Consider the following 72,089-nt stretch of genomic DNA (forward strand, 5'->3'; position numbering starts at 1 on the left):
GCGCAAACCGGACAGGAGTCCACATAATCTGGGGAGTCTTTAGTTATACTGAGCTCCCAGTAGTGCCTTCAGAGGATGTCAAGACCTCGGGCTCTGCCGGGATGACTGGCTAGCTTGGAATCATGAGTCCAACGTAGAACACGTTCACAGAGATGGTGGGGGACCACCGTCTTCCCAGCTGGTACCATGGTGGTAACTGCAATAGATATGCAGGCTGGATCAATAATATGTGCAGGCGTCTCGGGTGTGTCTTCTGGCTCGATGGAACGAGAAAGCGCATCTGCACGAAGATTCTTTGCTGCTGGGCAATATCGAAGCTTGAAGTTGAAGCGTGCAAAGAACAGGGCCCAGCGGGCTTGTCTTGGGTTGACTAATTGAGCCTCTTTTAGGTGGTCCAGGTTTTTATGGTCGGTATATATCGTGAACTTGGTTGCGCCCCTTCAAGCCAGGGGCGCCATTCCTGGAGAGCGAGCTTCACGGCTAAGAGTTTGCAGTCTCCTATGGTATAATTTAGTTCTGTGGGAGAAAATTTATGTGAATAGAAGGAACATGGAACCAGAGGAGATAGCCCAAAAGATCATATAATTTAAAGTTGAAACTCTTCTCCATCAGATCACTTTCATGTCTTCCCTATATCATGATCCAGCTTTGAACACAGGGAACCCCAAATCCACTGAATCAAGGGGGACAAGGGTCTCACAGGAAATTCTTAAAAAAAAAAGTATTAAAAGAGTCCAAAGCAATCTAAATCAGGTCAGATGGTAGTCTGACCCTCAAAAGGAAAAGAAATCCCAACTACTTTTCAATACATAAGGTAAAACAAAGGGTCAGGAGACCCAGAGATTCTGTCTGCTTGAAAAAATGACTGAAAATCCACAACCTGTTGGAACAGAAGCTGAACTAAAAATCCACCAGGATTGATGGTACCTGAGGATGATAAAAGCTAGAAAATAACATCTGCAGCTCCCACATGGGGGAGCAAAACCCAAACATCTCTTTACTAAATCTTCACTATTCCTCACTAGCAATTTAATACATTCCTTTTTGTGAGAGAAATAGGGATGTGCAATTGTTTTTTGACGATTAGGAAATGCATATGATATTTCCTAAATCATCATGGATAAGAAAACCGATACAACAATTGCATTTTCCCTGAATTTTTGTAAAAAATCATTTTTAGTGCGCACTAACAAAAAAACATTAGTTTTTGTTAGTGTTTGTTAGTGTGTGCTAACAGGAGTTAGCACGCACTAAGTCGAAAAACGATTTTTCATGAAAAAAAATGCCGATCCGTGGGGATACAAGATTTTCCCATGGCCACATGAACCCAAAAGCGGAAAAATCGGGCACCCGATGCACATCTCTAGAGAGAAACCGCCTATATTGTATTCTTAGAAGCTCTCTTAGAGTCAAAGCAGCATGTATAGTGAAGTGTCATCACAATGGAAGGGGACATTGTAAGCCCTCGTTATTCAAGGCTGGCACAATAATTGATGGAAAAGTTGGTCTTCTTGAAAATCTATCTGCCTTTGCTGAGCTTTCCAGAATTTCTATGTGAGTGGCAGGACAATAGAAAGCTGACTGGGAGTCTTGCTGCTAATCTGCCTAGTTCCCATGCTCCTGACAGTACACCATGGGGATCTTGCTGACACTCTAGTGCATTCATCCAGCGGATGGCACCATTTTGATGCACAGCAATGCTGTACAAAGCCATACATCAAAATTGTGCCATCCACTGGGGTAAATGCACCGGAGTTAATTAACTCCAGTGCAATCTAAGCGGATGCTGTCATTTGGCACTGAAGAGCTGAAAAAAGAAGAGGATCCAAAGAGGAGATCTCAGGCCTTCTGGTTAAGGCCTCAGCATCAGGACCTAGCCTCCGGGTCGGGTTGCAGCATTGGGCCTTGGCTCAGGCTCCAGCCTAGTCCAAGGCCAGGCTTCAGGAATAGACCCCCAGGTTGAGATGTGGTCTTGGTGTCGGCATCCAGCTTCTGGGTTGAGTTGCAGCATTGGGCCTGGGTCTGGGCTCTGGACTCGGTCTAAGCCCAGGCATTAGAACCCAGCCTCCAAGTCTGTTTGTGGCATTGGGCTTGAGCTCAGGCTCCAACCTAGTTGAAGGTCTCGACATCTGGATGCAGCTCCAGGTCAGGTCACGGCATAGGGCTTGAGTCCAGTCCAAGGCCCTGGCATTAGGACCCAGCCTTCATCGGATATGTGATGGATCAGGTAAGGGTTTTTATTTGTTTTATTTTGGGGGGATCTCAGTTGAGGTCCCGGCATTGGTCTATGCCTCCACTGAGACAGAACGACATGCAGTATGAGAACTAGATTAAATGAACATAAGTCTTGACTGAATACTCAGACATTATACGCCCTGATTGTTGCACATTGTATACAAAACAAACATACTTTCACAAAATTAAAATGAACAATTTTAGATCACGTCCAGTTGTCATCATGTGGCAGCAATCGCATAGACATTTTGAATCGAAGAGAGGTATTTTGGATTTTCCCACTACAAACTCAAACACCGGGCGGACTCAATGAAGGACCAGACTGGAGCTTCTTACTTTAAAATATGTGATGATGTAGCAGAAACACAATTTTGGATTGGTGATCCTTGAAACTAGGAGAAATATATAAGAGCAGTCAGCAAACATGGAGATTCAATGTGAATTGGCGATAAGAGATCATACCCATGCCATAAGCTGATTTTAGGATGTAAACATGTGCCGAGAAATGAAGCGCCAAACATTTCTGACAGCTTGAAGGAGGCAGAAAATCCCCTAAGGAAAGATCCATGGATCTGAAATGAGGTCCCGTTAGGAAATGACTACTTTCAACCAGATAAGTTGGCTTAATGTTTATATCAAAGGATTTACATTGAAAGAAAGTGGGCGCTTTAGAAGTCGACATTGTGTCGGCATTACAAATTATTTGAAGACTGACATTTGGCTGGCAATTGTTTGAATAGATCATGAAAAAGTTTTAATTCACACTGGACATATAAAAACAAAGAAAAATCAGGTCGGAGGAGGTTGGTTAATGATTATAAAGAGTACATTACCGGATGGTAATGACAAAAATAATGTGGTATGAAACCTTCCTATCCCTCCAAAAAAATGTTTCTTTTTGAAAAAAAAATTGTTTTTTCTTTCAATCATTAAAATAAAAGGGGTTAAGAAAAATTCACCAATCTGTATGGATGATTAAATATTAAAAAAAACACACAAAAAGAAACTATTAAAAAATTGTGAAAGAGGTGATCACAATTTGAGTAATAGAGTCCACTGAGACCTTGGCATTGCTCTCAGGTCTAGGCCGCTATCTCTGCTTTGGGCATTAGCCTAAGACCTAGTCAAGGTCCAAGCTTCAGGCCAAGGCCAATGTGCCAGCATTGCACTCAGGCTTAGGACACAGCTCCTGCTTTGGGCCTCAGTCTATGCCTTAGGTGAGGCCCTGGTTTGGTTTGGGCCCCCCCGAATGAAACAAATTAGCTTTATATGTCGCATTTTGCACTTTCATTTTAAATGAATACACATCCCTATTATGAAGTACTTATCCTATAAGTGTCTGAATGCTGTAGTGGAATGGAATACTTGATTGGTGAGGGTGTTGGGATATTTTCATGGCAAGTAGAGACTATCATAAGCACCTTTTAAAAGACAAGAGTCTGGGCATGCTGCAGAAACTATTTTACTGTCTCTTTAGGAGCTGTGAGAAACTGTTACAAAACAGGACTTTTCCCTGATGCTGTTTTTCAATTGAAGTCCGATGGAATCAGATTAAAAGGAAGGGCAGTGACACAGCTTGATTTCCATAATTTTCAATGGGGAGAAAAGAAAAGAAATAAATATTTTTCTTCTCTTAGGAAATAAAGAGAGCTCACTAGTGACCACCAAAGAATCTGCTGGGACCTCTTCCTGCTCTAAACAGGTAGTGTCCCCAGAGTAGGGTTGCCAACTGTCTACATATTTTCAGGAATGCTCATCTAGTCCTGATCTTACTCCCACTGCCTTCATGGACTTGTAGTTCTGGTCGCCCTAGAAAATCAAGACAACAAGGTTATGCAGGAAATGGGGGAAAACCAGACTTGGATCAGCCTGTCCTGAAAATCTGGAGCCAGTTGACACCCTATTTCAGAGATATAAATAAAAGTTGTATAACTAGATGGGTGAATATTAACTATGAATGTCCCTATAACTTTATCTCAAGGGGGACAGGCTGAGCTAGGCCTGGTTTTGCTTCATGGCCTTCATGGAGAGGGAGTTTCTGACTCCTAATTATTTTCCCTGAGAAAAACAGAACTACATTTCCATGCAGGCAATTGGGTAAAGCCAGAACTATCTCAACCTGTCCTTAACATGAAAAAGATCATTAGTGAAGTACATCAGAGAATGGTACTGGGGCCTATTCTGCATGATATTGCCATAAATTATCTGGAACAGGCAACAATGAGCAAGGAGATCGAATCTGAAGATGATATATAATTATTCAAAGTTATTAAAACAGTAGAGGATTGCAAGGAACTGCAGATGGATCTTGTGAGACTAGGATACTAGTCTGAATGGCAGTTAAAAGTTAATGTGGGAAAGTGCAAAGTGATACACATATGGAAAAAGAATCCCAACTAATAATCCCAGATATTCGATGCTGGGTTTTGTATTGGGAGTCACTATGCAGGAAAAGGACCTTGCGATCCTTTTGGACAATACATTGACATCCTCTACTTAATCTGCGGTGGCAGTCAACAAAGCAAACAGAGTGTTAGGAGTGATCTGAAAAGGACTGGAAAATGAAATAGAAAAGAAGCATATTGCCTCTGTATTGATCCTTGATGTGACCTCACTTTGAGGTACATTTTAAGAGCCATACGCAAGCACATGGGCGCGCATTTGTCGGCGCATGCACATTAACACGGTGATTTTAAAACATACGCATGTATATGCGTGCATATGCGCACGTGTTTTAAATTCAGCTATTCACACGTACATGTGCACAAGATTTCATATTGATGTGCACATATGCGTGCAAATGACATCTTGCTTGCGTAAGTGGGGGGGGGGATCTTACTAGACACGCACACCGATACGAAAACCCATTTTCTCAATTCTTTCCCAGTTTGCCTAGTTAAGCAATTGGCCTTCCTAATCCCCCCTTGCTACTGTGCCCCTCTTTTACCCTGTTAGGCCAACCCCCCTTATACCTTGCTGAGTAATCTATTTTCTTTTTTTATTTTATGACTTACTTGCCATCCATAGCAGAAGAAAGGTTACGCAGTAGTGGACCCCAGCGCACACTTGTGCTCGTAAATGGTATATGTAGAAATCATACCTCAGTCCCAGTCCCATGCCCCACCCAGACCGCGCCTATGACCTGCCCCTTTTGGCAAAAAAAAAAAAAAATGTGCATGCTTAGCGAGAGACGACGTGCATACATACCCACGTGGGTTTTAAAATCCGCAAGCTGTGCCAAGCCATGCATGTATTTCCCGGCTTCGACTTAAAATTGACCAGTTTGAGTAGCGTGCGCAGTTCTGGTCCCCCCATCTCAAAAACGGCAGAGCAAAAACCAGGAAAGGTGTAGAGGAGATTGACAGAAAGGGTAATGGAACAGCTCCCTAATGATGAAAGGCTCTTCAGGGGGCTAGGGCTCTTAGAGAAGAGATGGCTGAGAGGGACATGGTAAGAATGTATTAAATCAATGGGGTAGTGGAACAGGTGAATACACGATGGCTGTTTACCCTTTCCAACAATGCTACAATAAGAGGACGCTCCATGAAACTAATAATCAGCAGATTTAAAATGGGTCATAGAAAGTACTTTATCATTCAGCACGCAAGCTGTGGAATCTGTTAGCAGAGGACGTGGTCAAGGCGACTAATATAGTGGGATTTAGAAGGCATTTGGAAAAATTCCTGGGGAAAAGTCAATAAAGCATTATTAGCCAGGTTGGCTAAGGAAAGCTATTGTTATCTTTGGGATTTTATAACAGGTAACAGATCTACTGAATTGGTACTTGTGACTCAGATTGACCACTGTTGGTCTGACCCAGCATAGCATTTCTAATGTTCTTATGTTTTATATAACATAGGGACGCGAGACCTTGCTCCGGCATCCGCATTTCATCCCTCTCCCCCCCTTGCAATAAACACAACTGACAACTGTATGGTATTAACAAAAGGCCGCAGTTTATTAACCTAACCCGAGCCGCTAACTTAACAGGCTTTCAAATAATCACGCCCCCCTTTCCACCTCCTTGGCCGCCTCCTCTTCTTTGCTTACCACCGTGGCCCGGTGGTAAGCCAGCATCCTGCCCCCCCCCCCACTTACCCCGCCACGGCATCGGCGAGGGTAAGCATTGCGGCCTGAGCATCGGCCCCCCCCCCCTTGCTCTTTAGGCCTTCCCATGTAACGGCACCAAGTTACACGGGCATTCCTCCCCCACCTCCAAACAGTCCATAACATAATTCCAATACACAATACAGCATATGGCTCGGGTTTTCCGCCTCCGACTGCGACAAGCACCAAAATACATTCCAAACACCCCAAACATGCAAGGGAGGGAGGGCGGGAAGCAAAGAACCCTCCGCTTGCTCCGCTGCCTGCTTTCCACTGCTGTGCGCTCCTGCTCTGTCCTCTTAATACCCAGCGATGCACCAATGGGAGGACAGCTTTTGAATTTCGCCGCCTCCCATTGGTGCCCCGCCGGATCCCCCTCCCTGCTCCCCCCTTCCCTTCTCCCTGCCCCTCGCTCGGCTCGCGCCCATGTTACCCTCCACGACCCCGGACTCGCCAGGGTCGTTTCTTTTAAGAGATATTTTCATTATGAATAATCCTACATGGGCAGAGTCAGAGGTAGAGCAAATCTTAATAATGGACAGCATAGACTGTCTTCACCTCCCCGTGCTCTGAAGATCTTTTTGCAGGCCCATATGAATAACTTTCTCAGTGTTTCAAAACAGCATAAATACTGGCTGAAAATCCCATATTACGATGTTTGGTATCCTCCTGGACAACCTAATGTTCCACTTCTGTTTACTTTGTAGAGACCCAAATCTTCAGGAGTGAATTGACTCCATAGGATACACCTTTTTAGTCTTATATTTGTTCTCCATTGATACACATCCTTTTTGACTATTATATAAAATCTTTTTATAAACTCCCATTTCTCTTGCATCTCTGTCAACATAATTTAACTTAGGCTGAAAGTTATCCATTATCTTAAAGGTGGCCTTTTTAGTATGTAATATCTTAGCTAGCTGATGTATAGCCTTTTTAATGCATAGAGAATATATTATATATTGAATTTTCAAATGTATACTAGCAGTTCTTTTTTTTCACTAAACTGTTTCTATTCTATACTGGCACTTTTTAATTACTTTCACAGGTGTGTGTGGTGACTGTTATTCAGTGCTAACTGAGATATACTTAAGAGGTATTGTATATTGTGTACGTTCATTTAAAAGTAGTGAACAAGCATAGAAACTGGCAACGTATAACTCTAACACAGCAGGTTTTCACTGCTCATGGTGCCCTTGAGTGTCTCTTATTGACAAACTGCTTCTACTCCACCTCACAACTACATAGAGCTTGCTGGCGAACTAGCTGCCAAGAATTTTACAGAATAATGGAAATTTAGAAGAAACTGACCATGATTAATGCTGAAAAACCTCCCCACAAAGATGATATTGTATTTTTAGAAAAAGGACATTAACGTAGTCAACTTGCATTGCATTTTCTATTGTGTTTGGTCAGAAAAATAAAGTCCATTTTATTTTGGAAGAAACACTTTATTGACTTTGGACAATTTGTTTCTTGATGCAGGCATCATATATATGTCACAGAGGGCTCATTTACTAAGCATTTTTCCCATTGACACAGAATGGGAGAAAAGCCTTAGTAAATTAGGCCCTCTGTTTATTGTATTGTAGTACGAAGGGCTTACAAATTAGAGTGCATTTATATTTCAATGTAACAGTGTATTGCAGAACATAACAATATGTGTCTAAAGTTCAACAAAATGAATATCTAAACAATGTTTTCATACATTCAAGGGTACAAGTAGATTTCATAGTAAGGGCAAAGGCTATCTATCGGCGCCATTTTGATTACTGGCAGCCGATGGCCGAGTGCAGGAGATCGCTCCCGGACCCCCGCTGGACCACCAGGGGCTTTTGGCAAGTCTTGGGGGACCCTCCTGACCCCCACAAGAATTGCCAAAAGTCAAGCGGGGGTCCGGGAGCGACCTCCTGCACTCGGACCGTCAGCTGACAGTATTCAAAATGGCGCCAATAGCCTTTGCCCTTACTATGTCACAGGAGCTACTGGTGCCATTGGTCAGCCCCTGTCACATGGTAGGAGCACAAGATGGCGCCGGCCATCCAGTGCTCCTACCATGTGACAGGGTCCGGCCAATGGCACAGTTACCCTGTCACATGGTAAGGGCAAAGGGCCATCGGCGTCATTTTGATTAGTGGCAGCCGATGGCCCGGGAGCGGGAGATCGCTCCAGGGACCCCCACTGGACCACCAGGTACCTGTAAAAAGTTTTTTGGGGGGTCGGGAGGGTGGGGGAAGCTAAGAGATTAGTTTTAAAGGGTCGGGGTGGGTTTAGGGGTTATTTTTGTGTGCCGTTTTTCCCGCCCTCCCCCAAAACGATAAGAGAATCCCCACGATCAATATCGTGGGGTTTTCCTATCGTTTTGGGGAGCCCCCGATTTCTGACGATTTTGAAAATATCGTCCGATATTTTCAATCATCCGAAGCCCGATTCACATCCCTACTCAGTGGTATTTGAGCCCTGGGTTCTCAGCACACTATTCAACCACAGAGGGCCCTACCAGCTTCCATAGCAAAATTTCTGGCTGGGATCCAAACCTGCAGCCCCTGCACTACAAATCAGCACAAAGTTACACTGAGCCACCACACAGTGAAGACAGCAGTGTGTTGAGCAGGAGCCAAAAGGGATGGAGCCAGGGTGCACCGGCCAGGTAGTTCTCAGCACTGCTGCCTCTGCCCCTCTGGATGCTATTGGTATCTGTAGATTTACTGGATAGTACAATCAACCTGCTGGTATTGACCCACTTGCTTTCTGAGGAGTTGTAATCTGCTTGCATGAACCCAGCTACCTCATGGTCAATAAAATTGCGAGGTTGCATTCCCATTCTCTGCCAGTTTGTCCTTATTACCTCTGCCATTTGCCTTTCCTCTTGAAAAAGTGAAGGGTGGGTTATTTACAATACTACAACCTTCCAACCCTGTCCCTGCCACTGTCTTGGAACATGGCAGCAGATAAGGACTATTTGGCTCATCTATTCTGCCCAATTCCACCTCCATGCCGTGTCATAGTCTAGCTCTGCCCTCACCATTTTGCCACTAGGGATAGAGATTTTACTTGATATTTTTTGTACTTTTCAAGGTAATTGGATCATGAATGCTTACAAGAAGTGAATATGTGGAAATTAAGGTCAACAATGTTCAAAACCAATCTGAAAACCTGGCTTTTTAAACAAGCTTTTTATAAAGAGAAGGAGAATAACAGATGATGAATAAAGATGCACTAAGTTAGAAGCTGTTATTTTTAACCTACCAATGCATAGTAATGGTAAAACCAAACCACCTAATATGTTCCCAACAAACAAGCTCAACATAATGTTTTTGTTATTATTGTTATTTCTACTATTCCTATTATAATCATGTGACAAATGTAAAGCCTGTTGCTAAGTTCTGTTCTCTGTAAACCGATGAGATGTTCCCAACGTTCGTCGGTATATAAAAGATATTAAATAAATAAATAAATAAATACACACTTAGTTTATAATTATGAATTATTACCGTACTATGATGGCACCTAACCAAATTGTAATCTATGCCACCCATATGTTTCATTGTTATGCCCGTATGTAAACCGTTGTGATGGTTATCTAACTTAACGACGGTATAGAAAAGTTTTTAAATAAATAAAAGCTGTAAGTGGTATTTTTTTTAAGAGCTGTGCTCCCTTCATCCGGTCAGATAAGATGAACAAATGAACCGTAACAAGTGTTCTCCAGCTCAGAAGTTTCAAACTTGTGCTAATTTCACCCCTTTGAGTTTATTACAAATCCCACAAACTAGACCCAGACTCTTTCAAATTCTGGATTTAAAAAAGTGTGAGACTGAAGAAATCTGAACTCTCCTAAATATACTTTTCTGTCTTGGCTTGCTTGGCCTGTCCCCTGAAGCACTGGAAAGGCATTTGTATTAGCCGAGCCTTCAGTGCCCAGTGCTTTGGCAATCATTTGGGAATCACAAAAGACAGGATCAAAGGTTTTTGTTTTCTCTCTTTGTTGCCAATTTGTCGCAAATTGACCATCCTCCAAACCACGCAGCTTGTTCACTGTACTTTAAACTCTGTAGACAAACAGATGTATGAGATTTTATTTTCCCCTGTACGGAAGGTCAATGGAGAAAATATTCTTTATTTTTTATTTCTGCAATTTTCACCTCCCCATCCCCCAACCATTTTCCCTTTCTCCCTCACATTTTTACTAGCTTTATTGTTTATATTTAGCCTTGAAAAATAGCTGCTTCGAAAATGTTCATTTTGTCCCAGGGGATATAGGTCTATTCTGTCATTAACATTCATTTTTTTTTCCTGATGTTAAGCTTGATGGTAATTATTAGCTAGCTTTATTATACATCTCTTAGTATAAAAACTGTAACATTTTCCCTGTGAATCTTGAATATTTGTGTCAGAAATATGCAAAATGAGTTATCTTAAAAGTGAAAAAGAAAAAAATTCCAACCCCTATTAGCCCCCTGTGAATTAATGATGAGAAAAACCTCTTTTTATCTATGCTTTTGCTTCTTGTTCATACAACAGTAGTAACTTGTGAATGGCAATTATACATTATTCTCGTTCCTTGAGCGTTCATGAGGATTCTTCATACTTTTGTTAATCCATATTTTCTAAGCACTAAAAATAGAAATGGTCTTCGCTACTGTACTAATTTGTGTCTTTGTGAGAAAGGAAAGTGGGGGAGGCAGGATTTTATTTTTGATAATGGTACTGCTACAGCTGTGTGTGTAATACCCTAGCCTGCTCCTGTCACTGCTGCCTCAGTGCGCCACCCATTCAGTTGTGGACAAGTTCTCCCCCTACCATTCCCACCCGCCCTGGTGTTCAGGCCTGCGCTGGTCTCCCCAGCAAGGGATATGGATTGGAACTAGTTTGGAAGCAGTTTGGCCTCCATGTTGGTCCACTGCTTGTCACCTTGTGATCACCCATCAAATCAGACCCATCCCTCCCCCTTCAACTTATCCCTGGAATGCCTTTTATGATTCACTTATGGAATCCATACTATTCTTATACTTCATGGTAAAATATCATCTTTTGCTCATTTGAATTCTGACCTGAAGAAGCTCTCGAAAGCTAGTCAAGAAATGTACTCAGTTAGTCCAATAAACAGGTATCACCATATATGTATATATATTTATATTTTTGTTTATTTGTTATTTTTTATTTCAGGGAACATGGATCAATGATCAGGGCAATACTACTACCATTTATCAGATCTATGCTGCTAACTGTTCAGATACATACTGCTGAACTGTAGGCAATACACCCTACCACCAGGAACAGCATATCACATTGTACTACTGTATAGTGATTGTTTTAAAACTTGGTAGCACATTTTTCTCTTTCCAACACAGAACCCTGGCCTCGGCCTACATGTATAGACACAAAACAATAGAAGGCATGAGGAAGGACCTGGATTTGCTTCCTGGCTCAGCACTTGTACTTCCAGGATCAGCTGGGGAATGGGTTGCTTTGGAGGCAGCATTCACCGCTCTTAAGGGCATGAGAGGAGAGTCATAGTCATCATACAATGGCAACACCTAGTGGCTGTTTGTAGGGCTCGTGATTGCAAGACCTGAAAGGAGCCCTGTTGCATGGCTGCCAGCTAAGGACTGTTACTGCAATGACTGAACTAAGTAAATAGAGAGGGAATCAAATAGCACTTTATTATAACTGGTTCAGGCAATATTTTACATAGTTAGATATATATTTATTATTATTATTATTTTCAACCCGATAAGCAATATTTAGACATAGTTAGACTTGTTCAACCTAAAATAATTACTTAATAGTCCCCGTAACATCTTGTTTACATGTTACCCATTTATATTGTTCATTGTTTGTTTTTAATTGGATTCTCTTTCATATTGTTAGTTATATGTATCAAACTCGTTGTATGTATCAAGTTGTTATTCTGTAAACCGGAGTGAAGGCATTTTTTGCTATACTTCGGTATAAAAAAGACTTTAAATAAATAAATAAATAAATATAGGAGAAAAATCCTTGGGTAGCTGTGAAAGAAGGTTCATGGTGCCACAACCCAACACTAGCTCTAGTTGTGAGCTGGAAGTCCAAGAAAGCACGAGGAAACAACCAGGTCAATTCCCCACCTCCCAAAAAGCAAACAAACAAATAATAGGATCAGTATGAAGTAGGCCTATGCCAGAAAGTATAAATGCAGTGAATCATTCATGCCACCCACTAAAGGGCTTACGCAATAAAACATATGGAAAAAATATTTTATCATATTCCCTGCTCCAGTTGCAAATATGAATTTAAAGAAGGGCCTTTATAATATCAGGAATAGCACTACATTAGAATATAATATTTACTTAATTATCACATGCTGCTGAAACATATATCATAGGTCTACATAATCCAACACCGATCATTTTTAAAGGTTTTATGGAAAAGTCTAACATATAAAAGTGAAGAAAGGAATAACTTATCTCTGTAAGTGCTGTAATTCAAAGCAAAATATTTCATTCCATTACCTGACACAGCTGAATTTCACATCCTCTCCATCTGCTTCAGGGGCTTTTTCAAACTAGTAATGCCATCAAACTCCTTTCCTCCATGACCCATTGGCTTATTTTGCCTAAGAATCACATGACTATGCAGCACCAATGAAAACTGAAGGCCATTCAAAACAATTAAAATAATGAGAACCCAATGAAAACCATTAGAAACATAGGGAAGTCAAACTCCAAAGGCATTTAGCTGGATAACGTATGTTATTCATTTAAATGCTAATCTGTGGCACTTATCCACTTAAATTTTAGCCATATAAGTTAATATCCAGATCAAATTCAGCCTAATAAAAGTAAGGGGTATTTTGGGGGCATTTCAGGTTGGAATTGAGTTAGCCAAATAACTAATCTGGTTAACTTCAATATCTGATGCAAAAAGGAGCACACAGCACAGAGCACAATTTAACCTTCAGCTGTGTGCACATTTTATGCACAAACCCTACTGCCAATGCAGCAAGTGCACAAAAAAATATGCATACAACATTGTATACTTAAGTTAGTGCCCTTGCATGGAAATTCCATGCTAATAATGGCATTACTCTCCAATGCAGAGAGGTGCGCTGCCTTCCTCTTGTTTTCTTAGCACTAGAAACCTAGAGGTCCATATTCAGCCCAGCTCAGTGTTAGCCAGATAAACCTATCTAACTTAGGCCTAGATTCATCAAATCATGGTAAATATAGCATGATTAGGGTAATTAACAACACACCATACCATGTTTGTATTGCATTGCATATTTAACACCTACTGTATCATACATCATTTAACATCTCACCCATCATTTTACATCAAGCCCATTATTTTCTTTGTTTATATATACACCAGCTTTCTGCAGATGTCTCTTTGAAGGTGTGTTAGGCATTGGAGATGAAATGGTGGTTAGTGGATAGTTGGAGATTTTTGTACTGATTACTTGAGTGACTTGTCCTGTTTAGTGTTTTCATCTGCTTTCCTTTACTTATTTAGATTTGTATATTCTGCTTTTCATACTTTTTTTAAGCACTTCAAAGCAGATTACATCCAGGTACTGTAGGTATTTCCCTATCACCAGAGTATTTATAATCTAAGATGATATCTGAGGCAATGGAGGGTAAAGTGACTTGCCCAAGGTCACAAGGAGCCTGCTGCTCTAACCACTAGGCTACTCCTCCGGTTTGTTTTTTGTCTTTATCTGTATGAGGAAGATTTTGTGAGTTTATCTTATCTTGTTTGTTTATCCTTTTTGTGTGAAGGAGAGGAATCGTGTGGAGAGGAGTAGTGAAGGAGTGATGAGGAGAGGACCCCAAGTGCTCTATATGTGAAATAATCACAAGTAGCTCGGTTGCTTAAATGCACAGCCTGAAACTACAAGTTAGCTACAATCATCAATCATAGACTCTCACTTTCTGAGGCAGTGCTGGCATATGGGTGCTCACATAGCAGGCCTTCACTTAGAGCCTTTTTGGAAAAATATGTCCAATATTGTGCCAATCTCAGACTTCTTACAGGTCATTGCAAGCTAGCAAATCTCAAAGGGGTTGCACACAATCATGTACAGCTGGGCCCTGCTACGCCTGGAGAAGCAGTAAACTCTCCTATACAGATGGTGAGGGCCTTGGCCCTTGGTCTGTCATGTTGGTTATGTTAGCTGCACAGGGAGGCTATTGAAGGATGCTGGTCTGTCTATCTGAAGGTTGGATTGGGAATAGGATGGTATCATGCCTTCACATAATGTAAAAAGTCACCTCTGAAATGGATAGGTCAGAGTTTATTTAGTGATGACAAGAACTGCACCTACATGTGACATAATAACAGGTTTACATAATTGAACCCATGGCAAAGCTGTGTTAGATGCTTTAAACCTACCCTGACTTGTCACAGGTAGTCATTGGGAAATATAGAGATGACAAAGCATAGCAAGGACCTTTGCCTGTCCCTCAGAGGGCTAATAATATTGTCCTGTTTTATGTAGGTACATAGAAAGTCTGCAATTTTTTTTTTCTGATTGCTAGTATCAGTTACAGTCTTTATCCTATATGTGGCCACCCATAAAGCACATAGGCTGAGGACTCCAGGGAAGGCATGCTCTCAGAATTGTCATCTTCCAAGCAGAGGGGCGATCTTTCAGGTGCTTTTAGATTTGAGGCCTTTGCTTGTCCATATGGCTGCCATGACTTGTGGCCTACATAGCAAAGTTGCTGTCCTTTAGGATGTGTCTCCTTTAGTGTTTGTGCATTTTAGAGTTTGTGATACCGAGACCAAGGCAGATATGCTAATAGACTCAATCATCAGCTCCATGTATAGCAGTAAGGTAAGAGAAGGTGTTGTCAGCTGATGAGCGCATGAGCCAGCACGAGCCTCTTTCTGAAGCCTTCCACTGTGCAAAATATATAGCTAAACTGCTTCCAGAAGAATCAAGTGATAGGCATGATGTCTTCTGCACTTTTGGTGCTGTTTTGTTGAAATACATGCATTTTTTTGGCACCTGAGGCCTGGAAGTGCCCATGTCTGTAACAAAGAAGAAGCAGTGAGCATATACGCTTCCAACAGATGTCTGTCAGGCTGCCAGGTGTAGACAATCTTCTGTGAGTAGTCATGAGGCTGACTACCTCATTAGCTGATAGGGACAAGCTTGGGACATACATCATTGATGGTTGATAAAGAACAGACTAAGAATAGCCATTTAGGGCCTCGGTAGGTTACTAAAGTGCTGGAGGTAGTCTGTAAACCACTATTTCTTAACAGATGTGTGTGTGTGTGTATGTGTGTCTGTGAAGGTCTGGGTGAGTGATGTGCTGGGTAAGCCTCTGTCTATATCTGTGTCTAGGGGTGATGTAAGGCTTGTAGTTTTAATCCTTAAAACACCAATGCATACACAAGAGCATGCACTGTGTGTGCACCCAATTAGCACACACTGGCTTTCGACACAAGCAATCCTGTATTTCCATTCTTTAGGATGGAAGCTAAAGGGACAGTAATGTATAGGTGGTGAGAAAATGGCCTCACACATTGTAACCTTACATTCCACCTTTGCCTGACACTGTTTATTCATTCAGCCGAGAGGGGGTTGAGAACATTGGCAGCATAAGAGCTCAGAATTCCAGTACCACTTTGCCTGATGAATTGATATTTGGCTTTAGTTGGCACTGTATAGCCACATCTTGACAACTCCCACAATGTAGCTTTGCCACTGTACCACACAGACAGAGACCTACATTCTTACGAGGCAAAATGGCAGCTGAGTGGGTTAGGTAGTGATCTGATGCTGCCAAAGTTAAGCACACCTTGCTTCCAGTATCTGTCTTCTGAGGCCAAATAGCCCTAGCATCACTTGTGCAATGCAAGCATACAGTGTGGGAGTAGCTATAGCTTTCAGTGTGTTGTAATGTCACAGAACTGAACAGACATCCTAGCTACTATTGTGTGTGGTATCCTGCTGCGGTAAAATGCATTGAAAGCATGTGAGTCTTTCCTGCATCTGAGACAGATGTACATGTTATGTGGGTATACTAGACACCACCTTCTGTTATGACCTGACCCAGACGGCAGGAAAAAGATGTTTGCAAAATTCCCTCGATGACACAGACTGTTGTTTGGAATAAGCCAGAAGCCATAAAATGCATGTCGCACACTTGTTTGGTGAGATCTGGTATAGCATGGGACTTTTCAGTGTCAGGATCCAGGTCCCCTCTGGGTTCTTGATATAACTCCACGATAGCATGAGAGCTCAGGCGATGCCTCTTAACCACATGTTTCTCAGGCATCCTCAGCAATGGTGTGTGGAGATGAAAGATGCACTCTGTGCCTCCTGCATAGAAAGCCCTGGCAGAGGCCATCCCACTCCACCATCGGGGCTTGGAGCTCTGGCTTCAGTCTTTAGAACCTCCCTTCCCTGTTGTAGTGGTTGTGGTTGTTGTTGTTGTGGCTCTTAATGATGTGGTGGTTGAGCAGCCTGATGCAGCCAGTATCCTACTACAAGTATATTTCCACTTAACATCGTAAATTTAGGAAGTCAGGGCAGGTAGGACAAGGTGCTTTTATTTATTCACCAGGGCTATTATAGGTGTGTCTGAGAGAAGGTCTCATTTTATCACATGTGATAAATACTGCTATCCTGCACACTATGACGCGATAAAATAATTTTTGCCTCCCTACCACAAATCAAAGAGGTGTTATTTCCCATGTTAAGACTGGTATTAGTATGTGATATTATACCGCGAAATGCAGTAGCAGTCTTTCATTTGCATAATTTTTTCTAGATTTTGCATACTCATTATCAAATTTAAATAATAACATCCCTTGTGATAAATATCATTCGTCTATCCCAAATTAAACCACTTTTATCGTGCAATGAGGCTCTAATGCGGCTTGATGAATGCTAGCCCTTAAATTCAGTGGTGTTACTGTGCCACAGAATATATAAGGCTATATTAATGCTGACCAGATAAGCTACGTGCATAAAATATGCAAATGCATTTTTATAAAATGGATAGAAAAATCATGCAGCTTCCTGAAATTGCAAACATGTAAGCATACTGAAACATCTACAACTACTATGTACTTTATAAACTGTGCTGCTCCCACTTCAGTTTCTAAAATAGTAGCATAAATCTCCACAATTTTGGAAAGTTTGGCTGCATATTATCATTGAAATTATCATTTTTATGTAGCTTAACATATTATTCAATAAATTAAGCTTTGTTTGAAATGTATGCCCTTTGTTTCAATTTCAGTGAAATGAATTACAATTCAGTTCTGATAAGAATTAGTAAACAATTTTCAATGCGCTGACTTGTCCATATGCTGCAGAATGCTTGGTGTCCTGAAAACTCTGTAACTGTGTGAAGGGGAGCTGTGCATAAATTCTTAGCAGGTCACAATGAAATGACACTTTCAGTGCTACTATATTATAGTTATTCTAAAATTATTTACCTAACTGTTTTTAATCCTATATAATATAAACCTTTCCATAAAAGGAGTCAGATGATATAAAGTCCCTTGCCATCAAATCAGCTTTTGAACTGGTTGCCAAGCCACTAGGCAACCACACTGCCCAGCAGCACCTCAAAGCCTCAGTTTAGCTTCTTTTTCAAGTTGCTGACAGGAACTTCTCACACAGCCAGACCCAAACATGTACATACATACACACATACAAATACACATAGACATACACACACACACACACACACACACACACACACATAGGTACAAGCACACACTTACATGCAGAGAGGAATTGAATCTAAGGGGTTGTTGAGACTCAGCGGAAGATAGGGAAGATAATTTTAAAGTATGCATACAAATAGTTTTCCCTCTCTAGCTTTGCCCCTTGGACTGCCTTGTTCTAGTGAGGGCAAAAAAAGTAAGCACAAAATTGCTTTTGGTCATACTTTTTAATTGCACAGCCTTTCAGGCAATATTCGAAAGCCCATTTTATGCACATAAGTCCTTTTGAAAATTCAGCCCTAAGACAGGATGGATGGGTAGGGGCGCTGCCGAGGCTGCAGGATGGTAGGCTGCCAGGAGGGAGGCTGAGATAAGGGAATGGATTGCTGAAGGGGTAACTATGAGCATGGACTAAAATTAAGGCAGAGAGGGCTGAGGGGGATGACTGAAGCTGAGGGGGTATTGCTTGGGGAGGAGGTGATTGAGACTTGGTGGAATGGAGCTTGGAAGGAAGACTAGATCAAGTGAGGGAGGGGAAAAGGAAGTAGGATTGAGCAGGTGAAGGGAAAAGGGTGGTCTGGAGATTGAGCATACACACACTCACACATTTACATGGCTGGGAATGTTGTGTAATTCATGGAGTACACCTTTTTCATTCTTGTTTGGAAATGGACAGCATGTGTACGACACCATGAAATCTTCAAATACTCAAATCCTAGTGTTTATTAGAGATGTGAATCATGTCCTCGATCGTCTTAACGATCAATTTCGGCTGGGAGGGGGAGGGAATCGTATTGTTGCCGTTTGGGTGTTTGAAGTATCGTGAAAATCGTGAAAATCGTGAGCCGGCACACTAAAACCCCCTAAAACCCACCCCCGACCCTTTAAATTAAATCCCCCACCCTCCCGAACCCCCCCAAATGCCTTAAATTACCTGGGGGTCCAGCGGCGGTCTGGAACGGCAGTGGTCCGGAACGGCCTCCTGCAATTGAATTGTGTTGTCTTCAGCCGGCGCCATTTTTGAAAATGGCGGCGCAAAATGGTGGCGGCCATAGACCAACACGATTCGACTGCAGGAGGTCGTTCTGGACCCCCGCTTGACTTTTGGCAAGTCTTGTGGGGGTCAGGAGGCCCCCCCAAGCTGGCCAAAAGTCCCTGGGGGTCCAGCGGGGGTCCGGAAAAACGATCTCCTGCCGCGAATCGTTTTCCGTATGGAAAATGGCGCCGGCAGGAGATCGACTGCAGGAGGTCGTTCAGCGGGGACCGCCGCTGAACGACCTCCTGCAGTCGATTCGGACCGCTGCTGGACCCCCAGGTAATTTAAGGCATTTGGGGGGGTTCGGGAGGGTGGGGGATTTAATTTAAAGGGTCGGGGGTGGGTTTTAGGGGGTTTTAGTGTGCCGGTTTTCCTGCCCTCCCCCTTCCCCCGATTTACAATTTTTTGATGATAAATTGGGGGAATTGGTATTGTATCGTGGCCCTAAAGATTTTTGACGATTTAAAATATATTGGACGATATTTTAAATCGTCAAAAAACGATTCACATCCCTAGTGTTTATGATAGGCATTCTCTAGTAAATGAATTCAAACCTCACTATTCCCATATAAAGAACTGCATCTTCTACAATTCCTGTGTTTACAATATGCCTACTTCTCATGTATTCATCTAACCTTGCTGTTTGGAACTGCCTAGAAAAATCAAAACCATAACATTATCTGATACACCATTATTGTTATATATTATCAAACTTTATAACTAGGTACCAATTATTCTCATTGGTTACCATAGCAACCATACAATACAACAATCTCAATTTACTTATTTTACCATAACACTGGTTCTAATAGCTTAAGCTTCCCCACTGTTTTTTTTTATCTCAGAATTCAGCTGCAGCACTGGATTCCCTTTCTTACTGCTCACCTTTCTGACACTGATCACATACTGTCACTGAGCTCTCAGGACACCTTCCTTTATACTCTTAAGTTTTTTATAACCCTCTAAGTCTGGTCAATCAAAAACCTATCCAATTGCACAGTTTAAATATAACTGATGATTTGCTAGTACCAAAATTGAATTCTGCATTTTTGCTCTCTGATATCAGTTTGAGCATTATATAGTTCTGACCAATCAAATTTAGAGCCTGTTTACTAAACTGCATTAAAACAACATGCTAATATTCCATTTTAATGCAGTGTTTTTGTTGTGAAGCATACTAATTGATGAAAGTAGAGTACCACAGCTTAGTAAATTTTGTGTTTGCTTCTGTAAAGCGCATTCTGGTGACTGGCAACATATACACATTACTGATAACAGAAACACATATTATGATCACTCCCTTAACAGCCCTCTTTAGATTCCCAACACCTCCTTGAAGAATCCCTTCCTCCTTGGTAGTCCTGCTGATAGTGTACAAATGAATTCCTTTACTCATGGGATCCAGAGTTCTGCAGACTCCCTTGAACCTCTCCCCCCAAACCCGGATCCCTCCTTCCCCAAGGCATTTTATGTCTTCAGGGGCAGGAGTGATGCCCAATCACTCCTTTCCCACTGACGTCAAAATTCAAAATGGCACCAGCTGACCTGAGGCTCCTCTTTGCTTATATCAATTACACAGTAATTCATAAATCAATTTACAATATCTCCCCACTCCACCTAAGCACCCAACTACGTCCTCACTCTTCAGCTAGACCCATCAGAGGAGCATATAAAGGCACACTCTATGTTCCCTCAACAAAATCCTCGCTTCAGAAACGTGCCATATCTATAGCAGGCCCCATTCAATGGAACGCGCTCCCGCCAGATATCCGTCTAGAGATCTGCCACTCTACATTCAAAAAGAAACTTAAAACCTGGCTCTTTAAACAAGCTTTTCCAGGACCATAAGCACTTTTTTCCCCTACAGCCAGCAAGAGTTCCTCACCATCGCATACCCTAAGTTCTATACTACTACTCGACTCTGTATCCAATCTCTTGCTGCAGGACTCATGTGACATTTACTGTTTTGCTTTTATGCTTTTGTTTTTGTTTTTTGCTGCTTAATGAGACTTGTTAGCAAATATGTTTACATTACAATGTTAATTTTGAACTAGTTTACCCTGTTCCAAGTTCCCTAACCTTGTTCTATGTAATGCCACTAGGCAAAATTTATGTTCTGTTTCAATGTAAACCGATGTGATCGGTATTTCATACAGGAACACCGGTATAAAAAAAAATCTAAAAATAAATAAATAAATCAACCTTGCACTATAAACTTAGCATTCTATAATCCTTAATTTAAAAATATCAAATTACTTTTACAAATGAAACCTACAGTACGCAGGGGAAAATGTTTTATCACATAGTATTTTTCTGTGCCAACAAAGCTTACAGTCTGTTATTTTATAAAGATTTCTTAACTATATAGCTAAAGTGGTGTGCAATAAAATCAATAAGTAACAACATAAATAAAAACATCATCAAATAAATGTCTTTATTTCTAATTTGTAAATAAACTTAAAAAAATTCCTTTATATAATATTCTGCTAAATATTTTAAGAAATATTTCACTTATTTCCATTCAATATATCCATAAAAATCTTCTAATACATATTCATTAAGGCTGTCATTTTTGCAGTGTTTCATAGATGATAATAGAACCCTGTCAAAATAATAATTGTATTTTAAAATCAAATACGTTCAGAAATATACCAAACCACAAATCTCTTTCACTCAGTGTATTCAACCAAAAGCAAAGACCTTACAAATTTAAAATCTTACAAAAATATATTTAAATCTGTAGCAAAAACAGGCTATTATTGAACATTTAATTGAAATTAAATTTTGATAAAACAGAAATATTGTATTGTTTTAGATTTCCATGCCTAATATTCCTATATTCTCACAATTAAACAATCATCATATCCCTATTCTTCGAGTGTCTGCAATTTAGGGGTCATTTTAGATATGACATTATTGCTTAACCACATTTTAGGTTAGTAGTGTTTGATTGCCTCTCTTTATGTCATAAAGCAGTTTGAAAAGGTTTACAAATTATTGTAAATTAACATTTAACAAACACTATAGCACCTATAATATGCACAAACTAAAAGTTACTATAATGAAAATGCTATTAAAACAACATTAAAGATCAGTGAACAAAAAATATATGAAATTCAAGATGATGGATACATTTTTACATAATAGGAAGGCAAGGAAACAACTAATAGAAATAAAAAAAAAACCCCAGCATAAAACCATATAATTAGCAGAAATAATAATAAGAAAATGTCTAAAATTCAGTGGAACTGAAACCAGAAGAGTAAATGAATCAGAGAGAGTTGGTATAGGCTATGAATACCTGAGTAAAAAGGTAAGTTTTGAGGGCTCTCCTAAATTTAACAAAATCTCTTTCAATACAAAGGCTAAGAGGAAATGAATTCCACAAACTGAGTGCTAAATAAGAGAAACTTTACTCACATATCATTTCTAATATTATGTCCTTCATAGAATGAAGAGTAAGAAGCAAATATTTCTGCTAGGGATATAAGGACAAATTAGATTAGAAAGATACAGTAGGGTACACCAGCTAAATGTCTTGAATACCATGCATCCGACTTTGAAGAAAATGTGTGACACTAGTAACCAATGAAGCTCATGTAATAGTGGGGGTCACACAATCAAATTTTTTCTTTCCAAAGATAATTTTCACTGCTATGTTTTGATCTAACTGCAGTCTTCTAGAGCAAGGGTGCTCAAACCGGTCCTATGGGCCCCCCTAGCCAGTCAGATTTTCAGGATATCCCTAATGAATATGCATGAGAAATATTTGCATACACAGGAGGTAGTACTTGCAAATAAATCTCATGCTTATTCATTAGGGATATCCTGAAAACCTGACCGGCTTGGGGGGGACCCATAGGACTGGTTTGAGTATCCCTGTTCTGGAGAGATTTGAAGGAAAAACATGATACAGTGCAATACTATTAATTCTATTCAGCCAGATTCTACCACTTCCACATGTAAAAATGTTATTACTAATGTAAATACCTATACCTAATGTTATTCTCTCCCTTTTCTTCTCTCCTCCCAGTTCTTTTACCTTGTTATTTGTAACTGCTTCCTTCTACACAAATAGGTTATTGAATTGTTCACTGTACACCCCTGTTATATGTAAACCGGCATGATGTGTTTGCAACATGAATGCCGGTATATAAAAATTTTAAATAAATAAATAAATAAATACAACAATCTAAATTGCTGAGTATAAGTGAATAAACTAAAGTTTTGAGATCATCTGGATCTAGAAATAGTCAAATTCTGCAAATGAGTCATAAAAAAAATTAATGTTGAATGAGACCTGAAATATGACAGAAAAAGAGAAATGGGATTCAAACATGATAACTAAGGACCTCATTCATCAAGATCTTCTTTTCCCATAGACACAGAATGGGAGAAAAGCCTTTGGGGTGGATTTTAAAAGCCCTGCGCGCGTAAATCCACGCGCGCAGGGCCCTCGCGCGCCGGCACATCTATTTTGCATAGGCCGCCGGCGCGCGTAAGGCCCCGGGACGCGAGTAAGTCCCGGGGCTTTCAAAAAGGGGCGGGAGGGGGTGTGTCCGGGGGCATTCCCGAAACGACGCAGTGTTTCGGGGGCGTGCTGCGGCATTTCGGGGGCGGGCCCGGGGGCATGGAGCCGGCCCGGGGGCGTGGTCGAGGCCTCCGGACCAGCCCCCGGGACCGGAGGACGGAGCGGGGCTGCCGGCCGGTGCACGCAAAGTTACGCCTGCTTTCAGCAGGCGTAACTTTGCCGACAAAGGTAGGGGGGGTTTAGATAGGGCCGGGGGGGTGGGTTAGGTAGGGGAAGGGAGGGGAAGGTGGGGGGAGGGCGAAGGAAAGTTCCCCCCGAGGCCGCTCCAAAATCGAAGCGGCCTCGGAGGGAACAGGCAGCGCGCGCTGGGCTCGGTGCGTGCAGGTTGCACAAATGTGCACCCCCTTGCGCACGCCGACCACGGATTTTATAAGATATGCGCGGCAACGCGCGTATCTTATAAAATCCAGTGTACTTTTGTTCGCGCCTGGTGCGTGAACAAAAGTACGCGATCGTGTATTTTTTAAAGATCTACCCCTTAGTGAATCAAGCCCTAAGCTAGTGACTACTTCCTTTAGGGTTATCAAGGTACCTGACTTTACAGGAGAAGGGTGTCTGTGCAAGTCAGTGTTTCTGGTAAACCGCAATGCCTCCGATTTAGATGGATTCATTTTCAGCTTGGTAATGATTAAATTTTTCCAGGAGATCACCTAATTTGAGATCAATGTTGAAGACAATCTGGAGGTCATATAAAGATAACTCATGAAACCAAGGCTCTGGATGGGTGTACTAAGAGGAGAGAGATACAAGTTAAAAAAAAAAAGGTTGGTGAGAGCACAGAAGCTTGAGGAACACCACAGGGCAATATATGAGGCTAAAAAATGACATCTTTCCATCAGACACCATATGTCCATTTCTCAAGTAAATATTGAATATTTATTATTTAACCCCATAAAAAAGGGGTGCCAAATTAGCAAGAGCTGGTAATGAAACATATCATATGCAGTAGGGATGTGAATCGTTTTCCATATCGTCTTAACGATAGAAATCGTGTGGCAGGGCAAGAAAATCGTCTTAGGCACGATTTTTTAGTTAAAAAATCGTTAAAAATCGTTTTTTCCGATTAGTGCGCACTAACTCGAGTTAGTGCGCCCTAACGGGAGTTAGGGCGCACTAACTGAAAATGATACAATTTGACACTTTTCAGGTCAGTTAAGGTCAGTTTAGGAATGAATATGTATTCCTATTGGCTGCCCTCTTATTTATTCATGTTACCAAGTTTCCTACTGACAGTATATGGGGGATGGGAAATGGAAACAGTTGGTAGCTTGACAAAACAAGTAATGTGATCAGTCAATGTGACTAGAACTTGTGCCCTAACCCTGATACCAGGGGTATTGTGATCTTCCTGCACACAGTGCCCTATCCCTATTAATACCAGGAGTGTTGTGATCTTCCTGCACACAGTGCCCTATCCCTAATACCAGGGGTGTTGTGATCTTCCTGCACACAGTGCCCTATTCCTGATACTGGGGGTGTTGTGATCTTCCTGCACACAGTGCCCTATTCCTGATACCGGGGGTGTTGTGATCTTCTTGCACACATCCCGATATCAGGGATAGGGCACTGCATGCAGGAAGATCACAACACTCCTGGTATTAATAGGGATAGGGCACTGCATGCAGGAAGATCACAACACTCCTGGTATTAATAGGGATAGGGCACTGCATGCAGGAAGATCACAACACCCCTGGTATCAGGGATAGGGCACTGTGTGCAGGAAGATCACAATACCCCGGAGGAGTGAGGGTCAGGCAGCTCCCCCCTGTCTGCGAAGCCAGCCTCTCACTAGTAATGCAGGGAGGGAGCTGTCTCAGACTTCACCATCCTCCCCCCCCCCCTCACCCACACACCATTCACTAGCTGGGACATGGGGGAAGTCAGGAGTGAGGGTCAGGCAGCTCCCCCCTGTCTGTGAAGCCAGCCTCTCACTAGTAATGCAGGGAGGGAGCTGTCTCAGACTTCACCATCCTCCCCCCCCCCTCACCCACACACCATTCACTAGCTGGGACATGGGGGAAGTCAGGAGTGAGGGTCAGGCAGCTCCCCCCTGTCTGCGAAGCCAGCCTCTCACTAGTAATGCAGGGAGGGAGCTGTCTCAGACTTCACCATCCTCCCCCCCCCCTCCCCTCACCCACACACCATTCACTAGCTGGGACATGGGGGAAGTCAGGAGTGAGGGTCAGGCAGCTCCCCCCTGTCTGTGAAGCCAGCCTCTCACTAGTAATGCAGGGAGGGAGCTGTCTCAGACTTCACCATCCACCCCCCCCCCCCTCACCCACACACCATTCACTAGCTGGGACATGGGGGAAGTCAGGAGTGAGGGTCAGGCAGCTCCCCCCTGTCTGTGAAGCCAGCCTCTCACTAGTAATGCAGGGAGGGAGCTGTCTCAGACTTCACCATCCTCCCCCCCCCCTCACCCACACACCATTCACTAGCTGGGACATGGGGGAAGTCAGGAGTGAGGGTCAGGCAGCTCCCCCCTGTCTGTGAAGCCAGCCTCTCACTAGTAATGCAGGGAGGGAGCTGTCTCAGACTTCACCATCCTCCCCCCCCCCCTCACCCACACACCATTCACTAGCTGGGACATGGGGGAAGTCAGGAGTGAGGGTCAGGCAGCTCCCCCCTGTCTGTGAAGCCAGCCTCTCACTAGTAATGCAGGGAGGGAGCTGTCTCAGACTTCACCATCCTCCCCCCCCCCCCTCACCCACACACCATTCACTAGCTGGGACATGGGGGAAGTCAGGAGTGAGGGTCAGGCAGCTCCCCCCTGTCTGTGAAGCCAGCCTCTCACTAGTAATGCAGGGAGGGAGCTGTCTCAGACTGGTATCAGGGTTAGGGCACTGTGTGCAGGAAGATCACAACACTCCTGGTATTAATAGGGATAGGGCACTGTAAGAGATGACTGTAGTAGATTGAATAAAGATCTGATGTTTCTGCTCTCCTCACACCAAACAAAAACAACACACAAGGAGAGAAGCCCTTCTTACAAAGCTGAGCTAGTGAGTTAAGTAGGAGGAAAAGTAAACATACTGGTGCCAGTGTGGCTACTTAAAAAATACACTTACCAACAATCAATTACATATATTTGAACTGTGTACAGTTCCAGCCAGGACCACCTTTCTAAAATGCACAGTGATTGGCAAATTCAACATGCACTAGCATTTCAGGTGCCTGCTAACAAAAATAATAAACAAACAAGTTCTAGTCACGTGAGTGCTGATCATTACATTACTTTTTTTGTCAAGCTTCCAACTGTTTCCATTTCACATCCCCCCAACCATATTGGTAACATCAATAGATAAGAGCACAGCCAGCCAATAGGAATACATACATACATATTCATTCCTAAGTGACCTTTACTGACCTGGGAAGTGTGAACACTTTGTTTCATTTTCTGTTGGTGTTCGTTAGTTTCCAGTTCCATTTCCCATCCACCCAACCATCACCTCAGTGGTAACCTTGGTAACATCAATAGATAAGAGGGCAGCCAGCCAATAGGAACACATATTCATTCCTAACTGACCTTCAGTGACCTGGAAAGTGTTTATTTGTATCATTTTCAGTTAGTGCGCACTAAATCGAGTTAGTGCGCACTAACGGGGAGTTAGTGCGCACTAACTCGAGTTAGTGCGCACTAACATGATTTAACGATTTTTAACGATAAATCGTTAGAATTTCTATTGTATCGTGTTCTATAACGATTTAAGACGTTATAAACATTATCGGACGATAATTTTAATCGTTGAAAAACGATTCACATCCCTAATACGCAGCACTCATATCCAAAAATACTACTAAAATTGTTCTTCCTTTGTCAGGATGTATGGTAATGTCTGTAGTTAATTCAGTAAGAGCTGCTTTGGTGCTGAGACCTCTTTGATAACCTGATTGCTTGTGGTAGAAGACAAAAGTGTTTACTAAAAAGGAAGAAAGCTGAATTAGAACTACCTTCTCTAGAATTTTGGATATGGTGGAAGGTTAGAGATGGGTCTGAGATTCTCAAGAGTATCCATGTCAAAATTATGCTTCTCGAGAACTGGATGAATGCCATTTTTTTTAAGGAAGAGATCAAGGGGTAATCAAGAAAATGACAGATCAGTAAGTCTGATGTCTGTGCCAGGCAAAATGCTAGAAACTATCATAAAGAACAAAATTGCTGAACATACAGATAGGCATTGTTTAATGGGGATGTGCAGAGCAAAATTTTATGTTCATATTTTTTATGTCCGAAAGGGGGTCCCACTTGCGGCCAATATGGACATAAAAAAAATCCAATGAGTTGGGTATATGTACATATGTGCAAAAAAAAAATTTAAACCCCCTCACCCTCCTTAATCCCCCCCCCTTACCACAACTCCCTGGTGATCGAGCGAGGAGTGAGGACGTCATTTCTGCAATCCTTGGCGAGAAGCATGTGACGTCGGTGGCACGTCGAGTGACGCGGCGTCACGTGATTCCCGGCGAGTTCGCGCCGGACGGCTCGTTCGGCCCAAAAATAACTTTTGGCCAGCTTGGGGGGGCCTCCTGACCCCCCCCAAGCTGGCCAAAAGTTCTTTTTGGGCCGAACGAGCCGTCCGGCGCGAACTTGCCGGGAATCACGTGACGTCGGCGTCACGTGATTCCCGGCTCGTTCGCGCCGGACGGCTCGTTCGGCCCAAAAAGAACTTTTGGCCAGCTTGGGGGGGCCTCCTGACCCCCCCAAGCTGGCCAAAAGTTCTTTTTGGGCCGAACGAGCCGTCCGGCGCGAACTTGCCGGGAATCACGTGACGCCGCGTCTGAGTGACGCGGCGCCACGTGATTCCCGGCTCGTTCGCGCCGGACGGCTCGTTCGGCCCAAAAAGAACTTTTGGCCAGCTTGGGGGGCCTCCTGACCCCCCCCACCGACGTCACATGCTTCTCGCCAAGGATTGCAGAAATGGCGTCCTCACTCCGCTCCATCACCAGGGAGTTGTGGTAAGTCGGGGGGGGGGGGGGGATTAAGGGGGGGGGGGGGGTTTATATTTTTATTTTGGCTCAACAATCGCGATTTCCCACATATCGAACATATCTATGTTCGATATGTGGGAAATCCGATCGTTTATGTCGAATCAATTTTTTAAGTAAAAAAAAAAAAAGAGTTGCGTTTCACTAATGCGGTCAATCCGAATGCACACCCCTATTGTTTAATGGGACAAAACCAAAACATGGATTTAGCTAAGGGAATTCTTGCCTCACCAGTCTACTACATGTTTTTGAGGGCATAAATAAATATCTGGATAAAGGTGAGCCAATTGATAAGTGTATCTGGATTGACAGAAACCATTTTTTTTCAAATGAATGTAATGAATAAGGTTTGTTTCATTCAGGGACCCCCAATTCATTTTGGGGCACACCAAATGAAACAAATAGCCCTTTTTTGTCACGTTTTTGAAATGTGTTTAAAATGAATGCACATCCTTAGTTGGATAAAGATGGGCTTTGCTGCACATCCAGATGACGAATGGGTGGCATACCTCGGACCACATTTTTGTGGCAATAATGTGGATGATGGAGGGCTGGCATTTATGCCGGAAAGACATGACTTTTCCCTCTATTCTTTGTTATATACAGTTTCACTAAAATGAAAAAGGTAGAGGAAAATGGGATTCTGATGATTTGCACACTTGCTGCAACTGACAGTAAAGAATTTCCTGGGGCTGAAGGCTAAGGAATATGGCAGCTCAGTCCTACAATACATTGCTACACTGTTGTTGGTTGTCATTCTTGCTTTTGCTGCCTTGATCTGCTCCTCCTGCTCTGCCTGTCTCCTGGTTCAGCATCTTGCTGTGTTATTGTACCAGTGATTTGCTGCCTGGCCTGCTTCAGTTTCTTCTGCCTTGTTCACTTCTTATGACCTATATCTCTCCTGATTTAGCACTTTGCTGTGTTGATTTGCCATTGTTGTTTACTGTCATGCTCCTGCTGCTCGGCCCGCTCCTCCCACACTGCTTCTCTCCTATTTAACCACCTTGCTGTGTTGTACTATGGTTTCTGCCTGGCCTGGGCCTACTGATCTTATCTGCCCCTGATATTGTGCCACTGTTACAGTATGCTCTTCATGCCCTTCTTTTCTCTTAGTTATACTGGGTTGTTTTGCCTCACCAAAAAACAAAAGAAAAAAAGAAAAATGTTCTCCCCGCCATCTATCTCTCCTGGTTCAGCTCTTTTCTGTGTTGTTCTGACACTGTTACTGCCTTGACCACTCCTGCCTCTCTCATGGTGCCTTGGGGAATTCCTGCCACTATTGGTACCACTTTGGCTCTCTCTTGGTGCCTTGGGATATTCATGACACTGTATCTTCTGCGATTCACCTTTCTTAGTGCTGTAAAGTGTTAGTGCCACTGTTGTTGGTGACCTTGAAGCCTTTATTGGTGATTTGGGTATTGCTGCCATTCTTCTTCCTATCTTACCTTTCACTCATTTTCTGGGGGTTTTGATGCCAGCGTGTTCTCTGCCTTGTTCCAAACTCTATGCCTTAGGGTGTTGATATCTCTCTTTCTTCCTTGGTCTGAAATCTGCATCTTGTGGTGTTTATGTGTTTCCTCTTGATGTCTTACCACTCACTCTATGATTTGAGATGTTGATGCCACTTTTCTTGCTGCCTTGATCTGTTTAGGGGTTTTAACACTAGTGATCCTGCTGCTTTGACTTTTGGTATGTTTGCCTCTGCTCCTGCTATTATCAAAGTTCTTTTCAAATTCCATTACATTGGAAACCCAGGGTATGAAAATTTATCTCATGTTGTGGATAACCTGAAAACCCAACTAGCTGTGGGGCTCCCAGAGCAGGTTTGGGAAGCTTTGTCTTAAAGGATAAGAATATCCAATATCCCTTGGGGCTATATTTGAAATTCAAAAGAAGTCTTTGAACTTTAGCAATCAGTGTTTGATCTCTAGTACCAGGGAAGCATCTTATGTTTAGTTGAGGACCACTTCAAACCTGAGAGTAGAAGGCATGATGGACCTCTAGTAACCTTTACTTTCAGTTTTACTATGACCTCTAGTTGCCAACATGTGAATAGCAGCTGACCTTAATTTTCAGTCTTACTCTGACCTCTTGTGATCAAATAGAATGTTGCATCTTACATTTATTGTGATACAGTAAAAGTGAAACTTATTTACTTAATTGTGTTTTTAATGCCTGGTTGATATTTTATAAATACATATTATTGTTTACTTTTATATTGCACAATATATTTTTTGCACTTTGGTGCCATGTACCATTTCTATCTGTTCAGGATGTTGCACATTTTATAATTACCTTCTCTTTAAGCAACACCCCAAGTACTCTTTCTGGGAAAGAGTGAGTGGTATGGAGGCTTCATTGGTGCTAGTTGTGAGGAATAGCAATGGGGGGGGGGGGGGCAGACATCATCATCATCATCATCATCATTATCAGCTGGCAAACAGAACCCAGGATCTGTGACACTGCTGAGAGAACTGGTGAAGAGTTTAGTAACAGAAAGCAAGTGCTTGAAGAGTGCTACAAAAACATAAGATGAGATGCAATTTTTTGTAACAAGAAAAGAGGAAGAAAAAAAAACACAAGGCAGAGTTATATAGGGAACATTACAGAAATCTAGTCTAGGAATAAAGGAGTATGGCCAATCTGTTCAGGGAATGACATAGCAAAATAAGAATGCATACACTTAATATTATAAACATGAAAGTGAAAAACCTAAGGCATGCCAGTAATCTGGGCCCAAAAAAATGAGTCTGAAGTCAACAAATATTCCAGAACTCAACAATATAATGGGCAAGGACAAAGGTTGAATCAAAGGTGAAGATGTGTGGAAGGAATACCATCCAGAGATGATACAAATAGGATTGTGGTCTTTGATCTGTTAAATTGAAGTAATGGGCAGACATCTAATTTGAAATAGCCACATACCATTGGAAAATTGAATAAGAATAAATGACATAAGTGATGAAAATATAAATAAAGCTGGATATTGTCAGCAATTGTATGGTAAGAACAGTACCAAGGAAACCCATGTCACATAAAGTAGAAAACAAAAGCTCAGGATTTACCCTATCAAAGGCAAACAGATAGATCAAGTAAGATTAAAACTGAAGACAAACCACGGGATCTAGCAGAAAGAAATTCAGAAATAATATAAAGAACATTCAACAGAAAATGAGGGTCAAAATCCTGATTGAAACTCATCAAATACAGCATTAGAATTTAAGTAAGAGGTAACAACAGAATGAACATGTCATTCAAGAAGTTTAGAAAGCAAAGAGAAATAAACTGGTAATTAGATGGAATAGTAGGATCAAGAGATGATTTTATAAGAAGAGGTTTAAGATAAGCATGTTTAGAGGCTTACACACTTTCTCAGTAGTAATAGGATTATAGAACAATAAGTGTTAGGATATAGTTTGTACAATGACATTGAAGAAAAATGCTTGAATAATAGTGATTTTAGAAATAAAAAAAATCAATTCATATTTCAGAACTCAAAGTAGGAGGAAGAGAATAGGCGGAAGAATGGTGAAGCAGGTAATTCATAATCCCAGTACAAATTCTGACAGTTTTGTTCATTATGAAGTGCTAAATTAGAAAAGAGGTAAAGAAGGAGAATAGATTTTATTAGCTTGTTGTTCTAGCTGTAACAAAAGATTAGATGCCTTAGCATTGCAAAATGCATACCACTCTTTCCAATTGATGCGAGGCAAGACTTGAGTCCTGAAGACTGAAAGAGAAGCAAGGACCACAGACAGGACATTTTGTTATGAGAACATTGTGGAACAAGGTGTCATAGAGTTAGTATGCAAATCCACGTATTGATTAGTATCATCAGAAAGAAAAGGAAGACATTCTGAAAGAGCATTAGCAAATACGTTAGGGTTGAGGCCATGGACGTCTCTATGTAAAGTAAGGAAACAAAAAGAGGAAGAAGTTCTAGGGATCTGATGTGAAGCAACAGCATGGTTTGAGTACTGAAAATGATAAATACAAAAATAAATGTGTATCCATACAGTCTTGGTTTAAAACAAGATCTCAGGTGTGATCAGCAGTATAAAATAGAACTACAGAGATCAATTGTGAAAGATTTATTTATTTATTTATTTATTATTTTTGTTATACCGAATTTCATGACAAGAATCACATCAACCCGGTTTACAATTAACAATGTGTGTAAAGCAGAGAGTAACATAGTAATCAATATTCCAAATTCAAACTTCGAACACAGTAAACAATAGTATGGTGAAATGATTAAATTAAAAGCATTGCTGTTACCCTGCAAAATAGCAGAAAGTGAAAGACAGAAGTCCCCAGTAATAAGGAGAGGAAATGAACAGTCATAGAATGAATCTGGCCAAAAGTAAAATTTAACTAGCAAATTTTCAGAAGAACAACTTGATAAAAAAGAGCAATATGTAAAAGATAAGGGGAGTCAAGATAAGCAGTGTAGAAGATTGATGTGTAACCAATCTTGACACTTCAGGGAATGATCCATACCAATCTCAGTGTACACAGACAACTTGTGAAGGGGTGTCTGACTAACCTTTAAATTGTCAGACAAGGTGTTACACTAGGGATGTGAATCGTTTTTTGACGATTTAAAATATCGTCCGATATATTTTAAATCGTCAAAAATCGTTAGAGGCGATATTTAATAGGAATTCCCCCGATTTATTGTCAAAAATCGTAAATCGGGGGAAGGGGGAGGGGAAGGGGGAGGGCGGGAAAACCGGCACACTAAAACATCCCTAAAACCCACCCCGACCCTTTAAAATAAATCCCCCACCCTCCCGAACCCCCCCAAAATGCCTTAAATTACCTGGGGTCCCGGTGTGATCTTTTACTCTCGGGCCTCCGGTGCATTGTAGAAATGGCCATATATATATATAAGTATCCTGAGAAATGTTGGCTTCTACATAGCAATCCTATGCAGCCTGGTGCATATCTAGTGATAAGGACTCTCAGGTAGCTCCAGTAGCTGGGTAAAAGCAGTGCTTTATGACATAGCAGGCCATGACCCAGGAGTTCTAGTCAAAGCATACAGACATGTCAAGGTATGTTTTTTATTTGCATATTAAACTTCCTTAGCAGTTGTCATGGATAATTTGAAATCATTTAACTCAATCTGTTCTTTACTTATAGGTAAATGAACCATGTATGGTTTTATTGGAACTTCTCTATCAGGATACCCTAACTCTCCTATTGAAGATATCTCCCTCTGAATCCTGTGCCTCTCAGTGATCATTGGCTTTCCCCCATGTTCTAGCTTAAAAGCTGTGCTACCCTTTTTTGGGTAGATAAACTGTATGGCAAAGGGCTATTTAAAAATGTGTATATTGGGGCTATATCCTCAGTCTCTTTACCCCCTTCTGGTCCCAAAGAGTGGGTTCTATCTATTGAGGGGAAGGATACATTTTAATGACCAGGGCAGGAGAGACCTTCCTTGTAGGTGTACTACCGTGGCTCTTTGAGAAAGGTAAGTGCAAAAAAGGTATGGATTTTTTGGATGGGTGTTCAAAATAAATTTAATAGCGATTACTTTTGAAAAAATCAATAGGAGCAGAGTTACATCCAGTTACATCCAAATTTGTCAGCCATATAGAAGTACAGAGGTTTAGCATGTCTACCTCCTGTAGATGTGCACCTCAGTGTAGGGTTTTGGACTATCTGTCCCAAAAGTGACAGGGGCATCCTAGATGTGGCTGTCCCTTTTTTACCTCACAGCACCTGAGGTCCACGTGTATTCCTGATCGACAATCTGTCAATGTCTTGTGCCCCAGGAGTGGAAACTCCATTGGGGGTCTCCAGATGGTTTTCTCTCTCTTGAATTCCTCTTCACAATGCAGACCTTTCTGGAGGAAAGGCCTCTAGGGGAAACAGTTATTGACTTCCAGCTCAGGATAAGGAAGGGTGACAGAAAAATACTTCCTTCCCTCTACAACTCTCAAACTGCGTAAAACCAAGGGCGGATTGGCCTATCAGGGCTTCGGGCATGCCCGGTGGGCTGGTCAAGCCAGTCACGTGACTGGTGTAGATCGCAGCAGTCCCATACCTGCAGAGATGCTGTGATCAATACCAGACCCCACAGCGGCTCTCCTGGCACAGCGGGAGCCTCTTTGTTCACTTTTGTTTGTTTTTTTTTCCCGTGGTTCCATGGGCCTCACTTTTGTTTCTCCAGCCCCCACTGTGGCTCCATTGGCCTGTCTTTTTTTTTCCTCCCATGACTTCCTTGATGCAATATGGGACTGATCCCCCCTCCCTGCAACACTGCGGAAACAGAACAAACCAGGCTACTATAGATCCGCACACAAAAAACTACATGCTAGTAGAATATTTCACCTTAGACACACATGCAGTACATACACAGACCCTCACAAAATACAGAATAAGGAGAGCATTAAGTATAAATAGAAATGTGCAGACAAAAACTGAACTAGAAACTTCAAAAAGTCAAACTATGGAAGCAATGGAACAAGGAAAAAACAGAAACATCACCAATGATGCCCATTCCGGTAATCCAGTTCTAGCACCTGGTTCCTCCCACTAACAGTCATTTCCCTCTACCGCCAGGGCCTTGCTGGCTCTACCAGCTCCACCTCGCTTCAATGGTGACTCCAAGCTCTCCATAGGGTTTATCACCCAATCCTACATGCAATTTGTTCTGCAGCCTTCCATCTTCCAAGATGAACTTACGAAGGTCACTTTTATCCTATCTCATCTGGAGGGGAAGGTTCCACACAGGCGACTGGTGAATAAAATGAGAAGCTTAGGAGTGAGTGCCGACGTGGTGGCCTGGATTTCAAACTGGTTGACGGACAGAAGACAATGTGTGATGGTAAATGGAACTCTCTCTGAAGAGAGAGCGGTTTTAAGCGGTGTACCGCAAGGATCGGTGGAGGGACCGGTCCTGTTCAATATCTTTGTGAGCGACATTGCGGATGGGATAGAAGGTAAGGTTTGTCTTTTGCGGATGACACTAAGATCTGCAACAGAGTGGACACGCCGGAAGGAGTGGAGAGAATGAGACGGGATTTAAGGAAGCTGGAAGAGTGGTCGAAGATATGGCAGCTGAGATTCAATGCCAAGAAGTGCAAAGTCATGCATATGGGGAGTGGAAATCCGAATGAACTGTATTCGATGGGGGGAGAAAGGCTGATGTGCACGGAGCAGGAGAGAGACCTTGGGGTGATAGTGTCTAATGATCTGAAGTCGGCGAAACAATGTGACAAGGCGATAGCTAAAGCCAGAAGAATGCTGGGCTGCATAGAGAGAGGAATATCGAGTAAGAAAAGGGAAGTGATTATCCCCTTGTACAGGTCCTTGGTGAGGCCTCACCTGGAGTACTGTGTTCAGTTCTGGAGACCGTATCTCCAAAGAGACAGAGACAAGATGGAGGTGGTCCAGAGAAGGGCGACAAAAAAGGTGGAAGGTCTTCATTGAATGACTTATGAGGAGAGATTGAAGAATCTAAATATGTACACCCTAGAGGAAAGGAGGAGCAGAGGTGATATGATACAGACTTTCAGATACTTGAAAGGTTTTAATGATCCAAAAACAACGACAAACCTTTTCTGTTGGAAAAAAAATCAGCAGAACCAGGGGTCACGATTTGAAACTCCAGGGAGGAAGGCTCAGAACCAATGTCAGGAAGTATTTCTTCACAGAGAGGGTGGTAGATGCCTGGAATGCCCTTCCGGAGGAAGTGGTGAAGACCAGAACTGTGAAAGACTTCAAAGGGGCGAGGGATAAACACTGTGGATCCATAAAGTCTAGAGGACGTGAATGAATGTGGAAAAAAAGGATTTGCATTCACAAAAAAGCAGGGAGTAGCTTGCTTGTTTCGGCGGTTACTACCCCAAACCAAATAAGCCTGATACTTCACTTTCAATGCATATCCAGCATAGCTCTTTGCTTCAACGGCAGGGGAGAGAGACTGATACTTCAGGCATGTCCAGCAAGGCTCTCTACTTCAACGGCAGGGAAGAAAGACTGATACTTCACTTTCAATGCATATTCAGCATAGCTCTCTGCTTCAACGGCAGGGGAGAAAGTCTGAGTCTTCACTTTCAGTGCATATTCAGCATAGCTCTCTGCTTCAATGGCAGGGGAGAAAGTCTGATACTTCACTTTCAATGCATATCCAGCATAACTCTCTGCTTCAATGGCAGGGGGAATGAAGAAAAGTGGATCTATATACAGACAACAACCAACAAGGACTGAATTACATTTTCTGGGTAAACAAATAAGCATGGGTGTAGCTTGCTCATTGCGGCGGTTACATAGAAACATAGAAACATAGAAACATAGAAATGACGGCAGAAGAAGACCAAATGGCCCATCCAGTCTGCCCAGCAAGCTTCACACATTTTTTCTCTCATACTTATCTATTTCTCTTAGCTCTTGGTTCTATTTCCCTTCCTCCCCCACCATTAATGTAGAGAGCAGTGATGGAGCTGCATCCAAGTGAAATATCTAGCTTGATTAGTTAGGGGTAGTAGGGGTAGTAACCGCCGCAATAAGCAAGCTACACCCATGCTCATCTGTTTTTTCCCAGACTATGTTATACAGCCCTTATTGGTTGTTTTTCTTCTCCCCTGCCATTGAAGCAGAGAGCTATGCTGGATATGCATCGAAAGTGAAGTATCAGGCACATTTGGTTTGGGGTAGTAACCGCCGTAACAAGCCAGCTACTCCCCGCTTTGTGAGTGCGAACCCTTTTTTTTCTTCTCCCCTGCCGTTGAAGCGGAGAGCTCTGCTGGATGTGTGAAGTATCAGTTTTTCTTCTCCCCTGCCGTTGAAGCAGAGAACTATGCTGGATATGCATTGAAAGTGAAGTATCAGGCTTATTTGGTTTGGGGTAGTTACTACCCCTAACTAATTAAGCTAGATATTTCACTTAGATGCAGCTCCAACGCTGCTCTCTACATTAATGGTGGGGATGGAAGGGAAATAGAACCAAAAGGTTACTAAGAGCCAAGAGTAACATAAGTATGAGAAAAAAAAAAGTGTGCAATTCAGGTTGTGACCAAGAGATGTGTGGATATCTACTTACATGCCTGGGTGCACACCCAGATCCAGTGACTCGTAAGTTTACTTCTGCTATGGAGGAGGTGTAAGTTAAAAAAAATTAAGAAAGAACCATTTTAATGGAGTTTAATGGTTCTGGGGTAACTTAGGGGAGTGTAGGCTACTAAACCAGGGAGGTTTGTAGGACATAGCTCTTAGCTGGGTGAACTGGTAAAACTGGGAATGGCATGGATGAATGCCTCTTTTAAAATTCCCCGACTTATGTGATAGAAGTGGGATTTGTACCCCTATGTGCATTTCTGCTTAAAATTGGGTGCAGAATATGTACGTGGCCAGCCTATTTTATAACATGTGCACATGTGTGTGTGTAAGTTATAAAATGGCCATGTATCTGAGTGCGTACTGATGGCACATGTACTGAAATTTGCCCGCAAGCTGATTTGAATGTTACTGTTCCTGTTAACAAAAATAATTTACAGAAGACAGACATATTGCCTTCAGAAAATCTAACTAAATATCCATAAAGCAAATCCACACCCTAAAACATCTGCAGCTGCCACATAGGGGAGTCTAACTAAACTTCTCGGGGCGGATTTTAAGAGCCCTGCTCGCCTAAATCCGCCCAAATCCGGGCGGATTTAGGCGAGCAGGGCCCTGTGCGCCGGTGAGCCTATTTTACATAGGCTCACCGGCGCGCGCAGACCCCGGGACTCGCGTAAGTCCCGGGGTTCTCCGAGGGGGGCGTGTCGGGGGGGTGTCGGGGGCGGGCCCGAACCGTGCGGCGTTTAGGGGGCGTGCCGGGAGCGTTTCGGGGGCGGACCCGGAGGCGTGGTTACGGCCCGGGGCGGCCCGGGGGCGTGGCCGCGCCCTTCGGACCTGCCCCCAGGTCGCGTCCCGGCGTGCAGGAGGCCCGCTGACGCGTGGGGATTTACGCCTCCCTCTGGGAGGCGTAAATCCCCCGACAAAGGTAAGGGGGGGGCTTAGACAGGGCCGGGTGGGTGGGTTAGGTAGGGGAAGGGAGGGGAAGGTGAGGGGAGGGCAAAAGGAAGTTCCCTCCGAGGCCGCTCCGATTTCGGAGCGGCCTTGGAGGGAACGGGGGTAGGCTGCACGGCTCGGCGCGCGCCGGCTATACAGAATTGATAGCCTTGAGCGCGCCGATCCAGGATTTTAGTGGATACGCGCGGCTCCGCGCGTATCTACTAAAATCCAGCGTACTTTTGCTTGCGCCTGATGCGCCAGCAAAAGTAGGCCTATTCGCATAGTTTGAAAATCTACCCCCTCTTCACTAAGAGGTTGATTTAAAAAGGTCCGTGTGCATCCATGTGCGTGTGGTTCCTGGCACAAGCACATGGATTCACCAATTTTCTAACATGCGTGCGCCAGCGTGCACATGTTAAAACTAATCGGAGAAAGTTCTTTTTTACTCAACGCACAATTAAACTCTGGAATTTGTTGCCAGAGGATGTGGTTAGTGCAGTTAGTATAGCTGTGTTTAAAAAAGGATTGGATAAGTTCTTGGAGGAGAAGTCCATTACCTGCTATTAATTAAGTTGACTTAGAAAATAGCCACTGCTATTACTAGCAAAGGTAACATGGAGTAGACTTAGTTTTTGGGTACTTGTCAGGTTCTTTTGGCCTGGATTGGCCACTGTTGGAAAGAGGATGCTGGGCTTGATGGACCCTTGGTCTGACCCTGTATGGCATGTTCTTATGTTCTTAATCCGATGGCAGTGTGTACATGTGCACAGGATTTTAAAATACGATCCCTTCTCTTAATCTACCCATCTTTCCTTCATCCTTCACGCCTCTTCCATCTCTTCTTCATTCATCCCCTTATCTTTTCAGGCTTTCATTTTTCAAACCCTTGCAACCCAGCCCCTCTCAATTGCCTCTGTGATATATTACTCTTCTTCACACGAATACACAATTTACCCAGAGCTATATGATGCAAGAAGTGATCATGTTCTTCCCTTCACCATGTAAATAGAATTTCTGTCCGGTGGGTGGAAAGTTTTAGTGTGGGAAGTGATGGCAGCTGTTAAGGGCAAGGAATACTTATAGAGACAATGGCAGATTGGTAAGGCAAATCCAATACCTTGGGGAGGAAAATAAAGTTAGCAGACAGCCAGACAGGGAAAAAAGCAGAAATGGCAGGCAATGAGACAGAAATGGCAGGCAGTGAGGCAGAAATGGCAGGAAGTGACTGACAGGAAGTGAGCTGGAGGAAAAGAGAGAAGACAGAACAACTGCCACCAACAGCTGAGAAGGGATGGGAAAATAAAAGGCAAACTGTGATAGCTGCTTTATTCAGAAGAATGCAGCAAAACAAGGATCCTATGGCTGTGAATTTGAGAGGAAGTGGTGTGCATGTTTACATGTGAGATACCTAGGAGGAACTAAAACTACTGAGAGGCTGTAGGTAATAATGGCATAGACATTACTAACTACATGAAATGCATTCTTTAATATCTTCTCAATATTTCAGTGCTAATCTGTGAGCTATGCTTTTCAGCACTTCTTCGCTTTGTGAAAATCTGTCCTGGGGACAGCATAGCCAGTCAGGCTATTATGATATCCATAATGCATATGCTTGTGATAAATTTACATATCATGAAGACTCCACATATGGAAATTCATCTCATGCATATTTATTGTGGATATCCTAAAAGCCCAACTGGCTGTGAGGTCCCCAGTACAGTTTTGGAAGCCCTGACATAGAATGTTTTATATTTTGAGAAGAATAGCTATATTTCTATAAATGTGATTAAAGGTTTGGTTTCACATTTATTCTATATTTCAGCAAAACAGAAAATTATTTTCAGAGATTATTTCTACTATTACAATTAGAGATGTGCTTTGGGTAAACATTTTATGTCAGGCTTTGTTTCGGGGCCCCCTCGTGCGAATTTCGTTTTTCCCATGGTTTGGGGTGTTTTTTTTTCGGGGGCCCCGGTTTTCCGGTTAATGTGCACTATCGGAAGTTATCGTGCACTAACTCCCATTAGCTCGCACTAACTCAAAAATGAATTTTTTTCCGAAATTTCAGAAAAAATTAAATAGTTTTTCGGTTCTCCCGAACCATTCCCAATTAGGAAATTTCGTTGACATTGCCTAATTCGGGAAAAACGATTGCACATCCCTAATAACAATTGAAATATTTATTCTTGTCTTTTTTCAAGCAATTTCTATCATGTCATCATGTGTCGTAATGGTATATTTTGCAGCAAAAGGAGACTATAATAGACAGAAATCATTAGAATTTCTTTAGATTTCAATCTGAAAATTATGGATGGTTCATTGGATTTAATATTTCTCTCCGTTCTTGCTCAGGTAGTCATAATAAAGTCATCATTTCTTAATCTGAAATTTAAAAAGAATAACCTAATACAATATCAAATAGTATAAATACACTCTTCTACATGACAGAATATTTTGAACCAGAAATATATAGAAGAAGTCCTCATTTAACTTTTTGTCAGTCTTACATATTTTTTGAGATACATTTAATGCTGCAAACACTTGATTCCATTTCATCTCAGAAAATCTGAATGTGATCTAGTTATAGATTGACATTACTAGTAATTTTATTTACAGTCTATAAACATGGATGTCTCATTACCATGGTCAACAATTTTGACAAAGTCCAGTTTATGACTTTCTTCTCATCAAATTTTAGCATCTCAAAACAAGGCTGCAGTTCTTGTTGATCCTATATATGATGGATTTTTTTGTCAGTGAATCTCCAGTTTTTTTTTACTTTTGTCTGCAACTGATTTATTATTCTGTATATGTATCTCTCTTCCTCTTTCTCTTCTATCTCCTGTAGTGTTTGCTTTAGCTATTACTAAAGCTATTTTGCTTTATCTGTTTACTGATTGGAATCCTTGTTTGTTTCCGTGGTATTTTAGTTCATTGCCTCTTTCAATTATTTTTTAACTGGTTTTGGTTCCCTTTTTCAGATGTTCCACCTGAGGTGTTTTGCATCAAAACATGGTATAAAAATATGAAAATGCTACAAAGAATTAAAATAATAAGTGATAATGCTCTGGCAGTATTCAATTTCTATAAAATATATAAAATAAAAATTAGCAGCAATTCATTCACTAGTAGAGTATTAATGTGTTTAACATATAGACCAATAAAGATGTATGACCTTCTTTAATATATATCTTTCTAGAATAATTTGATGAATTTGGAAAGAATTTAGAAGTTTCATTGAATCAGTTCTCCAAATCGTTTCAAAAGAAATTCAAAAAACAATCAGATGTGAGTTTTTGGTATCTTTTAATAGAGGGGGACTGCAAATGCTGAGAAGCAAATCAGGACTGCCATTCCAAAAGGGCAAAGCACTTCACAGACTACAAAACAATTACCAACGACCTCATAAAGATATATAAAGTAGGGATGTGCAGCAGGGACGGATTTGTCCGATTCGGTATTCGTATTCGTCAGGACCCAAATCAGTTGCATTTGTTTTCGGGGGACCCCGATTCGTCCAAAAATTTAGTTCCAGCAATCACTGGTGAAACCTCCAATTCCTGCCCTTATCTGCTCAACCACAAGGTCTTTGATTTTGAAGGGCTAAGCTGCAATTTGGCATTTGACAACCAATCAGCAGTGTGGGCAAACAAGCATCGGGGTAACTTTCTGGATGAGGCGACTACTACCCTTAACCATAAGCCTTATGCTCACCTTTGATGCAACTCCAACATTGCTCTCTGCATCAATGAAAGGGGATGGCAGGAAATTTGAATCAAACAGTTACCAACAAGGTTGATGAAACAGATAAGTATGGGAAAATAAGTGTGGAAGCTTGCTGGGCAGACTAGATGGGCTGCCGTCATTTTCTATGTTTCTATGTTTCTAGTTACATATGGTATTCGTTTCCCATTAAAGTTGAAGAAACCCCCATCCCAACCCTTTAAATTTAATTAACTATAATCCCCCACCCTCCTGACCCCCTAAGACTTGCCAAAAGTTCCTGTTGGTCCAGCGGGGGACCTGGAGCGATCTCCTGCACTCGGGCCATCGGCTGCCAGTATTCAAAATGGCGCCGATAGCCTTTGCTGTTACGATCCCTCCTGTTGCTGCGCTACAGGAGGCATCTCACCTTTTCCTCTGGAGGCTGCTCCGAAGCCAGGGCCTTGCCTGCGAACTATCCAGGACTTGCTCCAGGGCCTGGGAGGCCTCGCTGTTCTTGAGGCCTGCCTGTGGCTTGCTTGGCTCTGCTTGGACTTCCTGGTTCGACCACGCCCTTCTCCCTAGGGGCCGGCCCGCGGCACTCCACCTCAGTTATAGAGCCAGTGAGGGGCGGTCCAGGTGAACTCCTCCCAGGGAATTGCCTGCATACAGCAGTATAAAAGGACCTTCACTTCAGTTCCTGTTTGCCTTTGGATTGGGTTCCACAGTTGTCTGTGTCTTCAGACCAGTCCAGGTCCTCCGTGGTCTCGCTTGTCTTGACGGCTCCCTGTCCTGTGTCTCTGCCTGCTTCTTGATGTTGGTTCCAGATGTTCCTAGATGTTTGTTCCTGTTCCTGTTCCTGTTCCAGTTCCTGATGTTCCAGCTTGCTTCGACTGCCAGGAGTGCAGTATCCCGCTTCAGACTGCCAGGAGTGCAGTACCCCGCTTCTTCCCTGTGCTTGCCCCATTCTCAGCGTGGTCCGCGACCAGCCTTCCTGGGCTGTGTAGGACGCGTTATGGGACGGGGTGGTCCGCGACCAGCCCATTGGGTCCGCCCGTGTCGGTGGGCTAAGTAGGGTGCCCTGAGGGACAGTCCCATTGTCTTCCTTCCTAGCTCTCGTCTATGATGTCTTCGCTTCAGCCCTCGTCTATGATGTCTTCTGTGTTCCAAGGACTCCGTCTACCCTCGTCCTCTGTCCGGCCTGCTGCCCAATGCCGTTACCCAGCAGCAGGTCTGAAAGGACTTGGAACAGTCGGAGGACCGTTCATCAATCAACATTGTGTTGTTGGTTGCCGTGGGCATGCAGGTCCGGCTGAGGGTCAGACCCTGTCCTCTAGTCCTTGTTTCAGCTTTGCCTCAATTCACTCTCCATGCTTGCACTGGCTCACCTCCCATGGTGTGGCTTGGGGTTCCTCCCTGAGTCTCGCCGTGGCCCAAGGGCTCACACCAACCGCTCTAGAGGCGACCGCGCTCCTCGCGCCCGCAAGAGAACCCGAGGCTTCCAAACCCTCGGTTCTTCAGCAGCGTGGAGGACACGCTCGTAACAGAATCCAAAGGCCCTCAAGCCTTCGGCGAGTAACATTTGCCCTTACTATGTCACAGGGGCTTCCGGTGCCATTGGTCACATGGTAGAAGCACAAGATGGTGCCGGCCATCCATTGCTCCTACCATGTGACAGAGACCAACCAATGGCACCGGTAGCCCCTGTGACATAGTAAGGGCAAAGGCTATTGGCGCCATTTTGAATACCAACAGCCGACAGCCAGAGTGCAGGAGATTACTCCAGGACCCCCACTGGACCACCAGGGACTTTTGGCAAGTCTTGGGGGGGTCAGGAGTGTGGGGGTTTTATTCGTTAATGATACGTTGCATTTGTGGAGGTTCGCCATACGTTTCGGGACCCCACAAATGCAACAAATAGGGACCTATACCTTGCGGATTGCGCATTCATTCAAAACGAATGCACATCCCTAATATAAAGGACTGATAGGAAAGGAGTGGGAGCAGTGCTGCCAGATGGGCAGTTTTCATACCCATTTGGGCTACTTTTTATGAGCAGATGCGGGAAATGTTTGCTTTTATCAGTTGCAGAATTTTGAGCTAATTTTCTTTGCATGGATGGTTTATTGAGTGTCTTGCCAAAGGGCTGCAAAGTGGGCAGGGCACTGGCCTTATGCATCCTCCCCCTGACTCAGTTAACCCCTGCAGCACAGGTTGATGAGGTTGAAATGCTAGCCAGGGTTAGGGAGAGAGAGCAACCCTTCCATAAACCACACTTGGAGCGCCATGAGCAACCATACTGGGAAGTAAAAGGGATGAGTCAGTTAAGGTTGGAGTTCACCCTTAATTGCAATGAATATTTTTTCATTATTTCCTGCCCTAGTACACATGCACACACATAGGGAAAAGATGGGAGAGTCATAGTCCTTTCCCCCTGGATGTCTCCAGAAGGGTAATGATGTATCTGTTCTCAGTAAATGACTTTCAGGTCTTAATACAGGAAGGCGACAGATCTCCTTTTGAGACATCCTGAGAGTTTCATGCATTTTATAAAAATCGATGTTAATATAAATGAATCATGTGATGCTATATAGAAGGCTGTGATTTTGGAAACAGCATTTCTTTTACAAGTTGGTCCATACTGCTTCTGGTGTCTCTTCAAAAATATATCTCCATCACCAGGGTTCCTGATTTCCCATGATGTCGTAGCAAGGACTGGAAAATTTAGCCCTTGCTACAGAATTGCACTGTCCCCTGTAGCAGTGCGGGAGACTATTTTCATCTCTGAAATGTCTGTTTTAAAAACATTTAGGCAATGCACAATAAGTCAAAATACCAACTATACACCAGGGCCATTCAAATGATAGCACTAAACTTAAGAAAAAAAAGTTTCATAAAAAATAAACTGTACCCAGCTGTATCCAAATTAAGTATCTGGAAAAGCATTCCTAACCATCTATGCCTTAACTAATCTCCTCAAGTAATATGTCTCTAACAGTTTTTGATAAGGCATTCCATAAAATAGGGGCACAGGGCCTTGGTCTGACCAGTTTAAATTCTTTAAGATATGGGATCCTCAAGTGACTATCTCCTGCAGACTTTTAACAATGCTTCAGGGTATACAGTTTGACCTTCCAGTCAAGTAACCGAGGCTGGGAGACAGGAAGCAACACTGAACATGACCACCTCGATTTTTAGGCTTTTCTAGCATTATTTTTAAACTTTTGTTATATACATTGTTATTTTTGTCAATTTGTCTGCAGTGCAGGAATTTGAATATAGTCCTGCATAATAACAATTATTTTTGCAACTTTTGAGTTTTGGGCTACTTTTGGGCTAGATTTAGTGATTGGTTGGGCTCTAAAAATGTTTGGCATCTGGTAACACAGTGTTGTCACATGAGTGGTTTTCACGCCAATTGGGCTACTTTTTATGAGCATGTACGTGAAATTCTTTCCTTTTTTTGCCTGCAGGATATTGGGCTATTATTTTTAGATGTGTGTGGTTTTTTTTGGGCTTCTTTCTGAAAGGGTGCTGTGGTAGCTGGAAGGCATATTTCTAGTGGTGCTTTATTGTCTCTTCCTGACAAACCGGTGTCAATTTGAACCTTGAGTGTGAAATGGAGGGAGCTGTGCCTGGGGGCAGGGGAAGGGAACATGAGTATGAGAGAGCTTGAGTTTGCTTTGCTCATTTTATAGAGTCAGAGGGATGAATATTACAGGTGGACACTTCTCTATCCATCTTACTTCTCCCATCAAAAGAAAATGAAAACTAAATATAGTCTATGGCTTATTCTAGGTAGACTTACAGATCCCTGTTGACAAAGGATCATCAATATGAATGAGGGTGGCTTTTTCTGAGCAGTGTCTCTTACAGTTCAGGTTTTCCTTTCTCATGCAGCAGTAATGGGCTGGCTGTGAACTCCCTGACAGGCTTCTAGGTATCCCTGGGTGAGAACCACTACCATCTGCAATGCCATGTCATATGGCAAAATAGTGCTATTAGTTTCACTCAGAAATACAGCACTGTTTTCAATGCTAAAGGGAATAGAGCTGCCTTATAATACACTGTCAGTGCTAACGGTAACAACTTATAAATGAGCCCCAGTCTATTCTATCCAAGAGCAATCAACAGTTTCAGTATAGTGCTATAGCAAATCAGTATAACTGCACTGGGTTCCACCATTCCTGGGATCCCGAGTGCACCGATTGCAAATTGCAGTAAGATATAGCTCCAAAGGCAACTTGCATCACTGTTTTGCTGCTATTTTCGCCCTGCCAGGAACTTAAAAGATACGCTTTCTTTGCTCTGCCACCTCAGTTCCATCCTGCAGGGCTTTAAAAAAGAAAGCTGCTTGTTTAACCACCCAGAGCAGGAATGGAACAGCAGTGTTTAATGCCCTGGGGGGGGGGGGGGGGTCAGGTCCCCAACCTGGACTTCCTTCTAATACATCATGAATGGTGCAGCTCTGCACAGCTCTCAGATGAATCTTATGAGAACATGACAACCTTGATTTTAAGACTTTTTTAGCAATATATTTTAACTTTTTTATATACATTGTTAATTTTGTAAATTTGTCTTCATGCAATGCAGGAATTAGTGTAAAATCGTGCATAATAAAATTTGTTTTTGCAACTTTTGAGTTCTGGGCTACTTTGGGCAAGATTTGGTGATTTATTGGGCTCTAAAAATCTTTGGTATCTGGCTGTTGTGAATACTGGGCTAGTGGACCCTTGGGCCGGCCTACAGGAGACTTGGGAAGAACCTCAGTGGTCTCGACTGAACAGGCCGGGAGGCAGACTTCTGGTGGGCAGGTAGAAGCGGTTTCACCCTGGAAGCTGGTACTCCCCCAGGAGGGGCACTTGGGAGTCCAGCCGCTGGGGCTTAGGAGATTCACCCTGGAAGTCGGAGCCCCCCCGGGAGGAGCCCGTAGGGGCCCGACCACTGGGACTTAGGCGAGGAGATCGATGGAGAAGAAGCAGGCGAGTATCAGGCTTGGCTGAGGCAGGCAGGAACGTAGACAGGCTGGCACCCGGCTAGGGCTGTAGACAGGCTGGAACCCGGCTCGGGCTGTAGGCAGACAGGCTTGAGCTGGCTGGCAGGAACCCGGCTTGAGCTGTAGGCAGGCAGGCCTGAGCTGGCTGGCAGGAACCCGGCTTGAGCTGTAGGCAGGCAGGCTTGAGCTGGCTAGCAGGAACCCGGCTTGAGCTGTAGGCAGGCAGGCAGACAGGAACAGGCAGGCAAGCAGGCAGGAACGGAGGTGCCAAGACACTGGCAGACTCAGGGGCTCGGAGCAACGGGGGACCGAAGGAACCCAGTTGCAAGGTACTGATCGGTTGTCCGCGGTGGACCTAAGTAGGCTGCGGCGTCTGACGTCAGTCTCGGGGCGGAGCCACACTCCGGCGGGAAAATGTCTAGAAAAGCGCGGGACATTCGTGCGTGCGCACCTAGAGGCAGGCCAGCAATGGCGTCTCCCCTGCGGGGACGCCCAGATCCCGACTCTGCTTTGTTCCCAGCCGGCAAGAACCCTCGAGGTAAGGACCGGGACGTGAGCTTCACGGACCGGACCGCAACAGTACCCCCTCCACGCCCCCTCCTAACAGATCCGGGCCCACCCGGGTGATTCTGATGATGACAGAGAACCACAGGTCTCTCCTCGGGGGTCACTGCGGAGGAGGCAAGACATACCTTCTGTGGGTCCAGGATGTACCGGGGAGTCTCGGATATCTCTTCTACCTCAGCGGCTCGAGACAATGCATCAGCTCAGACGTTTTTGGAACCTGGGCGATATCGTAATGTGAAATTAAATTGATCGAAAAACAGGGACCAGCGAGCCTGCCTGGGGTTTTGGCGTTGAGCCTGACTAAGAGAGGCAAGATTCTTGTGGTCGGTATAAATAGTGATGGGGTGGTTGGCTCCCTCCAACCACTGTCTCCATTCTTCTAGAGCTAGTTTCACCGCCAACAGTTCCTTGTCACTAATGCTGTAGTTGCACTCTGCTGGAGTGAACTTCTGAGAGAAATACGAACAGGGAAGGAGTTGTCCCAAATCTGTATGTTGACTCAAGACAACACCGGCTGCAGTATTGGAGGCGTCCACCTCTATGATAAATGGCCGATTTGGGTCAGGATGGCGCAGGCAAGTGTCTAGGAGGAACGCCTGTTTAAGCTCCTCGAAGGCTTGGCAGGCAGAAGTAGGCCATTTGGTCGCATTGGCCCCTTTGCGGGTGAGGATAGTGAATGGGGCCACAATGCATGAATAGTTGAGGATGAAGTGCCGGTAGAAGTTTGATAATCCTAAAAAGTGCTGTAAAGCCTTCAGGCCCTTCGGGCGTGGCCAGTTCAGGATTGCTGAAACCTTATTGGGATCCATTTGAAATCCATCGGCCAACATGATATACCCCAAAAAAGGCAGGGACTACTGCTCGAAGGAGCACTTTTCCAATTTAGCATAAACATGATGTTGCCACAGTATCTGCAGAACTTGGCGAACATGTAACCAGTACGTGGGCAGATCTCGCGAAAAGATCAGACGTCATCGAGGTAGACTACAACGCAGCTGTGCCGCAGGTCGCGCAAAACATCATTCATTAAATTCTGGAAGACCGCCGGGGCATTACAAAGACCGAAGGGCATCACGAGATACTCGTAATGCCCATCCCTGGTGTTTTATTTATTTTTATTTATTTTAAGTTTTTCTATACCGGCATTCACAATAGATATCGCATCATGTCGGTTTACAATTAACAAGTGGATAGGTAACAAAAAAGGTAAAAACTAATATTTATCTTATTAATAATAATAATAATAATAATAATAATAATCGTAGTAATAATAATAAAACATAAAACAAGATAATAATAATAAAATAATTATTTTAAAAAATAATTATTTTTTAATAATTTAAAAATAAATATTTTAAAAAATATTTATTTAAAAATTTAAAAATAAATATTTTAAAAAATAATAAAATAATAAAATAATAAAATAATAATAATAAAACATAAAACAAGTGTTGAATGCGGTCTTCCATTCATCGCCGGGGCGAATCCATACAAGGTTGTAGGCCCCACATAAGTCCAGCTTGGTAAACACTTTGGCTCCTTGGAGCCGATCGAGTAATTCAGGAATCAGTGGGAGCAGGTAGCAATCCCACTTAGTGATGGCATTGAGGCTACGATAGTCAATACACGGCCTCAAAGTGCCATCTTTCTTTCCAACAAAGAAGAACCCTGCTCCGGCGGGGGACTTCGACGGCTGGATGAACCCTTTAGCGAGGTTCTCTGCTATGTACTCTGACATAGCTTTAGTTTCAGGTAAGGATAAGGGGTACACATGCCCTCGAGGAGGGGTCGTGCCTGGCAAGAGGTCTATGGCGCAATCATAGGGACGGTGCTGAGGCAGGATCTCCGCTTTGGCCTTGAAGACATCAGCAAATTCTTCATACTGCGCTGGGAGATCAAGGGCGGAGTGGAGAAGCGAGCAGGTGGGAGCTTTAGGCGCCTTCATGCAGTGAGAAATGCAAAAAGGACTCCATTTAGTAATCTGCATGGTGTCCCATTGGATCACCAGCAAGTGTTTCCTGAGCTACGGTAGTCCAAGCACCACGGGATAGACAGATTTGTCTAAAATTAGGAAAACAATCTCTTCTATGTGGAATGCCCCGGTATGGACGATAACAGGGATCGTGGACGTCACGATATGTCCAGGTAGCAGCGTCCCCTGGATAGTCGTGATCCGCAGTTGAACTCCTTGTTTCTCAGTCGGAATGCCTAGTCGGGCAACCAGTTGTTGCTGAATAAAATTACCCTCCGCCCCCGAAACCAGGAAGGTGAGGGTTTCCAAGGTTCCTCCCAGGTATTCCAACATGATAGGCAGGGTACAATGAGAAGTGGAAGAGCTACCCAAGAGCAGTTCCTCCCGGTGCTCCAAATTTCTAGAGTTCTCCGCCCACTCCTGGCAGTGCACTAAAAAATGGCCTCTCTGCCCTCAGTATAGGCAGAGGCCCAACGCCCTTCGGCGTTGTCTCTCTTCAGAAGAGAGAGCGGTATGACCCAATTGCAGGGGTTCAGGCATGGAGGCATCTTGGCGGATGCCCCTTGATGAGGGCTGTGACCGTAATGGGCCAGGTGCAGGACTAGTTCTCCTCACACGCGACTCGCACGCTCTCTGCTGTAAGCGGTGATCAATCCGAGCAGTCATTTCCATCAAGGCATTAAGGTCTTCTGGAAGTTTGCGGGCCGCAATCTTGTCCTTGATGTGATCGGAGAGTCCCTCCAAGAAGATTGCCCGGACCGTACCGTCCTGCCACCCTACCTCTTGGGCAAGGGTCCTAAATTCCATAGTATATTCAGCCAGGGGACGGGTCCCTTGATGTAGTTGCAGAAGGTCCGAGGTGGCAGTAGCCCAGTGGGCTGGCTCATCAAAGGCCTGTTTGAATATCGCAAGAAACTGCTGAAGGTCATTCAGCAAGGGGTGGTTGTTTTCCCAGAGTGGGGAGGCCCATATAAGAGCTCCTCCATCAAGCAAGGACAGGATATAGGCGACTTTGACTGAGTGCATAGGAAATTGCTGGGGCAGTAGGGCGAACCTGCTGAGACACTGGTAGAGGAACCCGCGACAGGTTCTGGTATCTCCGGCGTAGCGTGAGGGTGTGGGAAGATGCACCACAGACGCGTCTGATACCCGAGGTAGAGAGGCTACCGCAGACAAGGATTGGGTACTCATGGCCTCCAATCTGGCAGTAAGTTGCTCAACGGAACCAGCGAGGGCATCTAGGTGTTGCTGTTGCAGTTGCAATTGTTGAGAAACCCATCCGTCGGACACTGAATCCGTAAGTACTGGGGGATGGTCGGTACTGCTGTTAAGGTGGCCAGCTAGCTGTCCTATGGAGTCTATCAGGAGGTCAATGTCTTGCTGTTGCTCATACATCTGATTATGCATCTGTTGGGCCAATCCTGAAAGATTACGGACTCCTGAGGATTCTGCCAAGTCCATGGCCTTACAATCTGTTGTGAATACTGGGCTAGTGGACCCTTGGGCCGGCCTACAGGAGACTTGGGAAGAACTTCAGTGGTCTCGACTGAACAGGCCGGGAGGCAGACTTCTGGCGGGCAGATAGAAGCAGTTTCACCCTGGAAGCTGGTACTCCCCTGGGAGGGGCCCTTGGGAGTCCAGCCGCTGGGGCTTAGGAGATTCACCCTGGAAGTCGGAGCCCCCCCGGGAGGAGCCCGTAAGGGCCCAACCGCTGGGACTTAGGCGAGGCGATCGATGGAGAAGAAGCAGGCGAGTATCAGGCTTGGCTGAGGCAGGCAGGAACGTAGACAGGCTGGAACCCGGCTAGGGCTGTAGACCGGCTGGAACACGGCTAGGGCTGTAGGCAGACAGGCTTGAGCTGGCTGGCAGGAACCCGGCTCGAGCTGTAGGCGGGCAGGCTTGAGCTGGCTGGCAGGAACCCGGCTCGAGCTGTAGGCGGGCAGGCTTGAGCTGGCTGGCAGGAATCCGGCTCGAGCTGTAGGCAGACAGGCTTGAGCTGGCTGGCAGGAACCCGGCTCGAGCTGTAGGCAGGCAAGCTTGAGCTGGCTGGCAGGAACCCGGCTAGGGCTGTAGGCAGACAGGCTTGAGCTGGCTGGCAGGAACCCGGCTCGAGCTGTAGGCAGGCAGGCTTGAGCTGGCTGGCAGGAACCCGGCTCGAGCTGTAGGCGGGCAGGCTTGAGCGAGCTGGCTGGCAGGAACCCGGCTTGAGCTGTAGGCAGGCAGGCAGACAGGAACCGGCAGGCAGGAAGGCAGGAATGGAGGTGCCAAGATGCTGGCAGTCTCCAGGGCTCGGAGCAACGGGGGACCGAAGGAACCCAGTTGCAAGGCACTGATCGGGTGTCCGCGGTGGCCCTAAGTAGGCATGGCATCTGACGTCAGACTCGGGGCAGAGCCATCCTCCGGCGGGAAACTGTCTAGAAAAGCACGGGACATTCGCATGTGCTCGCCTAGAGGCAGGCCAGCTATGGCGTCTCCTCCGCGGGGACGCCCAGATCCCGACTCTGCTTTGTTCTCAGCCTGCAAGAACCCTCGAGGAAAGGACCGGGATGTGAGCTTCACGGACCGGACCGCAACATCTGGCAACCCTGATTGCAGGGGAAGATCTCAATAACCCACAATCCAGTGGGAGCACTGAGAGCAGAGGATCACCTTGCTGGTGGCTGAAGAGAATCAGTAAGTAATGCTTGGGGAAATTTTAGAACTTAAAAGGTTGGAGAGAAGTATACTATTGGGGTATATTCTTTAGTGTGTGTGTTTGTATTAAATAGCTAGTAAGAAGGCAGGCAAAAAAAAACTCCAGCAGTTTTGTGTATTTGTATTAAAGAGCCAGTCAGAAGGTAGGTATAAACCTGGAGTTTTTGTGTTTTGTAATAAATAGCTATTCAGAGGGCAGACAAAAAACCAGGGGGCTGATGCAAAGAAAAAGCACTGAAAGCAGGTGCTTAGGGTTCAGCGCCCGCTTTCCTAATGCACCCCCAGGCACCTCTCCTTGGTGCGCCATGCAATATTTAAATTAGGGGTCGCGTTGTCAAGGAGATGCTAGGGTTGATTGCATAGGCTCGGCGGCGCGCAAGCCCCGGGACGTGCTTTCAAAAGTGGGCGGTCCAGGGGCGTGTCAGGGGGCAGGTCCGGGGGAATGACGGCGGTCCGGGGGCATTTCCCGAGCGGCAGCGCGTGCATGTTATAAAATTGGGTGTAGATTTGTTTGCGCCAGGTTGCCCGAACAAATCTACGCCCACACATGTTTTAAAACCTGCCCCAAATTGTTTATAAAATATAAATTTCCACACATGCCTTTCGACCCAACTCAGAATGCAGCTAGACTACCCCTTTATTGTGCCAGTACATATGCACATATTTTCAGTGTTTATAAACTGGCATGAACATGATTACAAGCTATTTACACATATAGACTCGTATATGCTATTTTTCCACATGTAGCTCAGAAGATTTCAGGTATCTAGTTTGTTTCAAATGAACCAAATCCCTACCAGGTCCAGCAATCCCAAACATTTTTATGTGTTTTCATTTCAGCAGACAGTGCATGTTATTAGCAATTAGCACATACTATTTGTTGCAAAATATAACCCTTGCCGCTTCCTGCCATCTCTCATCACTCTCTTTTTCTTTCCTTAGAGGTCTACAGCAGAAGAAAGGGGCAGAAGCAATCCCCACTTACTTCAGCCCCACTGGCTTCACATTAAAAATGATGCCACCAGCCCTGAGACTGATGCCAAGGTAATATCAACAAAATGGCACCAGTTCTAGTGCCGGCTTCTGCCATTTTCTTGTAGGGCCATATGATTTTTTTTGGGTGGGGGAAGGTTCATTTTTATTTCAGTTCCGCAAGAAAACCAAACCAAAATAAATATTTTGCACATCCTTAACATTCATTAATGAACTAGAAGAGGAAGTAATGAGTGAGGTGATCAAACCTGCTGATGACACAAAATTATACAAAGTTGTTAAAACAGCAGTGGATTTGGAGGAATTGTGGAAGAATCTTGTGAAATTGGAGACTGGGCAACTAAATGGAAGACAAAATTGAATGTATGCAAATATAAAATGATATGTACTGTAAAGAAAAATAATCCCAACTTCTAGTACACAATTTTGGGTTCCATATTAGAAATCATCACCCAGAAAAAAACAAACCTCGGAGTTGGTGTGGACAATACTTTGAAATCCTCATCTCAGTGTGCTGCAATGGCCCAAAAGCAAATAGAATTATGGCTATTATTTTTAGAGTAATGGAAATTAAAATGTAAAATTTCATAAAGCCCCTGCATGGATCCATGGTGCAGCTGCACCTTGATTATTGTGTGCAATTCTGATCATTCCATCTCAAAAAGGTCACAGTGAAACTAGAAAAAGTACAGAGAAGGGGAAGAGAAATGATAAAGGGGACAGAACAGCTCCCTTCTGAAGAAAGGATAAACAGGTTAGGGCTCTTCAGTTTCAAAAAGAGATGACTGAAAGCAGATATGATAGAGGTTTATAACATTATGACTGGAGTGGAATGGGTCAGTTTGGATGGCTGTTTACCCTTTCAAATATTACTAAAACAAGGGGACAGTCCATGAAACTAGTAATCAGCAGATTTAAACAAATTATGGAAAGTATTTTTTGTTCACTCAATACACTCAAACTATGGAATGTGTTGCCAGAGGCCAAGACAACTAGCATTGTGGGGCTTAAAAGAAATTAGGACATGTTCCTGGAGGAAAAGTCAATAATCAATTATTAGCCAAGTAGATTTTGGAAAACCATTGCTTATCCCTGGGAGTAAGCAACAAGAAATAGCTCTTCTTTTTGGGATCTACTGAGTACTTGTGTTCTGACTTGGTCAGTGTTGGAAATAGGATACTGGGGTTGATGGACCTTATGTTCTTATAAAACATAAGCTGGGGGAGCTACTAGCTCCCCATCTCATACCTTTGCAACCCTTTTTGCTGCCAGCAGAAGTCCTCCCCACCCCCAAAACCTCATGAAAGCAAACTGGGAAGAGGATACAGTCTTACTTCCTCTTGACATGGCATATTTCATTACTCTAACAATGCTTCTACCTACGTACTTCAGAGTTGCCTTTTTCAATTACCTACAAAGCAAATACTCTGTAGGGGTGTGCATTCAGTCCCTACGTATTGGCAATCCACCATGAATGTGGCCATATTCGTTGTATTCGTGGGGAAGCAAAACGTATCGCGATTCCCCATGAATACACGAATCTTCGCTGAATTATTCGGCCACCTAAAGAAACAATTTAAACAAACCCCCCACCCTTCTGAACCCCCCAAGACTTACCAAAACTCTCTGGTGGTCCCTAATACTCTATCCTCTCACTGTGGTCAGAGCCTAGTCACAAAGGGGGGTCGATTTAAAGGGTCGGGTGGGTTTTTTTTAATCGGGCCATCGGCGCCATTTTAATTAGTGGCAGCCAAAATGGCGCCGACAGCCCGAGAGCGGGAGATCGCGCCGGGACCTCCCCATTGGACCACCAGGTAATTTAACATTTTGGGGGGGGTTCGGGAGGGTGGGGGAGGGTAAAGAATTGGTTTTAAAGGGTCGGGGTGGGTTTAGGGGTTGTTTTGGTGTGCCGGTTTTCCCGCCCTCCCCCAAATAATTCCCGTGCCCTATTTAACGATTTAGGATGATTTATGACGATAAATCGGGGGCAATTGTATTGTATCATGCACTCTGACAATTTAGGACGATTTTAAAATTATCTGACGATAATTTTAATCGTTCAAAAATGATTCACATCCCTATTAGTCAATGCTCTATTTCAAGTTTAGTCCTTACTGTCATTCTCTGATTAGGGGCCTCATTTTCCATCCGGATCGGACACGATAAGGGACATTTTGCACGTGAAAAGTCCCTTATCGCTTGCGATACCAAAATGGGGGCGGAGTCGGCCCCGGAAGAGGAGGAGTCGGGGCATCACCGGGGCCGACTCCGCAAAGACGCCGCGGATGACGAAAAGGTAAGGTCCTTTTTGCGTCCGAGTTCGCGTCCAATAGCTACACCTTCTATGGCGGCGATATTAGGTGCGAAACCGGCAGCGATCGCACAACGACGGTGCAATCGCTGCTGGCTAGCGCAGGCTCGCCCCCCTTTTCGGCCCCCCGCCCCTCATTCCCTAAAGTATCGCAGGCCTGCGATACTTTAGAAAATGAGGCCCTAGAATTGTTAAACTATTATTCCTATGGGTTTTTGACTATATGTTATCTCTCTTATACATGTATCACGCCTTAGGTGAATTTCATATTCAAAATGGCAAGTAATACATCCAAATAAGTAGTTATTGGCTTTAAGAACATAAGAAAATGCCATACTGGGTCAGACCAAGGGTCCATCAAGCCCAGCATCCTGTTTCCGACAGTGGCCAATCCAGGGCATAAGAACCTGGCAAGTACCCAAAAACTAAGTCTATTCAATGTTACCATTGCTAATGGCAGTGGCTATTCTCTAAGTGACCTTAATAGCAGGTAATGAACTTCTCCTCCAAGAGCTTATCCAATCCTTTTTTAAACACAGCTATACTAATTGCACTAACCACATCCTCTGGCAACAAAAACCAGCGTTTAATTGTGCGTTAAGTAAAAAATAACTTTCTCCGATTAGTTTTAAATGTGCCCCATACTAACTTCATGGAGTGTCCCCTAGTCTTTCTATTATCCGAAAGAGTAAATAACCGATTCACATCTACCCATTCTAGACCTCTCATGATTTTAAACATCTCTATCATCCCTATCATATCCCTCCTTAGCCGTCTCTTCTTGTGATCCAGCTTTACCTGTCTCTAATGATTGTGCCTTAGTTAGCATCAGGATTTTGCATTTTTGGAAGCCTTCCTTTGCCCTATCCCCACGTACTGTGGGAGGTGTCTGAGGAATATAAATGTCCACTGGAGCATATGATCTGGGTCATTGGCTCTCCTCAAAAGGATTGATGAACAGGGCAAGGATTTTGCAGCGTTGATGGTTATTACTTCTCTCCAAGAGGAGCCATCAGGAGGTGGTCTTTTCTGTTGATAAAGCGGACTGACCAAGAATGAAATGTTTGGAGAATAGAAGATTGGTGGAAGAGTTTTTAAACATTTGGAAGTTGAACCATTTCCTTAAGGAAGGGAAACCACCAGCATTTGGAAGGGCTATGTTCTGTACTTTTTGCCTGTGCTTACTAGAGAAACAGCCTGGATTGAAGAGTGTGAAGATTTTTGAAGATCTTGAAATTGCTGAGGGATCCTTTTGGATTCATCTGTGTTGAAGGCTGTTTTTGAATAAGGGGTTTTGTCACCTTTTTCCAGCCCTTGTTCATGATATGCTATAGTTACAAAGTGACATTGACAACCCTACCCTTTGAGGGGAAGGGATCATGGAAGTGGATGCTGATACTGATGCAGGGGTAAGAAGATCATCGAGGAGGAGTGGCATGGATAATGAAACAATGCTTTTTATAACTTTGATTTTTCTCAAGCTGTTTCTTATTTTTTCTATACTGGCTTGGATTTTGATTTTCAAACTCAAGTAAACTTTTATTTTGAACACCATTACTGGACTCTGTGATTTTTTGTTCATCATTGGACATTAGGGATTTGAGTGGAAAGTGTATGCTTTTTTTAAAATTTTTGTTCTCTTGTAACCTCCTGGAGGACTCCTATGCCCAATGACTAAAAGAAATGGAAAGAGACTTAATCAGGACAACCGTATCCATGACCACACCAAGAGCACAGGAGGTTAAGCCTCCCATTTGCCAGATGGACTCCGGCATTGTATCTCCCCTGTTTCGGCCAGCAAGCAAGTTGAGGATCCAATTAGATGAATGCTCCCCAGACTCTCATTTTACATATCTGGGTTGAACTGTCATTAGCTGTAATTATGACTCTTGTGATTAGAATGCGGAAGTCAGTGCTGCAAGTGCTAGAAAGTGTTTCAATTTTGTCACTTCCTGGAGCAACATAGTAGGTCGTGAAGATTATGCTGGCATTCTGCAGGATATGCACCAATCACATATTTGTACTTCCTTTGAAGGAGGGGAGAGATCACTGCATACCCTCATCTAGTGGCCGTTCAGAGGGACTATCCCTTTTTCCAGGGAGTGCATCACAGCTAGCAGCAGACCTGGGGAGTTGGTGAGTGTTAATATTTTGGGCCATGCTATACCATGGGATGTTAGATACCACTCTCGGGTTGTGCCAAGAACTGTGATGCATGGGCGTTCCAAGCTGAGAGACTAATATGGCAGAAAGTAAGGACTCTTTTTGGATTATACTACTCTTACATCCCAGTTTGCAATGCATTATTAATTGTGTGGAATACTATTCTGATGAGTGGGTGTGGGAACATGCCAACAGAGATCAGAGAGATGAAAGTGGGATGGAATATGTATAAAGATGGAACAAGGATCTGGCCCAAATTGAATGTCTGTTGCCTAACTGGAATTTGGTTAAAAAAAAAAAAGAAGCACCCTAGAGAAGATGAAAAGGGGTATTATTGATTAAGGTCTTTTTAGCTATTACTGTTTATTATAATATTGCTTGTATCTGAAGTTTCTTGTTGCTATTTCATGTTGGGTCTGTCAAGATTGTAAATGATATACTGCTGAATTTATGCAGTGTTCTTGAAAAAATGTTTTTGAATGGTGCCTTGTTGTGAGGATGTGTGTTGTTTTAGTTCCCTTTTTTCAGGTTCTGGCCATGTTCAGTCCTCTCCAAGCAAGTGGCACCTGGCTTTGAAGTACCATCGAAGATAGTGATGGATGACCAGGACTGCGGCTGGTAAAAAAGGACTTATGTTCATACACTGGATCCCATAAATGATTAGGATGAGAATGATTATTTTGAATTATGTGTGTGTTACCAGATAATGGTTATTGCAATTGTTTTATATGGGCTATACTCTATGATGGTTCTATTGATTAACCACTACCACTATAGATGGTGTAGTTGATTTATAGGGATTTTCCTGATGTACATGTGGAAATTATTGTAATTATATAAAAAGAAAAAAAACACATAAAAAGAAAAAAAATTCTTTATGATATCCAGCATAAGTCTGTTATCTATGATCTAAGGTCATTTCTATTTGATCTGGGGTTGTGTTGTTTACTGCACTATCTACTTGTTTGGGTCCAGTTTCTCCATATCTGGAGATTTGATGGGTTTTCCATGCTTTCTTTTCCATGACTTAAAGGTAATCTATCCCCTCTTCTAATTTGATGTTTACAAAGGGGTCCTGATTTTCCTTTTTGGAGTGTGCTATTTTGACAGTTTCTCCCTGGAAATTGCTCTGAACAGTTGAAGTAAGTGGATATGTATTAAGTAAGTGGAATTTTATGCAGGTTCTCTCTCCATGTGCTAACTAGGTATAAGAGGTGAATGTTTAAAATGTATGATATTCTTCCCCAGAGAATACACATGGGTCTGTAAGAAAAATATAAATTTTTCAAAGTTGTTCCCTTCCATTACTAGCATGGGTGCACCTCTAGTGGGACAACTTGCTCCTAACTGATAGATGCTCCCTATGTGAGTTATGAGCAGAAGAAGTTTTAAGTATTGTTCCCTACTCTAGTGTGCCTATTTTTGTTGGTCTTTCCCAAGGAGATCATGTTGGAGTCTTTTTGAGAACAAAATTAATGACATGTAACATTTTTTTTTTTTTACTGTGGTAGTCCCTGCTGCCATATTATAGTGTGAAAATTGTAGGAGGTGATTGCTGCCATCTCAAGGTTCCTATAAAGGTAAAGATATACAGTAAAAGTGTGGGTAGTACCTGCTGCTCCAATATAGACACAAAAGGAAGTGTTGCTAAATTTGATGTATACACACTGTAAATGTTCTTCCTCAAGGAGAACTCTAATCAATATGTGATCTGATTGTTATATATACGGTATTGTGGGTCTTGTCCTTAACATTGATTCCTACTGCTATGCTGGTCATAGTAAAGTATCCCTTGGGATAGGGTGCCCCAAGTGGTTGGAAAAAGATATCAACTTTGCCCTGGTCATGTCTATGTGTTTGTGTGATATATAATTGCTGCTAATAGGAGAATAGATATAGAAAAAAGAACTGAACCAATATCTTGCTTCAAATTCTTTTTTTTTTTTTTTTTTTTTTTTTAGTAAAGGGCAATGTATGAATATTTTTGGAGATCTTGAAATTGATTTTGGAGTCATCTGTGTTGAAGGCTGTTTTTGAACAAGGGGTTTTGTCACATTTATCCATCCCTTGTTCATGTTAGAGTTACAAAGAGATTACCCTACCCTTCAAGCAGAAGGAATCATGGAAGTGGATGATGGTGCAGGGGTAAGAAAAACATCTAGGAGGAGTACCGTGGATAAAGAGACAATGGTCTTTTTAACTTTTATTTTTCTGATGCTGTTTCTCATTTTTTTTTTATTACAGGCTTGGATTTTGATTTTAAAACTCAAGTAAATTTTTATTTTGAACAATATTACTGGATTCTGTGATTTTTTTTTTTTTTTGTCATCATTAGACACTAGGGTTTTGAGTAGAAAATGTATTATTTTTTATTTTTGTTCTCTTGTCACCTCCTGGAGGACTCCCCTGCCCAGTGACTAAAAGAAGTGGAAAAATACTTAATCAAGGCAACTGCATCCAAGACTTCACCAAGGGCCCAGATGTTGAAGACCCCCCTCCCACTGCCAGATCGACCCCGACATTGTAGCTCCCTGGTTTCAGCCAGTAAACCAACTGGGGATCTCACTACATTCTGAACAATCAAAATGAAAAAGAAATTGGAGTCAGTAATACAGCTGATCAAGGAGATGTTGGCATCCTAGACATGAGCTTGCATATAGTGAAGGTGATGATGAAGGAAAGGTAGGAAATTCAAGTTGATTAGCAGTCAATCCAGGTATTGTAAGTGAAGAATTTGTAATTCTAAGAACCAACTAATTCTGACTTCAAAGTAGAAGGAGAGATTGGAAAGGTTAGCAAAAAGAACATGTGTCATAACCAGTATCCATTAAGCCCAAAACCTGACAGCATTTTTATTTTCTACTGGAAATAACTGTGCAAAGTTCAGTGATTGCCTAATGCAGAGAATGTGACTCCGTTACATGGGAATGGCTGTCTTGTTAAGTTACTTGAATCAACATCATCTAAGAATTGTGAAGTGCTAGCAACAGTTCTTTGCCTCTATTGTTGTTAAAAATGTTATAAAGAAGTACAGTATGCCATCCTTGTCCTCGTCAACATATTCTCATTCAGAAACCTCCATGACAGCCTCTTTTATCTTCACTGCATACAAAAGTTATGAGTTCACATCCCAAGAACCATGGCACTGCCTCTAACATATACTGCTTATGCAGGGTTGGTTGGAACAATGTGATTTCTGTAATGCTATGGTGAGTCAAGGGAAGTGTGTGTCTGGTCATGGTACACTAAGCTGTATTAAGGAAAATAAAATGCAAAATTGGCATATACCTTGAATTATTATGCACTTAATGTATGTTACCCATCAATTCCATGCATTACTTGCTTTATTGCAATGAAAATCAGGTGCAATACATGTTAAATGTAAGAATGTCGGTATATAAAAATTATAAATAAATAAATAAATAAATAAATAAATATGAACTGTGTTGCATTATTATGCAAATCGAGTAATGCGGCTTACACTTAAATGTGGCAAGGTCACTGCTCCTGAAAGTTAATATCACCTAAGGAGGAGTAGTTAACTTTCACACAGGAGATTATCACACCTGACAATGCTCACTCACTCTTGCTCCACCAGTGCCATCATTCAAAATGGGGCTGGCTGATTTCATATGCTCCTTTGCCCCTCACAGGTAGGAAAAAAGAGCACTTGGGGGTCAGCCATCACCATTTTAAAAGATTGTGCTGGAGGGGTAAGCGTGAAGGAGGATTGTTCCTGCTCCCATTAGATCCCTGGGAATGTTAGATACTCAGGGACTGCAGTTTAGTAAACCCTGCAACATTTTTCCCTCTAATAAAACAACACTTCTGGTGCTGCTTTACTGTACCTTGGAAAATGAGTCCTTAAAGTCAATCACTAGAAGAAAGATAGAAACTATTAAGGATCCAGGAATGTGAAGCACATGGCTGTTGTGAACACTGAAGAAAGCAAACAAAGTGGAATCATCTATGTCTACTCCTTGTTTCAAACAATCTCATCAAGTCTGCTGAACAATACAAATAAGACTGTCTAAAGAATCTGCTCAAAGTGCCCTTTTTCTAGTAACATAAGAGAAGTGGGTGGGAGGCTCTGACAATAAACTCGCTGAGTAGCAAAACTCAGCCGATAGAATTAATAGCATCCTCCTCCTCTCCTTTCCTAACACATACACTGATATGGTACCTTATGCAAGACTTCACCCTTTAGTATGATGCCTGAGCTAACAGAGAGTTAAAGATAATTATTTTGAATTCTCATGAAAAAATAATGCATAATCTGATGCCCATTTTATAAATGTTGATATGAATTTCAGGGTAACTATAAAGGTAACACATTGACTTTTTTAAAATAAGTGTACAGTGCATATTATTTACCATTTCTGCTTCTGGTGTATAATAGTTTTGGGGTAAATTATCAGTAAGGTGTCCTACAGTCTTGCCATGTGTGAAAAGTTCACAAAGACCGAGAAGTTTAAGAGTAGCATGGCAGATGCCTGAATATGACTCAATCATCTCATAACCCTACTACAAATAATCGGAGGTAAATCAATAAATACCATATCATAACTAATACTCAATGAAATCCAATCCTTTGTTTTGTGATTATAATGGACCTATGTATCCTATAAATATAAGTACATTAAAAATAAACGTACCTAAATCTCAGTTCATCACACCCATACCACAACACATCATGCTTTACCCTGCCATCATTACAACCACACCATTACACTCTCATTCATAACATAGCTTACACTCACATTCCATAAAACCAACAGCTTATTTAACTCTGAAATACCCTGGTCTTAACAACCTTGAAATCACATTCTCACTGATGACTCATATAACAGATCAATATCATTTTAAACACTGTACACCTTTTCACATATGTATCTCATATCAAATATAATGGATCAATGTCCTTTTGAACAGGTATTCCCCTAATCTCAATCAAGTTCTTGAACAGATCTTCTCTCTTATCCTGAATATACTCCAGTCCGGGACTTCGCTTGTTGAAATTTCAATGAGAAGATATTTCTAGATCCCCTTTTCAACTCCCTACTACCCATTGAAGCCAGCCTATTCAAGTCCAAAACCTTCCAAATCCTGCTGATCTATGCCCCCCCCCTGCCCCCCTAGGCACCCTCAACAAAGTTCCTAGCCCTCTCATCGAAACCATCGCATCTAACATCAACACCAACCACCCCACCATCATCCTAGGAGACTTTAACCTCCACTTTGACAAGTCTCCCCTCTCCCCTTCTTGTGAGCTCCTCCTCAACTCACTAAATGCTATGGGCTTCATACAAATAATAAACTCCCCCACTCAGAAATCATGCCACACCCTGGATCTGATCTTCATCAACAACAAAATAACACTCAACTCCCCCCCCCCCACCTCTTCTGTCCCCTAGTCAGATCACATGATAATAAAAACAAAACTCCAAGTGGACCATACCCACATCCACACTCTAAAAGACAAAAAACGTATAATCTTCACCAAACCATGCTCCAGCATGACCCTAGAAAAAACCTTATTTGACGTCCTAAAGCAAGTAGACACCTCCAATACCATTAATGCAGTCAACTCTTGGGCCACAATCAACATGGAGACAGTGAAAAGGATCTGCCCAACCATCGAGAAGGAAATCGAAACCACAGCAAAACGCAAATCACCCTGGTATAACCAGGATCTAAAAAACATAAAACGCTGACTAAGACAAGCAGAAAAAGCCTGGCGAAGCAACCCCACTAGCCAACTACGTGACCGATATAGAACTCTCCTATACATTTATACAACCGACATCAACAAAGTCAAACGGAACTTCTATTCCCAAAGAATTCACAACTACCAATACAACCCGAGAGTCCTGTTCGAGTATGTAACCCAGCTGACGCAACCCATCAACAACCCCGCACAAAAAGAAACTGCAACAATATCCAGCCACAGCTTCGCCCAATACCTTATAGACAAAACAGCTAAACTTAACACAAAAGACTCACCAATCAACCTCGAACCCAACTCACAAACATCCCTCACAGCAGCAACATGGTCACAATTTGAGACAGTAGCCTCCACTGAGGTGGAAAACATTGGGGGTAATTTTCAAAGGAGTTACGCGCATAAATGTAACTACTATTGTAGCAATTTTCAAAAGCCATTTACTCACGTAAAGTGCACTTATGCGAATAAATCCTATGGACGATTCAATGGCATATATTGTAGTAATTTTCAAAAGCCCACTTACTCGAGTAAAGTGCATTTACATGCGTAAAACCCAGATTTACGCATGTAAATGCTTTTTAAAATCCGCCCCATTGTGCGAAAGATCAGCCCAGCTGCACACCCGCTTGACCCCATCCCAACAAAAACCTTCAAGCTAATTCCAAACTGCCTAGCTAGACTCATCGCTGACATCACCAATCTCTCCCTCGAGCAAGGAGTACTCCCGGATTCCCTTAAATGTGCTGTAGTCAAGCCTATCCTAAAAAAAACCCAACTTGACCCGACCATCCCATCCAACTACTGACCCATCTCGAACCTACCGTTCCTGGCCAAGATCATTGAGAAAACTGTCAACCACCAACTCTCAGAATTCCTGGAAAACCACAACATACTGGCCCCCACAACACGGATTCAAAAAATTTAACAGCACTGAATCACCATTACTCACCCTCACAGATACCATACTACGAGGATTTGACAAAGGCACATCCTTCCTCCTAATCCTACTGGATATCTCCGCCGCATTTGACACAGTCAGCCATAAGATTCTAATCCACAGACTAAGAGAAATAGGCATCAGCAGTACCATTCTCAAATGGTTTCAATCATTCCTCACCAACAGATCTTTTAAAGTAGCCTAAGAAAATACAACATCAAAAAGAATCCCCCTCTCGCAGGGAGTCCCACAAGGCTCATCCCTATCCCCTACCCTCTTCAACGTCTATATGCTGCCACTATGCAAATACTTAGACAAGACAGGGCTCACATACTTTCTTTATGCAGATGACTTCCCGATCTTGCTCCCCATCAGAGACAACATCAGCAATACCCTAAACCGATGGGAAGCTTACTGGACAGACATAACCTCCATCCTCTCAGAAATGGCACTAACGCTCAACCAGAGCAAGACAGAAATTCTTCACCTCTCCAGAAAAACCTCAACACCCATCTCTGACCCCACAACCCTATCCAATTACAACATGCTCTCGACGGTTAGAGACCTCAGCGTAACCCTGGACCAGAAACTGAACTTCAAATCTCATATCAAGACACTGATAAAAGAAGGTTTCTACAAACTCCAAATCCTAAAGAAACTCCAACCTCTACTACATCCCCCAGACTACCGGACGGTGCTGCAGTCCCTCCTTTTTGCCAAGATAGACTATTGCAACACCCTCCTAACTGACCTTCCAGCATCCACCCTCAAGTCCCTCCAGCTTCTACAAAATGCTGCCACTCAGTCATTAATGAATAAGAAAAAATCAGATCACATCACGCCCACACTTAAACAACTCCACTGGCTGCCCGTCCCATTCAGATCTCAATACAAAACACTCATGCTCATACACAAAGCAATCCATAATGACAAAGCCAGCTAGCTACAAGGATCTCTGACCCCTCACAACCCCACTAGAAACCTCCGCTCAACCAGCACAAGTCTACTCCCCATTCCCCCCACTAAGGAAGTACATAGAGTCTCCACTAGAGAATGCGCTGCATCTGTAGCCAGCCCTCATCTCTGGAACAACCTTCCACCTGCTCTCAGAACTGACCCCTCTACACCCACCTTCCGAAAGAACCTCAAAACTTGGCTCTTCCAGAAAGCATTCACACTAGATAAATAATCCCGCCACAGCCTCCCCTCCCACCTTATAACAACCCCTTCTCCCACCCCCTGCCCCCCCCCGCCCCCCTGTTCCAATCCTGCCACTATACATAGTTAATTTAATTTAATTTATTTAACTCTTGATATATTCTGTAAGACGTTATGCTAATAAGCATGTAATATTGTAATAATACCCTATAAAACAGTTTTATATACTTAGTTAGCTAGTTACTCAATTAAGCTGTTATATTGTATCATGTCATTATAAGGCCAGTCTTAGACATCCTGTTATATGTAAACCGATGTAATATGTCAAATCGAATGTCAGTATAGAAAAATAAATAAATAAATAAATAAATAAATGAATAATAGATCAGAAATTTCATTTTTTAGTTCCTTCAGTACCCTAGGATGCATACCATCTGGTCCAGGTGATTTGCTACTCTTTAGTTTGTGAATCTGGCCTACTACATCTTCCAGGTTCACAGTGATTTCATTCAGTTCGTCTGACTCATCACCCCTGAAAACCATCTCCGGAAATGGTATCTCCCCAACATCCTCATTAGTAAACACAGAAGCAAAGAATTCATTTAGTTTTTCTGCAATGGCCTTATCTTCCCTAAGAGCCCCTTTAACCCCTCGGTCATCTAATGGTCCAACCAACTCCCTCACAGGTTTCTTGCTTTGGAAATATTTTTAAAAGTTTTTATTATGAGTTTTTGCCTCTATGGCCAACTTCATTTCAAATTCTCTCTTCGCCTGTCTTATCAATGTTTTACACTTAACTTGACAATGCTTTTGTTTTATCCTATTTTCTTCAGATGGATCTTTCTTCCAATTTTTGAAGGATTTTTTTTGGCTAAAATAACCTCTTTCACCTCATCTTTTAACCATGACAGTAATCGTTTTGCCTTCCTTCCACCTTTCTTAATGCGTGGAATACATATGGACTGCGCCTCTAGGATTGTATTTTTAAACAATGTCCAAGTCTGTTGAACACCTTTCAGTTTTTTCTAACTATTTTCCTCATTTTATCAAAGTTTCCCTTTTGAAAGTTTTTGTTAGAGCTGCAGATTTACTTATTGTCCCCCTTCCAGTTAGTAGTTTAAATTTGATCATGTTATGATCACTGTTGCCTAGTGGCCCCACCACTGTTACCTCTCTCACCAAATCCTGCGTTCCACTAAGAATTAAATCTAAAATAGCTCCCTCTCTTGTTGGTTCCTGAACCAATTGCTGCTTGAAGCAATCATTTATTACATCCAGGAACTTTGTCTCTAGCAAGTCCTGATGTTACATTTACCCAGTCAATATTGGGGTAATTGAAATCTCAGACACGCTGGTGCAGGACAAATCTCTCTTCCACTGAGAATTTCAAACAGTTCTGTTTATTTCAGAAAATTCTGATGTCAAATATTCTTGTGGCAACTCCATCAATAATAACAATAATTTCTTAAAGTCCCCCGACACGGTCCCGTGTTTCACGACTGCTGCATTGGGAGGGACCAAGGTAACAGTATCAATCTGCAATACAATATAAGTACATAAGAAGTGGAACAGCTTAGGCTACGATAAACATTCCAACGTAAAACCACATACCTGTAGGAGTAATCACTGGAGCACAAGCGCCCTCAAAATTGACAGCCATTTAAACCAGAAAAGGCGTGAAAGCAAAACCTCTCGCGAGACCCAATTAAATCAGTCTAGACAACGGATTTCCTCCATCATTAAAAAAGGTGCCACTCAATATCTTTATAAAGTCCTTTGGGGGAAACAGTGTCAAGGGTAAAAATCCATCTCTGTTCCCTCCGACTCAGTATCCCGGGGAAGACCCCCCCCCGGGGGGGGGGGGGGGGTGCGCGGGACCACCTCTAACATGAGGAAGGAGAGAGCAGAGATGGAATGGCCGCACTGTGACCAATGGGATACCAGGGGCTCGTCCATTCTAAGGGACCGGATGTTGGAGCAGTGTTCTATTATTCTTGTTTTTATCATCCTGGTAGTTTTACCTACGTACAATAGGGCGCAGGGGCATCTAATAACATAGATAACACCTTTTGTAGTGCAATCCGAGTGTGAATAGAGTTTAAAGACGCGCCCAGTCGTAGGATGTATAAACTCTGAAAGAGTTTCTGTATGACTGCACATAGTACAGTGTCCACATGGTCTGTGGATACCCTTCTTACTAAAAGTATTCTCTAAATAAGGCGCTGCTGTATGTACCAAACGGTCCCGTAGATTTCTCCCCCGCTGGAATGTAAAACGAAGGGGACTTTGAAATAGTTCTGTTAATGCTAATGCTGACCAATGGCGACAAATCATATTAGCTATTGTTCTTCCTACAATAGAAAAGGGCAAAATACAGTTATTAGCCGTGTCATCTGAACTGAGAGATGGTAAAAAAAGCCAATCTCGGTTTGTGTACAAGGCCCTTTTAAATGCCTTCTTTATCACCCGGGCCGGATAACCTCGATCCAGGAAACGGGCAGACATAGTCTGGGCTTGAATGATGAACTCAGCTCGAGAGGTGCAAAGGCGACGTAGCCTTAAAAATTTGCCCGTGGGTATATTATCCCGGAGGGCCCTGGGGTGACAGCTATGGTAGGATAGTAGAGTGTTACGGTCAGTTTCTTTTCGAAACAGCGTGGTCTCAAAATGGTCTCCAACTATCGAGATCGAGATGTCTAAAAAAGAGATCTGTGTTGGGTGAATACAGAAATTGAATTGTATATTAAAATTTAGAGAATTGACCCAATCAAAAAACATAAAAAACTGAATGTCAGTACCAGTCCAGATAACAAATGCATCATCGATGTAACGCAGCCAGAGATTTATAAACTTAAATCAGTCTGATGGGTAAATATATGTCATTTCAAAATTGTCCATGTATAAGCAAGCTAGGCTAGGGGCCATAGTGGCCCCCATAGCCGTCCCCTTAATTTGTTGGTACACTGTATCCCGAAATTGAAAAAAGTTCTTTGTCAGGGCTAGTTCAGAGAGCTGAATGAGGAATGACGTAGGGATACGATGTGGTAGTGGACGTGTATCTAAAGTGTTTGCAATAACCTGAAGAGCCTCACCTTGTGGAATGTTTGAATACAGTGAGACCACATCTAAAGTTACCAAAAACGTTTTCACCACGGGAACCTCTAAGTGAGATAATATTGAAATTAGATGAGATGAGTCCCGGACATAGGAGTGAATGTTTGGCACAAATGGTTTTAAGAAAATGTCCACGAATTGAGACAAAGGCTCAAGAAGAGAGCCGATGCCTGAAACTATGGGGCGACCTGGGGGTTGGACTAATGTCTTGTAGATCTTGGGAAGTGTATAAAAGGGGGGCATAATGGGGTTGGACGTGACCAGAAACTTAGCTTCTTTGTTGGTGATTATATGACCATCTAAAGCTTGTTGAACAAGCTGTTTAATATCCTGCAACAAGGATTCCGTTGGGTCCTGAGGGAGAGGAGTGTAAAAAGAAGAATCACTAAGCTGTCGTAATGTTTTGTTCTGGATTATGATACCTCCCCCTTTGTCTGCTGGCTTTATAACTATAGAGCCATCTTTTATAAGGGCTGCTGCCTCTTCCTTTGACAGATTATAACGGACAAATTGTTTCTGCGAAAAAATCATATGAGCGTCCTTACAAACTAAGCGTTCAAAAGTCCCCAGGACCACATCCCCGGGTCCCGGAGGAGTCCATCTGGATTTCACATGGACCACAGACATATCAGCCGATGGTGGAAAATCTGCAAAGAACAATTTCAATTTTAGTTGCCGGAAAAACCGGTGCAGGTGTACATGTAAATCAAAGAGGTCACCCTTAATTGTGGGAACAAACGATAATCCCTTATGCAAAACCCTCAGTTCAATAGCGGATAATGAACGTGATGAAAGGTTAAACACCGTTTCTAAAGTCACTGCCAAAGGTCCACTTGAGACCGAGGTGTGCGGGACGGTCGTAGCGAGTTCTGTGTTGTTGTGACCCCCCGGGGTCGTAAGTTGCGAGTGTCTCGCTGCGATTGGCCTCAATCCAAAAAAGACGCAGCTATGGAGGAGGCAGAAGCAGGTAATTCTGAAGATGTGTCATCCTGTGGAATCATGCGGGTACGAGGTGGTGCTGGAGGTGGTTGTGTTGTATCCAGAGCTGTTGATGCGCCGCGAACTCGGCGGGTTGGGCCACGAGTGCGTTGTATTTGTATCTCCTCGCCTGATGAATCTCCTGAGGAGGATGAGTTCTCTGCAAAAGTCACCTTTTTTGATGGTCTTTGTGCCATCCATTTATACACATAGCCGGTTTTGTAATCTGCTTCGTCCCGCTGAAATTTACTGTATTTCACTGATTTTAAATCAGCCCGACGACTGGGCATGTCTTTAAACTCTATTCACACTCGGATTGCACTACAAAAGGTGTTATCTATGTTATTAGATGCCCCTGCGCCCTATTGTACGTAGGTAAAACTACCAGGATGATAAAAACAAGAATAATAGAACACTGCTCCAACATCCGGTCCCTTAGAATGGACAAGCCCCTGGTATCCCATTGGTCACAGTGCGGCCATTCCATCTCTGCTCTCTCCTTCCTCATGTTAGAGGTGGTTAGGGATGTGAATCGTGTTTTAACGATTAAAATTATCGTCCGATAATTTTAATATCGTCATAAATCGTTATAGAACACGATACAATAGAAATTCTAACGATTTATCGTTAAAAATCGTTAAATCGTGTTAGTGCGCACTAACTCGAGTTAGTGCGCACTAACTGAAAATGATACAAATTGACACTTTCCAGGTCAGTAAAGGTCATTTAGGAATGAATATGTGTTCCTATTGGCTGGCTGCCCTCTTATCTATTGATGTTAACCAGGTTCCCACTGAGGTGATGGTTGAGGGGATGGGAAATGGAAATGGAAACTCAGGAACACTAACAGAAAATGATACAAATTATTGACACTATCCAGGTCAGTAAAGGTCAGTTAGGAATGAATATGTATTCCTATTGGCTGGCTGCCCTCTTATCTATTGATGTTACCAAGGTTCCAACTGAGGTGATGGTTGGGGGGATGGGAAATGAAAACTGTTGGTAGTTGACAAAAAAAGTAATGTGATCAGTCAATATGACTAGAACCTGTGCCCTATTCCTGATACCAGGGGTGTTGTGATCTTCCTGCACTCAGTGCCCTATCCCTGATACCAGTCTGAGACAGCTCCCTCCCTGTATTACTAGTGAGAGGCTGGCTTCACAGACAGGGGGGAGCTGCCTGACCCTCACTCCTGACTTCCCCCATGTCCCAGCTAGTGAATGGTGTGTGGGTGAGGGGGGGGGGGGAGGATGGTGAAGTCTGAGACAGCTCCCTCCCTGCATTACTAGTGAGAGGCTGGCTTCACAGACAGGGGGGAGCTGCCTGACCCTCACTCCTGACTTCCCCCATGTCCCAGCTAGTGAATGGTGTGTGGGTGAGGGGGGGGGGGGAGGATGGTGAAGTCTGAGACAGCTCCCTCCCTGCATTACTAGTGAGAGGCTGGCTTCACAGACAGGGGGGAGCTGCCTGACCCTCACTCCTGACTTCCCCCATGTCCCAGCTAGTGAATGGTGTGTGGGGGAGGGGGGGGGGAGGATGGTGAAGTCTGAGACAGCTCCCTCCCTGCATTACTAGTGAGAGGCTGGCTTCACAGACAGGGCGGAGCTTCCTGACCCTCACTCCTCCGGGGTATTGTGATCTTCCTGCACACAGTGCCCTATCCCTGATACCAGGGGTGTTGTGATCTTCCTGCATGCAGTGCCCTATCCCTATTAATACCAGGAGTGTTGAGATCTTCCTGCACGCAGTGCCCTATCCCTAATACCAGGGGTGTTGTGATCTTCCTGCACACAGTGCCCTATTCCTGATACCAGGAGTGTTGTGATCTTCCTGCATGCAGTGCCTTATCCCTGATACCGGGATGTGTGCAAGAAGATCCCAACACCCCTGGTATTAGGGATAGGGCACTGTGTGTAGGAAGATCACAACACTTCTGGTATTAATAGGGATAGGGCACTGTGTACATGAAGATCACAACACCCCTGGTGCCAGGGATAGGGCACTGTGTGCAGGAAGATCACAACACCCCTGGTGTCAGGGTTAGGGCACTGTGTGCAGGAAGATCACAACACTCCTGGTATTAATAGGGATAGGGCACTGTGTGCAGGAAGATCACAACACCCCTGGTGTCAGGGTTAGGGC

The sequence above is a fragment of the Rhinatrema bivittatum genome, chromosome 2 (assembly GCF_901001135.1).
Source record: "Rhinatrema bivittatum chromosome 2, aRhiBiv1.1, whole genome shotgun sequence".
Classification (NCBI taxonomy): domain Eukaryota; kingdom Metazoa; phylum Chordata; class Amphibia; order Gymnophiona; family Rhinatrematidae; genus Rhinatrema; species Rhinatrema bivittatum.